The sequence below is a fragment of the Esox lucius genome, chromosome 20, assembly GCF_011004845.1.
Source record: "Esox lucius isolate fEsoLuc1 chromosome 20, fEsoLuc1.pri, whole genome shotgun sequence".
Classification (NCBI taxonomy): domain Eukaryota; kingdom Metazoa; phylum Chordata; class Actinopteri; order Esociformes; family Esocidae; genus Esox; species Esox lucius.
The window spans coordinates 23293960-23354907 of NC_047588.1; the positions used below are offsets into that span (position 1 = coordinate 23293960).

General features: G+C 39.6%; 3 protein-coding genes across 3 annotated transcripts; 2 read left to right on the forward strand and 1 right to left on the reverse strand.

Annotated features, from left to right (window-relative positions):
• Positions 1-7585: 7585 nt before the first annotated feature.
• Positions 7586-15128, forward strand: zmp:0000000930 (telethonin). Its single transcript, XM_010885095.4, has 2 exons — positions 7586-7859; positions 14287-15128. The coding sequence occupies exons 1-2, from the start codon at positions 7708-7710 to the stop codon at positions 14687-14689; spliced, it is 555 nt and encodes a 184-aa protein (XP_010883397.2). The 5' UTR covers positions 7586-7707; the 3' UTR covers positions 14690-15128.
• A 9675-nt stretch (positions 15129-24803) lies between these two features.
• LOC105019148 (aldehyde dehydrogenase 2 family member) lies at positions 24804-48611 on the forward strand. Its single transcript, XM_010885094.4, has 13 exons — positions 24804-25028; positions 27478-27582; positions 27906-28046; positions 34644-34723; positions 35182-35293; positions 38720-38848; positions 43826-43939; positions 44138-44240; positions 45752-45936; positions 47213-47377; positions 47653-47810; positions 47905-48019; positions 48224-48611. The coding sequence occupies exons 1-13, from the start codon at positions 24912-24914 to the stop codon at positions 48254-48256; spliced, it is 1557 nt and encodes a 518-aa protein (XP_010883396.1). The 5' UTR covers positions 24804-24911; the 3' UTR covers positions 48257-48611.
• A 3504-nt stretch (positions 48612-52115) lies between these two features.
• Positions 52116-59111, reverse strand: zp3d.1 (zona pellucida glycoprotein 3d tandem duplicate 1). Its single transcript, XM_010885093.4, has 9 exons — positions 58453-59111; positions 58249-58361; positions 58045-58148; positions 56217-56391; positions 53607-53718; positions 53443-53531; positions 53226-53296; positions 52293-53113; positions 52116-52188 (listed from the first exon to the last, which is right to left on the reverse strand). Exons 1-9 carry the CDS (start codon positions 59026-59028, stop codon positions 52132-52134), a joined length of 2118 nt encoding a protein of 705 aa, XP_010883395.2. The 5' UTR covers positions 59029-59111; the 3' UTR covers positions 52116-52131.
• Positions 59112-60948: the final 1837 nt, after the last annotated feature.

A 60948-nucleotide genomic window follows, 5' to 3' on the forward strand; every position in this document is an offset into this window, starting at 1 on the left:
CTTGTGGGACTCCTGACGCAGCTGACGGGTACCGACAGGCCAAGCGGGCTGCAGCCCGGGTGGTTGTGGAGGCAAAAACTCGGGCCTGGGAGGAGTTCGGTGAGGCCATGGAGAAGGACTATCGGCTGGCCTCGAAGAGATTCTGGCAAACCATCCGGCGCCTCAGGAGAGGGAAACAGTGCCCTACCAACGCTGTTTACAGTAGAGGTGGGCAGCTGTTGACCTCAACTGAGGATGTCGTCGGGCGGTGGAAGGAATACTTCGAGGATCTCCTCAATCCCGCCGTCACGTCTTCCATTGAGGAAGCAGAGGATGAGGGCTCAGAGGTGGACTCGTCCATCACCCGGGCTGAAGTCACCGAGGTGGTTAAGAAACTCCTCGGTGGCAAGGCACCGGGGGTGGATGAGATCCGCCCTGAGTACCTCAAGTCTCTGGATGTTGTGGGGCTGTCTTGGCTGACACGCCTGTGCAACATCGCGTGGCAGTCGGGGACAGTGCCTCTGGGATGGCAGACCGGGGTGGTGGTCCCTCTTTATAAGAAGGGGGACCGGAGGGTGTGTTCCAACTATAGGGGGATCACACTTCTCAGCCTCCCCGGGAAAGTCTATGCCAGGGTTCTGGAGAGGAGAATACGGCCGATAGTAGAACCTCGGATTCAGGAGGAACAGTGTGGTTTTCGTCCAGGCCGCGGAACACTGGACCAGCTCTATACCCTCTACGGGGTGATGGAGGGTTCATGGGAGTTTGCCCAACCAGTCCACATGTGTTTTGTGGATTTGGAGAAGGCATTCGACTGTGTCCCTCGTGGCATCCTGTGGAGGGTGCTTCGGGAATATGGGGTCCTGGGTCCTTTGCTAAGGGCTGTCAGGTCCCTGTACGACCGAAGCAGGAGCTTGGTCCGCATTGCCGGCAGTAAGTCAGACTTGTTCCCTGTGCATGTTGGACTCCGGCAGGGCTGCCCTTTGTCACCGTTTCTGTTCGTAATTTTTATGGACAGAATTTCTAGGCGCAGCCAGGGGCCGGAGGGTGTCAGGTTTGGGGACCACACGATTTCGTCTCTGCTCTTTGCGGATGATGTTGTCGTGTTGGCCCCTTCAAGCCAGGACCTTCAGCATGCACTTGGACGGTTTGCAGCCGAGTGTGAAACGGTGGGGATGAAAATCAGTACCTCCAAATCCGAGGCCATGGTCATCAGTCGGAAAAGGGTGGCTTGCCCACTTCAGGTTGGTGGAGAGTGCCTGCCTCAAGTGGAGGAGTTTAAGTATCTAGGGGTCTTGTTCACGAGTGAGGGAAGGATGGAACGGGAGATTGACAGACGGATCGGTGCAGCTTCTGCAGTAATGCGGTCGATGTATCGGTCTGTCGTGGTGAAGAAAGAGCTGAGCCGTAAGGCGAAGCTCTCGATTTACCGGTCAATCTACGTTCCTACTCTCACCTATGGTCATGAGCTTTGGGTCATGACCGAAAGGACAAGATCCCGGATACAGGCGGCCGAAATGAGCTTTCTCCGCAGGGTGGCTGGGCGATCCCTTAGAGATAGGGTGAGAAGCTCGGTCACCCGGGAGGAGCTCAGAGTAGAGCCGCTGCTCCTCCACATCGAGAGGGGTCAGCTGAGGTGGCTTGGGCATCTGTTTCGGATGCCTCCGGGACGCCTTCCTGGGAAGGTGTTCCGGTCCCGTCCCACCGGGAAGAGACCCCGGGGAAGACCTAGGACACGCTGGAGGGACTATGTCTCCCGGCTGGCCTGGGAACGCCTCGGTGTCCCCCCGGAAGAGCTGGAGGAAGTGTCTGGGGAGAGGGAAGTCTGGGCATCCCTGCTTAGACTGCTGCCCCCGCGACCCGGCCCCGGATTAAGCGGAAGATGATGCGATGCGATGCGATGCGATACTGCCACTATTTACACATTTGGTGTTTCAATCAGAATGATAGTCAAACTGGAAATGTTCCTGTTTTTCTCCCTTTTTGGGGATTATGTTCACAGTTTTGATGAATATAAAACTATGAATATTAAAATACGCCGAACCATGTGTCCTGTATCATAGCTACATGTATGACCTTTGCAGCAAAAAAGCCAGCGTGAAAATCAGTAAGGTATTCACTGACGTATGATTAATTAAATGCGCTGACAGCTCCTTTCACCTGCCAAAACCTATTACATTGAGTGGAGTGGCGGACCGGTCCAAGATGGCGGTCCCACGGCTCGTCAGCACCAGTAGGCAGTAGCGGTCGATGCGGCATCTACTCTTTATTATGTCTATGAATGTAACTTCTTGAAGGTTTTTACAATGGTTTTGATCGGTTGTCAGCTCTTCCAGGAAATGTTAAGATGCTGTATAGTAGTCGCTAATATAATTTGGTTTTGTGTATTAGTGTTGGCTGTCTGTTGGTACGTAAGTAACACTTCTTGTCCCGATTTGAATGCTTTCTACCTGGTTAATATCATAGTATGGTCTTGAAACAATTACAATCAGGAAATAAATTTATAAACACTGTTTGAGCTAAATGTGAGTAAATAACAGCGCGGTCTGACCAGCCATTGTTACGTTACTTGTAGCTAGGCATGCTAATGGTGTGTTCTAAACAAGTTCTAATCACACCGGCGCTTCAGGGACCACTCTAGCTTGATCACACTGGTGTGATCGTACGCGTCAAACTGTTAAGAAACAGACACCTTGTAGGTCCTCAATTGTACAGTACCCGAAAAACACTGTCAACAGTTAAGAGGTGACTCCAGGATGCTGGCATTCTAGGCAGAGTTGCAAAGAAAAAGTTACATCTCTGACAGGCCAATAAAAAGAAAAGATTAAGATGGGCAAAAGAACACAGACGCTGAATACTGGAAGATTGAGAAGAAAAGGCCAGCATCCCAGAGTTACGCTATTCTATCTATACCCGCCCATGCCCATTTTTGCCCGCACACTGTCTACAAAAGTTGTCCAGTTGTGCGGGAAACCCGCCCATCTGGCAACACTGTCTAGGACGTTCATAAATTCATAAATACAAAGCACTCAATGGTGCTCTAACTACAGCAATTGTTTTTCAGAGCAGTGTGAATTTACAAACGCATCAAGGTCTCCGAACTTCAATGCTGTCAGTGACCATAGATTGGGGAAGACATTTGTCAATTCAACACAAAATAGCACCTGTTGCATCTAATATTTTAACTGCAGGACATTGGAAGTACTGGAGCTCAGCTCCGCCTTGTTCTCCTTCTGACCAAAGATGCCGGAGCTGAGCTCTGGCTGGCTCCGGCTCAATTTAACCCCTGGATATACCCAACAGTTAACTAGATAAAATACCATAACTACATATGTTTTAGGTAAGTTATAAATGTGCAGTATCCGAAGAAACTGACAACTTGTTGTTTAGATAAAATCAAAATTAACATTATGATTCGCTGATCATGTTTAAAATCAACATTTGCTTGTTTACTTCCAGTGCCATGATAACTGTGCTTCATACATATTTTCCACTGTAACTGATAGATTCAATAGAACAGGCTGTTCTCATTGGGATGAACCCAAGATGCCTGCCATTGCCCAGACCAGTTTACTGAGTTTCATCCTTGCAGCTAAGGGGTAATGCCAAATAAGCCACGCCATAGCTTGTGACGTTATGTTAATTCAATTTGTCACGCAAAGTTGGGCTAAAGACCATGTACTTGAGGTGCCAAGCTGTGTCTCACCAATATACTATAGCTTCCTGGAAATTAAATACATTTCCAAGTACATTTTCAGAATACACATTAAGCTGGAAACTTTGGTACAAAGTATGTAAAAAATGTCTGTTCACAGAGGCATCTTCAATATTCCATTGCTGCATCATTAATTTCTCACATGACTACCCACTGAACTCATGTCTTAGTGTCCAGTTTCAAGGGGAGAGAAAATGGCTGGGGGCATAGCTGCAGAAAGTGTCTGGGGCAGAAGTTGACAGCTAGGGTGTCCGTTTCTGAAGTTGTGTGGATCTGGCAATGACTCCGAAATCTGAACATGCAGGTTATATCAAATGACCAAAAGAAGTGTAAAGGTCGGTTGACCTTCCTCAATCTTAAAGTGGATGTCATATACCATTACCAATGATTTAGTATCAATGTTAATTGTTTTCTCTATATATCCATAATTCAATGAAATAATCACATATGAATTCAAAAATCTTAGTTTACATAATGAAACTACCATTTGATTATTAAATTAACATATTTATGTTTAGCAAATATACTGATTTGACCAGAAAATAAATACAGTTTACATTTCAGTCATTTAGTAGATGTTCCTATCTGGAGTGACTTGCAATTAGTGGGAAGTGAGAGTTATTTAAGACCCTCTTCAAAGGTTGAGTTTCAGATGTTTTTGGAAGATAGGCAGGGACTGCTGTCCTGGAAAGCTTGATCCAACATTGGGGTTCCAGGGCAGAGAAAAGCTTAGATTGGGCTGAGCTGGATCAGCCCTCCCATATACCATAGGTGGGACAGTCAAGAGACAAGAGCTGAAGAGTGCTAGGGTAGCTATGTAAGGTTTGAGCGTAACCTGAAAGTAAGACAGTTTCATATATTGCTTCATATGTAGGCACCAGTCTTGAAGATGATGCTTGTCTTTGATTGTTGAAAGGATTTTTTACTTTTGCAGTTGATTAATAAGCCCACTCATCCAAATTCGAAGGACACTACAAAATCAACTTTAATCAACCTCATTTACAAATACTACTAAAAACTGTTGCAAGTGAGGAGTTTTCCTTAGACAAAAGTAACCATTGTTCTAATGTGTGTATCATGCATGTGCAGATACCTAGATCCAAACCCTGTCTTATCTGAAAGAGGAATTTTACATTTAATTTGTCTGGCTATTTTTACATGAACTACAATCTAGTGACATTGAATGCATTACTTACATTTTTGTTCCAGAGCTGGATTTAAGGCTCTTTTTCAATGTCTTCTATGTTTTTGTAGATTAGTATATTCCCTTTAATACCTTGAGATTTAAAAATAGGTCAAAGCCTAGGTAATACAAGTTAGGCATAACAGAGATGCCACCTGGGCCAAAGCTCACTTTTCAGACTAAGGCCCAGATTGGCAATCATTTAGAAGACTGAGAAGTCTGAAGGCAAAGTAAGTCTTTGAAAAAAAAACGTTTATACTTTCTTAACGCTATGACTGCCGGTGATCCCTCTAAATCCTGGAAAACCGTTAACTCACTTAAACGTGGTAATCCCTCGGCAACCTTACCGAAGCAAATTATATAAGATGCTGGGATCGCCAATGACCGAACAGTGTGTGATGCCTTTTATAAGCACTTTATCTTTGCTGGTTTTCTTTTTGAAAGACAAAATAGCCAACATAATCCTGACCGGCATATTTCCTCAGCCCCTCGGCACTCCGGGAAAGAGGAAAACTAGGGTTTTTAATTTCCAGAAATTCACAGAAGTGAGGTCTTATCTGTGTTAGCTGCAATAGATTCTAAGAAATCAGTAGGCGCTGACAATCTGGATCCATATTTACTGAAGAGTACCGCTTCTGTCATTGCTAGTACAGTGATACACATTTTCAAACACTAGTGGTAGGAAAGATTCCCAAAGCCTGGAAAACAGCTTTTGTTTTACTGCTCCACAAGGGAGGTGATCTCTAAGCATGCCTGTTTGGCAAAAGATCTAGAGTAATTGTTCTATCAAAGAACATTTTATGATTTTTAACAGGTCCAAAATGCAGGTTGAAAATACACTTCTCTCACATGCTTAGATGGCTCTCCAATTAATCAAGTCTTTGCATATAAATATTTAAGTAAGTTCTGTGCTATCATGGGAATAACCTCTGTGTAAATGTAATAATCTGCTGTTATCTTTCTGTTTACTTTGCTCGTTTCATCTTAACTGATTTTTATTTCAGTTTTACTTAAATAGATTTTTTACCTTAACTGATATTTTTATCTTAATCAAAATTTATTTTTATTTGTGTTGTCTGTGATAATTTTGACTGATTTATTTTTGTTCTCCATGCACTGTTAGAAGAACAGGCCCAATACCTACTAAAATCAGGAGGCCAATGAGGGAATAACACCAGTGTTTAATGCAATGTACTTTGTCTTGTATTTGAGCGTTGTGTTATCTGTGTCTTGTTTTGTCTGTACCCTGTTTTTTCTTTTTCTGTAGGTTTTTGTAATCACTGAACCTGAACTGTATGTGTTAACGTGTATATGCAAGGCCCAGCTGTAAGAGACCTTGTTCTTAGTCTGTGTTCCTTGTTGAAATAAAGGTATTACGGTATAATAAAAAAAGGTTTAATATTTTGTTAACGTTCTGTACAGAGCCTCTTCCCCCATCAGATAGCTGTAGACTCCATTACTGATAATATTTATATAATTAATACATTTAGTCACCATTTTAGGCTGTACACTGATAAGCCAAAACATTATAACCAACTTCCTAATGCTGTTGGTCCTCCGAGGGCCGATAAAACAGCACCGACCCACAGAGAACCCTGAAGGTGTCCTCTGGTATCTGGCACCAAGACAGTTCTGAAAAGTTGCAAGGTGGAGCCTGAACTGTATAGTGTGTATTGTGTATATTTCTCAAGGAAAAACTATGTGGGAAAAATGTTAATGAAACAAAATTACTATTTAAATAATAATTTAGATAAGGTAAATAATATTATAAGGTGGAGCACATTCAGAAATGGTAATGTAGAGAACATATCTACTATATTTTGATGTTATTTTTGTTGTTAATTTGCTTGTGCTTATTAGCTTTGGAGAAGGGTAGTGTTATAAATCGAACCACACAGGAATACAACATTGACAGGTTCTTTGCGGTAACCAACACCACTCGTCTTCGTTTTGTAAGTTCATTTCCACTTAGCTTTTGTTGCTCGGGACATTTGGTTTAAATTGATCAATTTGGACTATGCTAATAATGCTAATTCCAGACTGGGACTAGGTGAATAATGTCCTGTCATAAAAAATGACTCCATGGGTCTTCAAGAACAACTTAAGGGAAATAATATTTCACCCAAATGTGAATCAAGGATGAACTAGACCTTTAAATGCTTACGCCTGCCTTTATAAAGCACAGGTTTATGCCATATTTGATATAGTGGTTTTTGTCACATTTGAAATGGGTGTTTATGTCACAGTTATGCCATGTTTTTGAACCCTTTATAAAGCATAACATACAGTTATAGTTGCTTTCTAATACATTGATATAGTACTTATGAAAGCATTATGAAACATTTATCAGATAAATGTCATTTTAAGCAGGACCAAAACAGGGCAATTAGAAAGTGAAGGCAGATAACAAAGTTGAAGACCCAAAATAATCTGTCTGCATTTGATGAGCAGTACTTAATGTTAAATTCTCCAAATCTGTTTAAAATATTAAATATCTGAATGAGTCACCTTTAATGCTCCTCGTGGTTTGAACTGTGAAATACAATTCAATTAAATGAATGTGGTGTTAGTCACTTTCTCCACTGGGTCAGCTTCCTCACAGCACAGCTGTGAACCAACCTGAAACGACAAACACACAAACCACGGGGACAGCATTGCCAATGATATGATAGAGTAGAGTAAAAATAGATAATATAAGAGGCTCTGAAGCTCTGCACAACCTCACACACGGACCATCGTTCATTGATCTCCAGCCAAAAGCAAGTTCATTGAAGCCATTAGATTAGCAATATCTAAGAAGGAGTTTGTGAACTACATCTATCTCTCAACTATGGTCTACACACACCAAATTAACAGTCTGTCCAGTGGGGATGTGTATCTGGTAAATGCCCACTGCGATGTGAAGGAGAAGGACCAGGAGAAGAAGGAATCCTTTCAGGCCATTTGGCTGGACTTGGTGATGGAAACAAGACCAGAACAACAGTACGTATATTATTAGCCACAATCACTGTATTTGTTAAAATGTTTTTTTTTTAAATATACATAACAAATGCAACATTTCAATAATGGATAAAGACACATCAAAGCTCTTGCAATATAAACAGGCGGAACAATAGTCAAAGCCTACCTGTACTCATTCAGTCTAGGGGCATGTTTAAATGACAAGAGAGAAAACAAAACGCTAGATAGACCCACCTATCATTTATATAGTGATTGAATTTTAACAAGCATGTTCGAGATATACCACGCAGGATTGTGGCTGCCAACTGTGGTAAAATCGAGCTATATGTGGGAACACTTGATAGATACTTGATACAGTTCCAACACAATTGTCTTCACACTTACAAAACTCTGGGTGGGCTCTATCAATGTCTCCCTATCGATTTAACTTGAGCATTTGAATAGAGTGATTTGTGGCAGTTGTTTCCCTATGTATGTGTGCTTTTTTCCAACCTCTCCTCATATTTTAACTGTTCATTTAGTATAGCACAGTTTCCGTTCAATTGAACATTAAAGCAGAAAAAGGATCAACAATGTGTCCAAGTTCATAATTCATAAATCATTTTAAGTAATTGTTTCACTTTCAAAGGGCATAGGAGTGTTTGATATTGGTGGCAAAACATTTTATATTTTTCACAAAGTGAAAAGTGAAAGGTAACAATTATCGACAACCCCGCTTCAAATAAAGTTGGGGCAGGGGCATATTTATTTATTTTAACCGTGGGGAACCATCAGGAGCCGTCTACGCTATCAGAGAGGGCCTAATGATGGATAAAAATCTGTATGTATTTTTATATATTATAACTTGGTAGTTTGTTTTCATTGATGTAATATTTTTGGTCTTAATTGTAATGATCTTCTTATTGAATTTCTTCAGTTTGTGTGGGAAAAATAAGGGTTAGTTTCCAAGAGACAAAAATATCCAGTCAGAGTTTTTCTTTGGTAGTCTCTTGGTACAAAAAAATCTATCTCACCAAGAAAAAATCTTTCTTGGTAGAAAAAAAACAATCATTGGCTAGGCCCTCAGGCTTTGAATAGAAGGCACCAGCCAACGTCACTGACACTGACTTGAATTAGAGCAGCATTTTGGAATGACAGTAGAATCTACCAATTGCAACTTGTCTTGTAATAGGTGGGACAATTGTTTGATGCCTCAAGGCCCTCTAGAGGCCCTAAGAATATGTCACTAATTCAAAGCCAACAGCGAGCCTTATCTTCTTTTCTCACGCTTGAGCCCACTTGAGCCAAGCTAGCTGGCTAGCATTTTGCACTGAGTATATGTAACGATGGAGAAGGCTTTGATCTTCTCTGTCAGCCCTGGCTTTGATCTCAATCAAAAAATTACTTATTTCGGATTTAAAATCAAAAGACAAGCTATATGAACCTGCCATTATCCATTTCATAAAGGACTGGAGAATGGACTTTTTATCTACAGCTTGCTTTTTGTTGCTTTCTTGTTCATATCACTTTGAATGCAATGTGTAAAATATTATTTTAACTTTAGATCACTGGTTAGTAAAAACAAAGACGTTATGACGTTGCAACTGCAACATTTCGTGTTGTGATGCATTTTTTATTCTTGCATGCTAGATATAGAACATTCTACACATTTCTTCTTTCCGACAGCATATACTGTCCATGGTCTCGAAAAACAATGTAAGTAGTTGTGGTTGAATTTATTCTGCCCCTATTTGAGCAAAATTATTGACTCTGTTATCAAAGAATTGCTTCTCCTACATAAGTCTGCAAAAAAAATTATCCGGTCATGCTCTGTACACAGGCATCTGAGTTCTCTATCTATATGTATGAAATCAGATATTTTTCTGCAACTGAGGGCCTAGCTCAATAGTCTTGTTTCACCACTGTATTTTAACAATATATAGTGTTTTTGGAACTGAGGAGACCAATTGCAGTAGTTTTGAGAGCAAATGTACAATGTCTTGCTTGATATAAGATTTCAGCTGCTCAACAGTTCAGGGTCTACTTTGTCGTTTTTATCGTTTCATAATGCGCAAAATGTTTTCAATGGATGACAGGTCTGGACTGCAGGGAGGCCAGTTTAGCACCCGGACTCTTTTACTATGGAGCCATGCTGTTGTAATATGTGCAGAGTGTGGTTTGGCATTATCCTGCAGAAATAAGAAAGGCCTTCTCTGAAAAAGATGTTGTCTGGATGGTAGCATATGTTGCTCCAAAACCTGTATATAATGTTCATTAATGGTGCCTTCACAGATGTGCAAGTCACGCTTGCCATGTGCACTAATGCACCCCCATACCATCATGGATGTTGGCTTTTGAACTGTGCGCTGATAACAAGCTGGATGATCCCTCTCTTCTTTGGTCCATGATTTGTCAGCCCTGAGGAAAGTTTTCCACTTCACTTCAGTCCATCTTAAATGAGCTTGGGCCCAGAGAAAGCAACATCGTTTCTGGATCTTGTTTATATATGGTTTCTTCTGTAACGAGGACTCGCGTGGAAGACACACGCTCTCCCCCCAGCGTGGTGTTCGTTGTGCATCATCGCCGGCCTTCTAGTCACGCCGCACCTCCTCCCACGGCACTGTTATGTTTTGTTGTTGCACGCACCTGGTGTCCATTCCCTCATTAGTTGACCTATATTAGTTCCTGTGTTCCTGAGCGTTTTTGTGAGGTATTGTTCTATGTTCGATGTTGTACTGAGAAGCTCTTGCACGCTTGTTTTGAGAAGCTCTTGCACGCTTGTTTTTGCACTTGTGCGCTTTTTTATTGCGTGCCATTGAAAGGAGATAATACAAGCTACATTAACCGCCTCCCTGCATTTGGCTCATTACTTCCACACACATCCTTGTGACATCTTCTTTGCATGTTCGAGATTTAACTTGCATTTGTGGGTGCAGTGATGTACTGTGTTCATAGACAATGGTTTTCGGAAGTGTTCCTGAGCCAATGGTGTCACGGTCGTGGGAGGAGAAGGACACAGGCACAGAGTAGAGGTACTGGAGATAATCCATCTTTTAATGAAAACAAAACTCAAACAAAACAAAAGGCAGCAACCAATGACGTGGGTTAACATCAACAGGACAAAACCAAAATGAACCACACCAACATGGCCTACACACTGAACTTAAATAGGGTCCCCAATTGGAGGCAATAACCAACACCTGCCTCCAATTGGGGAAACCAAAAAAAAAGGACTATGCCCCGAGCCCAGCGCAGAGATGGCTAGGGGCACAGCCAGGACGTGACACATGGAGTGATGTCCACTATTAAACCATGTCTGTTTTTAATGCAGTGCTGCCTGAGGGCCCAAAGATCATGGCCATCCAATATTAGTTTTCGGCTTTGTGCCTTGTGTACAGAGATTTCTCCAGATTCTCTGAATCTTTTAATGGTATTATGTACCGTAGATGATGAGGTCCCCAAACTCTTTGCATTGAGAGATGTTATTCTTAAATCGTTGCACTATTTTGCGTAGTATTTCACAGAGTGGTGAACCCCTCCCCATCCTCACTTATGACAGACCCATCCTCTCTGGGATGCTCTTCTTATACCCAATCATGTCACTGACCTGTTGCCAATTTACCTAATTAGTTGTGAGATGTTCCACCAGGATTTTCTTTAGTTTTACACAACTATTCAAGTCTGTTGTTGCCCCTGTCCCAGCTTTTTTGAAACATGTTGCTGACATCAAATTCAAAGTGGGCATATATTTTTATAGAAACAATAACATTTCTCAGTTACAACATTTGATATGTTGTCTTTGAATTATTTTCTATTGAATATAGGGTGATTTGCACATCATTGCATTCTGTTTTTCTTTTCATTTTACACAGTGTCCCAATGTTTTTGGAAACGAGGTTGTACATTAAAAACATATGTTCTGTCAAAGCAAAAGCATAAAATTGGGGAATGCAATTTTCTTGTGGTATATGACGTATACATTCTATTTCAGACACAGGTTTTCAAGTTAGCTTTTTCTGATACAGCCAAAAACAAGGAAATGCCTGCTTATGGGTTTACTGTTCATAACTGCACTACAGGTTTACTGTAAGAATGTAAATGAAACATTACACAGGACAGCCAGGGTGAAAAATTGTTAACTCAGCTAAAAAACATTGTTAATTTTTAGGCAACTAAAGTTTGCTGTCTATCTTTTTGCTCATAGACACAGTCAATCATACAAGGCCATCATCAGGCATGATTTTATTTGGTAATTTCATTGTGATATCTGATTCCAGTTGTGCTTGTGTTTGTGCATACAGCTACTGAACATGTGCAGCAAACCCAAAAGCTGCCATTTCCTCATCTTTGGCAGATACCGTATCTCATAAAAATGAGTACAACCCTCACATTTTTGTAAATATATCTTTTCAAGTGACAACACTTTGCTACAATGTAAAGCTGTGAGTGCACAGCTTTTAAATATGCTGTCCCCTCAAAATAACTCAACACACAGCCATTAAAAGTGAGAATTGGGCCCAATTAGCCATTTTCCCTCCCCGGTGCCATGTGACTCGTTAGTGTTACAAGGTCTCAGGTGTGAATGTGTGTTAAATTTGGTGTCATAGCTCTCACACTCTCTCATACTGGTCACTGGAAGTTTAACATGGCTCCTCATGACAAAGAACTCTCTGAGGATCTGAAAAAAAGAATTGTTGCTCTACATAAAGATGGCCTAGGCTATAAGAAGATTGCCAAGACCCTGAAACTGAGCTGCAGCATGGTAGTTCCACTCAGAACAGGCCTCGCCATGGTCGACCAAAGAAATTGAGTGCACGTGCCTAGCGTCATATCCAGAGGTTGTCTTTGGTAAATTGACGTATGATTGCTGCCAGCATTGCTGCAGAGGTTGAAGGGGTGGGGCGTCAGCCTGTTAGTGCTCAGACCATACGCCGCACACTGCATCTAATTTGTCTGCATGGCTGTCGTCCCTGAAGGAAGCCTCTTCTAAAGATGATGCACAAGAAAGCCCGCAAACAGTTTACTGAAGACAATTACTGAAACCATGTCCTATGGTCTGATGAGACCAAGATAAACTTATTTGGTTCAGATGGTGTCAAGCATGTGTGGCGGCAACCAGGTGAGGAGTACAAAGACAAGTGTGTCTTGCCTACAGTCAAGCATGGGGGTGGGAGTGTCATGGTCTGGGGCTGCATTGCAACCACTGCCTTGCTAAAGAAGCTGAGGGTAAAGGTGATGGACTGGCCAAGCATGTCTTCAGACCTAAACCCTATTGAGCATCTGTGGGGCATTCTCAAACGGAATATGGAGAGGCGCAAGGTCTCTAACATCCACCAGCTTTGTGATGTTGTTATGGAGGAGTGGAAGAGGACTCCAGTGGCAACATGTGAAGCTCTGGTGAACTCCATGCCCAAGAGGGTTAAGGCAGTGCTGGAAAATGATGGTGGCCACACAAAATATCGACACCTTCACTTAGGGGTGTACTCACTTTTGTTGCCAGCGGTTTAGACATTAATGGCTGTGTGTTGTGTTATTTTGAGGGGACGGCAAATGTACAATGTTATACAAGCTGTACACTCACTACTTTACATTGTAGCAAAGTGTCATTTCTTCAGTGTTGTCACATGAACAGATATACTCAAATATATACAAAAATGTGAGGGGTGTACTCACATTTGTGAGATACTGTATGTCTTAAAAGGTAAGTTTGAAAACCTGCAACTGACATTACATGTATATGGTTCCACAATTTTCAGTTTTTGCCATGATAGAACATTGTTTTTTCATGCTGATAATCGTTATTTCACAAAGGTCTGTCTAGTGCTTTAGTGGAGGAAGAGCAATGTATCCCTATGATGATGCTTTCGCATTAGCTCAAGAGTGAGAGAGCTGCATGCTCAGATTCACCGTCCAACAATTACTTAAAATGATTTATGAACTTAGACACATCGTTGGCATTTGCTGTTGTTCCCCTTTAAATAAAAACAAACTGAATACAACTCTGGTCTCCTAAACTGGCCAGTGATATGTCTCACACAAGGCCACTAAACAAGGGCACTATGGGAGCATGTCTATGAGTGGGCTGTAAAGGTTCCTGTACTCTGGAAACACTCATGTCTAACAGTCATGTCAGGGATGTTTTTTGAAATGTTATATCCAATAAAAATCTTGCTGTTGTTAGCTGGCCCATTCAAAAAATATTGTCTTACACTAAATTCTCCAGACCTCCAAGGGAGGAGTGATGATAATGTGAATCTGCAGGTGTGTCCTGCTCACATCTTTGGTGTGGCTACACTGGTCATGTCTTCAACTAATCATACATGTTTCTAAACACAACAAGAACAGCAATGCAACATGTCCACAGAACTAACAAAAAATTTAGATAATTCTCATGTCAACTCATATACACAGACAGAAAAGAAACCTTCAGACATCTCTTTAATTGCTATTGCCTAACATTTTATTCTAGGACCACGTTGTTTGAAAATGACTCCATACAGAGGAAAACCTACGAGCAGAAACAGGTGGCACATTTTCTGGTGCAGAGAAACCCAAGTCAGAGGATCAGGATGGGAACAATGGGTAGACTGATGAAGGAGTACCAGCTGCCATACAAGAACACCCTCCGAGTGCCTATTTTCACTCCCAGCAATGCCTCCTCACCTAATGACTTGTTCAGAACACCATCTCCATCAGAGTACAAATCAATAGTGGAGTTTGAGATGGTCCCTAAAGGAATATGTTTAGATAAACAGGAGATTTTGCAAATCACAAAGGACTTGCCTAAACTCTCCCCACCTATCCGTGTTAACTTCAGGGCGTCTAGTCTTATCTCCCCACCATGTGAGTTTTCTCACTCCTTCAGAGGTTGAGAGGGAAAGAATGAATATGGGATGTTGGAGATCCAATTTGAAAGCAGGTGAAAGATAACACCAATTGTTAAATGGGTGAAGGGAATTATTTATGAATATGGCAAAAGTATTTTAACATAAGTTTGGCTTTAAGGGTTATGTTGAGTGAGCTTTGAACAAGGATTAACTGAATATAAATCAAACAATGTATATATGAAATTACTAACTAGGTGAGTATCATAGGCATAAAGGTCTGTATATTTAACTTACAATAAATCTTTCTTGGCAAAATCTCATGAAAGAACTCTAAGTATTTTCGTTGGCATCTGGTACACTGATACTGGAAAACATTTAATTTCAGCATTTAGTGGTTAATCTTCTGTTTGTAAAATAGTGACTATGGTCTATAATGTGATTTATCAAATGCCAATTATTAAAATGCTTCCAAACTAAGGATTTATATTTGTTTTCACTGTCTGTCTTTTCAAATGTGTGCTGATATAATTCTGTTCATATTCAGACTTGCCTACATGAAAGACAAAATTAAAAAATAATTGTTGTATTTTTCACAGTGCTTAACTTGGATGGGAGTTTATTAGCTGTCAGAATTAAACAAACTTCACACATTGTGGCAAAAAAAAGTATTAAGGCAAAATTAAGGTACATGTTTTAAAAATCAATCTATCTAACAGACATTCATATAAAATGATTCTGCTTTTTGCAATTTCTTTCTCCTTTTAGGTGCACAATATAATTTTTTACACCACCAATCAGCAGTGAGTTGAATATGGGTTCTATAACTCCATTAGGATCTGACAATCATTATTAACTAGGAGCATACTGACCGATCTGAAGCAGTGCCACCTCCAACTGTCAATGCTGGAGCAATGAACACAGACTTTCATTGTAGATGGGGTTGAAGTTGATGGGCTCTTTCCATAACTATGGAACACAGAATAAATAAGCAGTTAAAACAACAAAACAACATCTGGGCTATATATAGTGTTAGAAGTATTGTCATATTTCAGAGACTCGTTGATGTCTAGCAAGCAAACATTAAACCAAAATCACACTAGCTAGCGCTAGCTGTATCAAAGTATGCATGTTTTGACCAGTTTGCACATTGCTTAATCTAGCTAAAAGGCAATGTAACTGCTTCTTCTGAGCAATATTCTCTAAATGCAATGGTTTGGTCAAACAACCACAATGCATGTTCATTCTTCATCTTTTGCAGGGAACACCAGGTTGTAACACTATTTTCCAGTAGATAACGGAATTGAGGAGTGTCTGCTCTGACACATAACTAAGCTAGCTAAGTTTAGCTTATTGTCTCAACCAAAGACGTTGGACAACTGTCCGACAACGGTCTGCGCTCATTCAATGAACATTGAATGATTTTCTATGTAATAACTTACACATAGCTTTCCTTGACTGTTGTTTCCCTCTTCCCAAAAAGGTGCAATTACGCAGGTACTTGTGAATCCAATTAGACTTAAATGAAGATCAAAAAAGCTGAGTCTGTGTGCAGACACACCACCCTTCCAAACTCGGACACTCACATTTATACAGTAACATCTACAATGATGTTATCTGACCGTTACTTTATGTTAATCCATTGGGCAGACCTTCTCTGATCTGTCATCATTGTTTCACACCTTTCTGGGATCTGCCCTACAGACCAACATCATTAAAGATTGGTGGTGCAAGTTCTAGAAACTTCACAAAAATAATAGAGCCATTAGGGCCCTTAACTTTAAGGCACTTGATGGTACTTTGCTTATACACTCATGATTATTTCAATACAGGATTTCAATACAAGATAGACATTATATATTGATGATTATGCTTTTTACCATATTGATTGTCTGTGTCTGTGATTAACAAACTGATACATTCATAAAGTGTGAGAGTATAATGCATTCTTATGAAAATCCAATCCCTCTACACATACCATTGGCCCAGATTCAAAGAACTTGATCAAAACAGAATTAAAGCAGCTCTGCAATAAAAAGATTGGACATCAATCAATCATCTGTATTCATAAAGCCCTTTTTACATCAGCAGTGGTCGTAATTCCTATTTTAGGCCTACACTTCAAGACTAGGATTTGCTTTTCCGAATATATGGAATTTTGGAATAGCGTTCTCCTTCCCAAAACCCTGCAAATGGAAATACCCTCTCACCCTCTTCAGTGGGTCCCAACATGTGGTTTGAAGAGTATACAATGACAGTATATGAAACCTCCTGCATGTGTGTACCAGAATAAAAGTGGGTTGTTGACAGAGGACAATGAAAAAAGAGTCATGAAATCAGCATCAGGTAGGAAAAGGCAGGACCAGGGTGGGGGGGTAGGGGTGAAAATGGGTACTGCTGTAAAGCCCTGGCACCCCACTGGCTCCCCCTATTGTGTCTGGAATTCTTGGGAAATGTCTTCTTTCGTAAAACAAATGAATTGCATCAGCAACGGCATTACCATGGTTTGCAGGGTAACTTTGGTTTATTTGTAGATCCAGCCATGGCAGCTGCTATTCATTATTCATCTTGCTTGTTAATAGATTCTGTTAAATCCCTGCATAAAATGGGTAATACGACATCTCCTGGCTGACTAAAGTGCTTACATTATCTAATGCACTCAGTGGTAAAAGATTGCCACTCCGTATTCTCTCCATTCATTTTATTCAAACAAATTCTTTAAATTTTGTGATAAAGTATGTTGAGTATACATTTTTTAAAGTATAATCAAGCCATATTGGCTAGTATTTTACTTGTTTTTATAAACAACATGAAAAGATAAGGATACCTTAATCCCTGTAAGTAAGTCTAATCATAATTTCAAATAGACTACAGATCAATCTATCAGTCTTTTAACCAAAATGTATTCACTCAAACAAGTATCACTATATTATTAGTTTATTACTAATGGCCCACCCAAACAACGCTCCTCACGCCAGTTAAAAATTGGGATTGCTCAGCTCCTTGCTCCACTCCCGTCCCAATCATCTAATCTGCTGGGAAATCTAGGCTTTCGGAAATATTTGGTGCTTTTGTTAAATTGGGATGGAAAAATGTTAATTCTCTCGAGGCTTGAACTCACATTACAAGTACCTGCTTGTCACACACAAGTATCACATTTGAAAGTTTACATAAGTCACCTTGGGTCCCAAAAAATCTTCAATAAATGTACTTAGAAAAAGAGTAACATAATACCTATTCAAAACCTTCAAATGAACTTCTTTGGTCTTATTGGGTATAAGGACTCATTGTTGCATTTGCATTTAAAGAAGTTTAGAAGAACACATCAGGTAATAATTTTGGTATTTCTTGGTAGCCTATGGGGCTTTCGGCCGGATTTCACTAGTGGGACATTTTGGGTCCTAGATTCATTTCTGTAACAGATACAACCTATTATGATGTATCCTTTTAATAGCAACCCCTCTGGCTACAATAAAAACACATAAAAACAGACTTCTGGGTCAATATTTATAAAACTCATCTGTTTGACAGGCAAAAAAAATGTTTTCGGAAAACATTTCTGCCATTCAGCATCAAGATTTTTTTTTTAAAGCATTATTAGATTTTGTGTCAATGGTATTTCCTCATACTTTCATGCCTTTACTATCAAATTACACTGTAATTGGGTTGAAAATAATGAAAAATAATATAATAGAAGGTAAAAAATATAGGCACCCCCAAAAAATGTGGTTCTTCTACCTAGAAATAAAACATTATGAAATAAATAAGATTGAATGTAAAATCCCATGTAATAGGTGTAATGACTCAAAACGGCCAGCAGATGGCAGCACTAGATCGCTAGTTACGTTTGGACTTATATATTTTATAAACTCAGAAAAATTACCAACTTCTTCCCAAAAACTCAAGAACATCCCCATACTATTTTGACTAAATATTAATTTTTATATCTTATATATAATACAAACGATGTATTATGGTTAAAAACATCATATATAGTGATGTACACGCATGTAATATTTATACTGATGTACAAATGAGCCTTTCTAAGATGAATAGGCAATGTCGTTGCCTGGTGAAAAGTTCTCATAGCAACCCAAACTATACAACTATACAACCCATATTATACACGGAAAACCCCAATTATACACGGAACGCTTCAGGAAAGTGGCTACAAATAATATACCATTGGAATCGGACGATTATGGAGAATCTATTTTTCGAAATATTTATGCAAATTAGCACTGTCCGCGGGATCGCGGACGTCGACCATGAATTTAAGGGGACATACAACAATGAGGCACATATAAGAAATGTTAAAATTTTAGAAATACTTTTAGCCACACTGATATATTCCTTACAGGGATAGAGACCATTTTAAAAATAATTCCTCACAGCTAAAGATATACCCCTATACACTCATAAGATCTGAGACAAAGAGAATGCCTTTGTTCATCCATTCCAACAGGATGAAGGTCTTGTTTCTATACAATACATACTTGTTATTCCACAAGATACATTTGTGAGGGAAAGAATCTGATTAAATGCCAGTTTCAAAGCTTCAAGAGCCTGTTTCTAAAAACTGCTAACTTAAAGGGCAGTTTCTCACATTTATAATAGCAAAGAACAGAAACCATGGATGCCTGCAATTTACAAAAAAGTATGTGATAAAACCAAGCTTGGACGTCAATCATGTGGTATTGTTATTCAATCAGACTGACATTGTGCATTCCGTCACTACCTGTGTGTGAGTTGAGAACTAAACTTGCATTAAAACCCAGTCACACATACACTGATGAGCCAAAACATTATGACCACTTATAGGTGAAGCAAATAACTTTGATCATCTCCTAACAAGGGCACATGTCAAGGTCTGGGTAGATTACGAACCACGAACGAACCACGACCTGATGACAGGGTGACCAAGGCTCATCCTGTCATGTGCAAGGGCCATGTCAAATATTTTTTTAATGATGGTTATGGAAGAAATGTGTCACACCCTGCTGTGTATGGGGCTACGTAGCTCCAGACCAGTCAGTGTCCATGATGACTCCTGTCCACTGCCGAAAGAGCCTGCAATGGGCACGCAAGCGTTGGAACTGGACATTGGAGCAGTGAAGAAGGTTGCTTGGTCCAATGAGTTGTGTCTCCTTTTACATCACATGAACGACAGAGTAGTGAAGCCACCAGGATGCTTTCTGGGAAGACAACAAGCTGATGCAGGGAGTGTGATGCTCTGGGCAATGTTCTGCTGGGAGACCCTGGGTCTTGGCATTCATGTGGATGTCAATTTGACATATTTTGAGCGGTACATTTTTGATATAGGTAGATAAATGACATTTCCTTCCACCAAATATCTATTTGGTTTTTTTTGCATCACTGATACATTTTCCTCACTTCCCTTTTAGCAAAAGCGTTACATAGAAAGGGAAATTGATTAGGTGAAGTGTAAGAGCAATTCAGATATGAATTACTTGGAATATTTCCTCCAAAAAAGGCTTTCTGATCTAACTGTGTTGAGAGGAGTAATGCATGTGTTATGTTAGTGGTAGCCTCAAGAGTTTACATCCTACAGTAAATAAAGTTGTAGTGAAATTGTTACCAAAGTAGAAGAGGTGTGATCCAGGTTATCTATTTTAATCTGATCACATCACTTAGCATAGTTTTGTAATTTGTTATTCATTAATGATTTGCAGGCCAGAAAAGGGCAATAATTAAAACATTGATACAGTAAGCCCATTATAATGTCTTAACAGATACAGATTAATAAGAACGGGCTTGAGAGTTATGTTTTACTCAAAACTATTTTATTACCTAACGCGGGCTGGATGGAATTGCTTCGCCCACCCCTGCCATAGACCATTTAAATGTAACTACATAGCTTTACTCTACCTGACAGCACATTGCGTTACTGTTTTTTGACACAAGGGTGGTTTAGGGACCATGGTACAAGTGGAAAACAGGTTGTTGCGTGTGAGCTAAACAACTTCGGGATTTTTTGTGTCAACCTTTCAAAACACTCTCTTCCAAATGAGCCACAGAAGAACAGACATTATATGCTATGAAACAAACCTGTCTAATTTTACAACAATGTATCCTTCTGTAGAGCAATGTATTAATAGCTTATTATCCAAATGACCTATAGCTTGGCAGACCCACCTTCTGTGTTCCTTTGTTTGTATATAAATATTTCTCCTATTTCTTAATTCACATGAACATGATCCTTTAATCGATTCCTATCCAGATTATCTATATCTCTAAAAACAGTTTTAATTTAGTCATTGACCTTCTGTGTCCAAAAGACACCAATTAGAATTGTCATTTAAAATGTCATTGATTTTCATTGAATTTCATTCATTTTTCCTGAATTTATCCAACTATATGGCTAATTGTTAAAGCTCACTGTGATGATGTGTGTGTGCAGGTAGACCCATAAGCAGAAATTAGGCTGAGTCCCTTCTCGAATTAAGAAACAAAAACTTTTCTAAGAGAATTTCATGAAAACTCAAGATAAGCACAGACAGCCATTTTAAACCAACTTTAATAGTAAGCCACCAAATGAGGAACAGATTAAATCAATTACCTAAATAAGCAATGAAAAACTGGTTAGCGACCCCCAGTGGTGGGGATGGAAGTCCACCTTACACTCACTGTCCTTACGAATTAGAGATCTGCTGACAAGTTTATTGTGTACTTCTCAGAGGTTTTTCCTATTACTTTTTTTAATGCAAATATTTGTTTATTACAACTCTGTCACTTAATTAATGTGATTTATTTTTATTTTAAATAGATTCTTATCCAGACATTTACAACTATACATACTATACAACAATACATCCTTAAACTTCTAAGAAAATATTTTCATTTAATATAATTATTTAATTCCCATGAAGATTTTGAATAGATTGCTATCCAGATGACAACCCATTCTACTTTGGTTACTGACTTTCCTGGTCCAGAGTACAGTACACAAATTAGTATTTCCACATGTATTTTCACACATTTTATATTACTGTGTACTTTTTTAGTACTGTGATATCATTCAAATAGTTTTTTTCTTCAATTTTGGACAGCATAATCATTTACATTGACAATTTAGTCATTTAGCTGATGCTTTTATTTTCAAATGTTTGCTAAATTACTTCAATGAGCAGGTTTTCCTATATAACATTGCCTCTGTACACTGTCAAAGAATCTGCCTCATCCCATCGGTTGAGGATGTCTGGTCACTTTAAAAAAATAAACCGGACACATTCATCACTCCTTATTTCTTGAAAAACGAATTTCAATCCATCTTTATATACTGTACCTATCATCCTGTGGTGAACACCTATGCAACTTATGCATCTATATACATATATTTATTTCATCCATGTCATTAATCTCAGACAGCACCTCTGTATGTGAAGCCTTTATGGCAAGTTTTTTATACAAATACGAAGTGTAAATATCTCCTACTTTTCTTTTTTTAGTTCACTATTTACAAAAGGTTCCTACTGACCTTGAAAATTATTTTCTTAAATTTGTTGTCTGCAATCCAATCCTTGCACTACCTGTGTTTCCTGTACTGTTCTCACTGTTTCTCAAATATAGAAAGGACAGTGCTCTCCTTGAAATCTTCATTTTATCACAACCTTTTGTAAGTGTTTTTTATCTGACGTAACAAGATTATAGTCAGTTTCTAGAGAGTTTTGCATGGGGTGGCAGAAGGGTGGCAAGTTGAAATTCAAGGGTGGCATATCATTCTATTGTTTGTTTAAGTCCAATTTATTTATGCAAATCCAGCTACTGAAAAGTGTAATGTTTTGATAATAAATATTATACATGTTAATAAATGTTCTATGCGTTTATGTTTTTGTGTTCAAAGTTTGGTACGAGTCTTTCCAGTGTGAAAAATCTCTATCAGTGTTGGGTATCCCCTAAAAATAATATTTAGCAACTTAAGCATTGAGGGAAAAGATGCAGTATTTTAATTTGAGACATTGTTTAAATTATTCTACCAAGTGCAAAAGTATAAATCAATGGATCCTGAAAATGAATGCCTTATATTGCTTAGAATTCACAAACACTGAATTTACTGAGGATATAGAGTACTGTAGCAATTTAATATACTAACAAAATGTAAATTACCACTGTTTATCACATATGACCACACATCAAACATTTTTAGCTAGTAGACAATATCAGACATATCTTAAATATAGTAAATGGATGCTACTAATGCAAGATAATACAATTTTCAATTATATATTTAGTATACATGTGCAGCAGTACCTTCTTCATTACTGCTAGAAAGTACCACGGACCGACTCCAGAGTTTTCACTTGATGGGAGGGGGAGCAGCACAGAGACAAGAGCAGGCGGACTCCAGGACTCAATCATTTTACGGGATAAGGGGGACTCAAAGATATTGGAATGGGTTACCGTAGATATTAACAATTAAGTAGAAAAAATAATACCATTCAATACGAGATAATATAATATATTTTATTATTTTCAAATAAACATTATAAAACATTATGAAAACATTATAGTAGACCCTCCTGACCACAGGCGTGGCAAGTGGGGTGGCAAGACATTTATTTTTAGGGTGGCACCCCATGTTTCGCCACTGTTATAGTTAACAATTCCATATGGTGGTTTAGAGGAAATCATGCGTGTAGTTGAAGAAGAAAATGAAAAAGGAATTTGTGTAGTTCCAAAAATAAGTGTACCCCAAGTTGCATTGGTTAAATCAAGTAAGTAAGCAGATTTAGGTAAGGTACAAATGGAGAACATTTAAAGTGAAGGCAGCTTGCCCTAGAAGTGGACACCCTTCCAAAACATCCCCAAGAAATATTATAAATCACATAAATGCCAATCCAAACATAACGTCTGGAGATTACAGACATCACTTGGTGCATCTGAGGTTATTCTGGATGCTTTAAAAATAACAAGAGCACTGAATGAAAATGTCATTTGTAGAAGTGTTGCTAGGAAGAAGACTCTGCTCTTAAAAAAAAAGGCCACCAGAGACCACCTCCTATGTTTGGAGAAAAACACAATACTGCTTACCATCAAAATAACCTTTAATCAATAGTCAAGTGTGGTGGGGATTTCAAGATCCTGGCTGCTCTTCCTTCTCAAGACCTGGTCAACTGCACATCCTCCGGGGAACCATGAATTCTGAGGTATACCAGGAGATTCTTGAACAGAACGTGAGGCCATCAATCAAGGAGCTAAAGCTGGGGTGAAAATGGGTCTTCCAACAAAATAACAACCCAGAGCATTCAAGCAAAGCTACCAAAGAATGGTTCAGGAGAAATAAAGTTTGTGTTTTGGATTGACCAAGTCAAATTCCTGACATTAATCAAATTGATATGCTGTGGCAGGACGGGCAGCAGGCAGTCACCCCTAAAAAGTTTACAAAAATAATTATTCTCTGACAATAAAAATATGTCAGAGACTGATTAGTGGCCATAGGAGATGTTTACTACATTATCGCTGATACCAGATGTGCCACAGCATCACAACAGAGGTGCTTTTGAATGAAAGGGTTGATGTATTTTTGCACACATGAAATCTGAGTTTGTGTTGGGTAAACCACTTTTGTTCAATATACAATGAAAATATATGATGTTTTTTGTTTGTTATTTATTTAGAATGTTTTATTACAACCCTGTTTCCAAAAAGGTTGAGACGCTGCTTAAAAAGCAAATAAAAACAGAATGCAATGGTGTGCAAATCATTTAATGCCTATATTTATTTATTGAAAATAGTACAACGACAACATATCAACATATACTGAACCAGACAAATGTTTGTTTTTGGAAAAATATTTGCCCATTTTGAATTTGATGCCAGCAACATGTTTAAAAAAATTTATTTACACAGCGTTGCAACTTTTTTGGAAATGGGGTTGTACAAATTGGGTCGCTTGGTACATACTGTATTGTATTGCATTGGAGTGACTGTTCTTAGATATATCATCTCTATTTCCCCATAAAATGACACTATATGTGGACTACGTTTTTTGGATTAATTAATCTTTGCATTCGCGTAAAAACAAAATAAAATTGCCTTTGGTCGCTATGTACTACCTTTATACTGAATAATACACATTGCAATGCATTAAAATCCGAACTTTTATTTTGAAGACTTCATCGTTAGTGCTACTGGCAGAATGCTGGTCTAATATCTCTACTGCGCATGAATACTTCAGTGTTTGTTGGCCTATATTAGGTGGTGATAATCTCTTGTCTTTCTCTTGGGTTTGTTGAATAAAGCAACCACTATGCTCAGAACTGTGTTAATTCGAACTTTGCCTCGAGTCTTTGGCATTTCCAAATGTCAGTATTCGGCGGCCACGATCCCCAAACCAAGTGCACAGCCAGAAGTGCATTATAACAAGGTAAGCATTAAAATTTGAATTACGAGTTTCGCTTTATTATTTACATTATTATATCATAGTCATTCCAGTGAAATTCCTTAAAATGTGGTATTTCTGCAAATATTCAATGCATTTCAAGGCATACATGAGAACTTCAATAACCTTTATCTTTAACTAGGACTACTAGCTTTTGTGCTAGACAAACCACTTGTTGATTAGGCTACTGTAAAGACACATTACCTTAATTGAACCTTGTAATAACTGGTTAGATGTTGATGATTGCATTCATATTTTAATTAAACTTGATTAATTACATATTGTCAGGCAGATCAAAGTGCTATTAATTGGTGAGCACCTGGCTGCGATTTGTGGTTTCTTACATAAAGCGGGGGTTTACACCTTGTAAATAAATAAAAGCAATTTTTTTACAGGAAATCATTTTAAATTATGGCGAAGAAAGATTTTTTCCTTGGCTGCAGGATTTTTTATTTATCGTTGGTTACGTTACCCCGGTCTTTGCTTTCTTCTTGTGTAATTGCTGTGTTTTTACGCAATTCTTCTATGTGGGCGGGGTTAAGAGGGAGACAAATTATTAATCTCCATTGGTCAACCAGGCAGGGCAGCCTTAACCTATGTTCCAGTTTAAAGGGATACCATACCATACCATCTTCTTCTGCTTATCCGGGGCAAAGCCGGAGAAAGCTCATTTCGGCCGCCTGTATCCGGGATCTTGTCCTTTCGGTCATGACCCAAAGCTCATGACCATAGGTGAGAGTAGGAACGTAGATTGACCGGTAAATCGAGAGCTTCGCCTTGCGGCTCAGCTCTTTCTTCACCACGACAGACCGATACATCAACCGCATTACTGCAGAAGCTGCACCGATCCGTCTGTCAATCTCCCGTTCCTTCCTTCCCTCACTGGTGAACAGGACCCCTAGATACTTAAACTCCTCCACTTGAGGCAGGCACTCTCCACCAACCTGAAGTGGGCAAGCCACCCTTTTCCGACTGAGGACCATGGCCTCGGATTTGGAGGTACTGATTTTCATCCCCACCGCTTCACACTCGGCTGCAAACCGTCCAAGTGCATGCTGAAGGTCCTGGCTTGAAGGGGCCAACACGACAACATCATCCGCAAAGAGTTTAAAGGGATAGTTAGTCCAAAAATCAGTCCCCTTACCCTGAGTAGGTCCTTCAAAACAATCCATTATTCAGCTCTGTCTCAGTCAGTAATTTGCATTATTAACATGAATGGAAACCGTGTGTGCCCCTATTGCTATGCTGCATTGCAAGTGGAAAACTGCTTGAAAAACTGCAAAACTGTTGTTTAACTTGGAGCTTAATTTGGGTCAAAAAATATACACCATAATCGTGAACCCTGAGAGAACTTGCTAGTAACTGATTTGACACTGTATAAAGTTCCTTCATGAAATTTCTAAAATTGGATGTTTTGATTTTATTTCTTGAGCCATTGGTTCTTGAACCTCTCCTGCGGACCCCCAGGGCAATATTTAAGAACCACTGTGTTGAACAATCATCTCCTGTACTTTTGTCAACTAGCTAGATGAAGCTGGCTAGACATGTTTTCAATTTTTAGACGCTCAAAGTAAATTTATGGTAAGACTGCTTACAAAGCACCTAGATGCACCAAATGCTGCATGGCATTTGTGAGAACTTGAATAACCTTTGTATTTTTACCTAGGACTACTTGTTTTGCTAAACTAGCCACTTGATTTCCCTGCCCAATGGTGCCCCCATGTAGACTGTGAATCAAAATTAGCAAAACCCATGATCCCGAACACTAAATGTGCAGATTTCACCGAAATAGGTTCTTCTGAGAACTATAAAAGGTTCTCCTAATATGGGGAGCTTAGATTTGTTTGGTGCAATGTTAAAGAAAATGTGCATGGATTTGATGAACTTTCAAATATTTATTTAAAAATGTAGCTAAATATTACTTTTAAAAATAAATTACTTAAGTAGCAACTGACATGCACAAAGAAAATGGCCTTATGTATGAATCAAATGTCTCATAGCTGTTCATGCAAAGTCCTATAAAGGATCATCATATGTATATACAGTGGGGCAAAAAAATATTTAGTCAGACACCAATTGTGCAAGTTCTCCCACTTGAAAAGATGAGTCCTGTCATTTTCATCATAGGTACACTTCAACTATGAGAGTCTGGCACTGCATTATTTTAGGATACAATTTGCATGCATCCAAATATAATCTGGCTGAATAACTATTGTGAAACACAATTGTTCCACTATTACTGCAAATATACTGTGGTAATTTTCTGATATTCTAATTGAAATATACTACATATTGAAAGACAAGACAAAGAAAGCCTGCACACACTGCATGCATGTGTTTATGCTGAATTTTTTTGGGGGAATGTAGGCTAAGAGTTTTAATTATGTCTGTAACCTGAACAAATGTCCTAATCACCTCTTTTATATTATTTCAGCTGTTCATCAATAATGAATGGCAGGATGCTGTCAGCAAGAAGTCCTTCCCCACTATCAACCCAGCTACAGGAGAGGTTATCTGTTTGGTGGCTGAGGCAGACAAGGTTAGTGTCTGGAACTGGAACCTTTAAGACTTTGTTTATTCTTTGGTGTAAACATATAATTCCTTAAGTGAAAGAAGGGGTTCCACTAGGCGACATACTGTAGTGTGCGCCTTCATGTTAATTGAAGGAAGGCTGCATATTAAAAGTAAATTAATCCAACATCTTTTGCTTACTAAGATCGTGGCAACAACTGAAGCAGAGAGATGACCACTAGTTGGAATTGCCAGGGACTGTACAAAACTCTGTTATCTGGATGCTTTTATATTAATGTAATATTGCTGATTTGGTTTGCTTCTGTCTTCTCCTATTGTCCCTCCCTAAAGGCTGATGTGGACAAGGCTGTGAAAGCTGCCAGGGATGCTTTCAGGTTTGGGTCACCATGGCGACGCATGGACGCGTCAGACCGCGGGCTACTTCTGAACAGGCTGGCAGACGCCATCGAGAGAGACTCCGCCTACTTAGCGGTCAGTGACCCAGTCCTTGTATACTTGTCAATGTCAATTGTTCATCTGAAGTACCTTGAAGAGGTATTTGCCCATAGTGCTGTGAAAATGTTTGTCCACTGTTTGATTATATTTTTGGTGAAGTCACTGTTATCAGATTCAGCTAAAAATGGTATTATATCATAGGTAATCTGAGTGAACAATCAACATTGTGAGACTTATTTCATATGTTTATTTAAAAAAGTTATGCAGCACCCAGTACCTCCGGGTGAAAAAGGTATCGCCACTTTTAGCAGCAACCAAACTCTTCCTGTAGTTATTGATCAGTCTTAGACGACAGAGTCAAGGAATTTTGTCCCACTCCTTCCTGCAGTACAGCTGTGACGTGTGGGTTTTTGAGCATGGATGGCTCATTTCAGGTCCTGTCACAACATGCCAATAGGGTTTAGGTCTGGACTTTGATTAAGAGATTCCAAAACTTTAAATCTCTGTCAGCCATTCTTATGTAGACCAGCTTGTGTGTTTTGGATCATTGTCTTTCAGCAACATTCAGCTGTGCTTCAGCTCACAGACTAATGGCCTGACATTATCCTATAGAATTGTCTGGGACGTTGTTCAGGTCTTTATGCAGCAAAGTATCCCTAAATCATCACATTGTTGGTATGGGGTTATTAATCTGGAACACAGTGTATGATATTTGCTGGATATAAGTGGATCCATGCTGACCAAAACGTTGCATAATTTCACACTTCAGTATCATCCGGGCGCTTTTTGGCAAACTCGAGACAACGATTCATGTTCTCAGTGAGCAGAGGTTTCCATGTTGCTGTTGTGCCATGAATCAACATTTTGACCAGTGTCTTTCTGATGGAGTCATAGACATTGACCTTAGCTGAGGCAAGAGATGCCTACATATCTCTGGATGTTTAAATAAAGTTTCTGTGACTTCCTGGATTATATACGCTTTGCTTTTGGAGAAATCTTTGCAGGACAACCACTCCTGGGAAGATTCACTACTGTCCCAACATTTCTTCAAGTCGATAGAAGTGCCAACATTTTTCAGATTTATATTAGGCAGGGTCCAAATCCGGCCAGTTACCTAGGTATTCAAACACCTGATAAGAGATGACATGTTAGATGTATTCAGAATCACAGCAGGTTTAGTCATATGACCAACACTTGTACTGCTCAAGAAATGTGGGGAAATGGTGCTCTTACAAGACATACAAAGCACTTAAGTCAGAAGCAACTTTATCCTGGTGTTTACACAAGGTGTCTGTTCTCGGAGAAAGAAACGCTGGTGAATGTGGGTGGGTGTATTAAGAGTATATGATTGTAAATACAGTATTGACATTGCACTTTACCTTTTATTATCGCTGTCACATGGCTTGTCATGGGAGCAAGGTCCATCAGGACTGTAAATAACAGCATTATTCCAGTGTTATGGATGTTATATTTGTATGCAAAAACTAACTATCTTACAGAATGGATGAATAGAAGTAAAACTTGTGTTAATAGCAAGGTTATAGGGATAAAACAAAGATCACATTTTTGTATGTATTGACTGCTTTAATTTCTATCTGGTTCGATTGTTAGAGCATTGCGCTTGCAAAAAAGTATGAAAATGTATACACATAACTGAAATCGATCTGGATAAGAGTTCCTGTAAAATAAAATGTTTTTAGAACAATTACTTTCATGTTATATATATATTATCTTACTATGCTTGTTATTAGTTGGCTTTAGAGAATTAAAGGTATGTAGACTTAAATTCTTTGGGTATACTTATGTTCTCTTCCAAGCACCAAGGTTGCAATAATTTGCAATGTGTTTTTATCCAGTCCCAAGGCCTTATGACACTGTACTTGGTACAAAGATTGGTGCTGAAGTGTTTCAACTAGTTTTGTTTTACTGGAAGACATGGGAAAGTACTTGAACACATTAACGGTTGAGTGAGGGGACAGTGTTGAATCGCTGTACACATTTTTCACATGTTTGTGCCCTAGAATTTTATTTAGATAAAGTTGAATGTTTGCAAATGTGTGCTTCTCTTGTGATGCTTTGAGCTTTCACTAGCTAGCCATAAGTGAAAGTAGTAATTTTGTGCTTTGATCCCAACGCTGTCACTCGACTGTGGTAATTTGCTGAATATGCCAAAGCCTGGACTTGAACCCCATGTGTGCATACCCAAGAATACTTGAAGCTGTGATTCAAAAAATACTGAATACTCAAGTGTGAGAGATTTTTATTTATTTTTTCAATAAATTGGCACAAATGTCTACAAGTATTTTTGCTTTGTCCTTATTGGACATTGTGTGTAGACTGAATTTTTTTTAATCAATTATAAATTCAATCTATAATAATATTACAAGACTGACTTCTGAAGTCTTGGTCCAGTGTTTCATGAGCTGAAATGAAAGCTGGGCATGTCTGTATTACCAGTCACATGAAACCCATAACTTGGTGCCTAATGAATCAATTTACACAGTAAAATCTTGTTGCATATTGCATTTTATACTTTTTGTTTTGTATACAAGGAGACATTTTCATTTTTTTATTTGTCAGAGAAACTGTTTTTTTCAGACTGGCCTAAGCCTATGCTGAGATGTCCAAAATGGTACGGTGCACAGTTCACTGGTACAATGAATGTTCACTGCTCTTCACCAAAGAGCATTACACATCAGTGCATTCATTCCTTTTTACAACCAGCCTGAAAATGATTTTTCTTAGCAATGATTTAGTAATCTATGACTTGATCTCTTGTTCTATGTAATAAACTTAATGAAAACGTCATAGTTAATTAACTTAAACTAGGCTACACCGCTGCATTGTTGTCCTAAGGAGCTAATTTCTAAGTGCTTTTGTTGGTGGCATGTTCAAGCAAGGCAATCTTATACTGTAGACAGGGGTATTTAGAAAACGTTTTAACGTTTTGTTTGAATCCATCAGCTAGTTATATTTTTTCGGACCAGAGTTTAAGTAAAGCAAGGTCTGCATTTCCTTATAGCTGTGAGTGTGATTAAAACCTCCCCGGCATCATATTGAATCACCTAGATTTATACAACTAGTACAAAAAATTATTACAGGATACAAAGACATTGGGTGCTTCCAACTCCCTTAGAGAGAGGGTGAGAAGCTCGGTCACCTGGGAGGAGCTCAGAGTAGAGCCGCTGCTCCTCCACATCGAGAGGGGTCAGCTGAGGTGGCTTGGGCATCTGTTCCGGTTGCCTCCTGAACGCCTTCCCGGGAAGGTGTTCCGGGCCCGTCCCACCGGGAGGAGCCCCCGGGGAAGACCTAGGACACGCTGGAGGGACTGTCTCCCGGCTGGCCCCGGTGAATGCCTCGGTGTCCCCCCGGAAGAGCTAGAGGAAGTGTCTAGGGAGAGGGAAGTCTGGGCATCTCTGCTTAGACTGCTGCCCCCGTGACCTGGCCCCGGATAAGCGTAAGAAGATGAATGAATGGGTGCTTCCAACTTTGTGGCAACAGTTTAGGGAAGGCCCTTTCATGTTCCTGCATGTCTGTGCCCCTGTGCACAAAGTGGGATCCATAAAGACATGGTTTGACGAGGTTGGTGTGGAGGAATTTGAGTGGCCTGCTCAGAGCCCTGAGCCAGGCCTTCTTGTCCAACATCAGTGCCTGACCTCACAAATGCTCTTTTGGCTGAATGGGTTCATATTCCCATGGAGACATTCCAAAATGTTGTGGAAAGCCAAAAGAGTGGTGGCTGTTATCGCTACAAAGGTGGGGTCAACTCCATATTAATGCCCATGGTTTTGGAATGGGATGTCCAACAAGCTCATGCAGGTGTCCATGTACTTTTGGCTATATAGTGTATGTACCCATTAGTTTTAGTGACATATTCAGTAATATTTTAGTCCTGATTGGTCAATAAATGTTGATAAGGGTGCTGTGTGAAATTGTGTTATTTGAAATATCTTTTTTTAGACTCTCAGAAGCCCGAACTACATTCCATACTGTCATGCTTTTGTTTTCAGTGTTAAATCTATGTGGATTTTCCTATTGTGAAAGCCAATTCTAAGCCCATATTGTGTTTTTATAAAATAAAAAGATGTTCATCTGCATATTGGATGGCACTTTTTAATGAAATGTTTCAGGTAATGTGTGTGAGATTGTGCTCACACAAAGTGGTCAAAAGTAAGCTCATAGGAATAACTGGCTAATGATGGCTGAAACGGAATTTGACAAATTATACTATCTGAATAGCACTTGCCGTTATCTGAAATCGTTGCATAGACTTACAACATATATTTTTTAAGAAAGCTAGGTGAAACTACCACACAACATAACAGTGAGTGCATTCTAATTAATTCGTTATTGGCAAAAGTCAGTGCTGGAAAGATGATCCAAATAATATACCAGGTTTACAAAGACAACAGACTGAGTTGGGGGCAGTGGAATTATTTTACATCTCTTTGAATAAAGTGAGCTTTCAGTATTTTGAAAACATGCATAGACTCTCCTTCCCCAGCCTCCAGGGGAAGTTGATCCCAACATTGAGGTGTCAGGACAGAAGAATTTTAACAGGGTGTTGTCTATGGTCGCCACATTTCTTTGCACTCTGGGCGGGGGACACTGCAATCAATCAATAAATATTTATTTATAAAGCCCTTTTTACAACAGCAGTTGTCACAAATTGCTTTTACAGAAACACCCAGTCTTAAACCCCAAGGAGCAAACAACAGTAGTGTTGAATTTCAGTGACTAGTAAAAACTCCCTAAGAAGGCTGAATTTTAGGAAGAAACCATCAGAGCACTCAGGCTCATAGGGTTGACCAGCCCTCTTCTGGCTGTGCCGGGTGAATATTAATAGTCCAATTGGAATAATTAATAAATGCATGTGGGCTAAATCCAGAGTCTATTTAGATTTAGACTAGGTCAGAAGTATGACCAGATGGACAAAGACAGAAACGGCAACAGGCCCCCAAAATCAGGGTACTCCGCAGGTGTGGACCAGGACCTCATCTCCTCCAAAAGTTTAAAATGGGAGGAGACTGGGAAAATTCAGAAAATGCATTCCTCATATCAACAACGATTTATAGTGGAGAAGGAGAACTGACCCAATCCCCCAGCACAATAGTACAGCAGCGTAAGACCTTGGAACTGAGACGGGGGGGTCCGGCGACACTGTGGCCCTACCCGCGGGAGGCCCCGGACCGGGCCCAACAGGCAGGAAATCAATCCACCCACATTGCCAGGCATCAACCAAAGGGACACCCACCAACTGCAAACACCCTGAATGAGGGCCGAGTATTGCCAGCAGCGTACAGCCCAATTGCACAACAGAGAGAAAACAACAACCCAGTGACTCTTCCCCCAAAAGGCATTGGAGGGAGGGCATCCCAGTGGCAACGAGAGCCCACCTGGCAAGACAGCAAGGGTGGACAGTATCAAGCCTTCTGGTCACCTTCACGCCCCCGGGCCAGGCTACACCTAATCATAAACCGTGCTGTAGAGAGGAGTTTGAGTAGACACTTGAACGTTTGCACTGAGTTTGCATTTCTAACCTTAATTGGCAGATCATTCCATAGTAGTGGAGCTCTATGAGAAAAGGCCCTGTCGCCAGCTGTTTGTTTAGAAATTCTAGGTACAATTAAAAGGCCTGCACCATGGGATCTTGGTTACGTGTAGGTACAGTGGGGAGAACAAGTATTTGATGCACTGCCGATTTTGCAGGTTTTCCCACTTACAAAGCATGTAGAAGTCTCTAATTTTTATCATAGGTTCTCTTCAACTGTGAGTTACGGAATCTAAAAAAAAAATCCAGAAAACCACATTGTATGATTTTTAAGTAATTAATTTGCATTTTATTGCATGACTTGTATTTGATACTGAATACGGACTTTCAGCTCCCTCCAAAGATTTTCTATTGGCTTCAGGTCTGGAGACTGGCTAGGCCACTTCAGGACCGTGAGATGCTTCTTACGGGGCCACTCCTTAGTTGCCCTGGCTGTGTGTTTTGGGTCGTTGTCATGCTGGAAGACCCAGCCACGACCCATCTTCAATGCTCTTACTGAGGGAAGGAGGTTGTTGGCCAAGATCTCGCGATACATGGCCCCATCCATCCTCCCCTCAATACGGTGCAGTCTTCCTGTCCCCTTTGCAGAAAAGCATCCCCAAGGAATGATGTTTCCACCTCCTTGCTTCACGGTTGGGACGGTGTTCTTGGGGTTGTACTCATCCTTCTTCTTCCTCCAAACACAGCGAGTGGAGTTTAGTCTCATTAGACCACATGACCTTCTCCCATTCCTCCTCTGGATCATCCAGATGGTCATTGGCAAACTTAAAACAGGCCTGGACATGCGCTGGTTTGAGCAGGGGGACCTTGCGTGCGCTGCAGGATTTTAATCCATGATGGAGTAGTGTGTTACAAATGGTTTTCTTTGAGACTGTGGTCCCAGCTCCCTTCAGGTCATTGACCAGGTCCTGCCGTGTAGTTGAGGCTGATCCCTCACCTTCCTCATGATCATTGTCTGAAATTATATATGTTGGCTGAAAATTAGTATACTTTATGTTGCGTCTTAATCCTTTAGGAAGGCTGTTCATTTAAGGTCCCATGGTTGAAGTTAACACTGACCCTTTGACTTTTTGTTGCTTTAGGAACTGGAGACCCTTGACAATGGAAAGCCCTATGCTGTGTCCTACAGTGTGGATGTCCCCATGGTGGTAAAGTGCCTGAGGTAAGTCGTAATATAACTAACTGTAGTGGGTGATGTGTACAATTGAGCATGAAAGAGAAACTAACCCCAATCATGTTGCATCAGTAGGTTTGAGGTCATGTGTGAAGTTGAACGGGAGTGTCAACTTGGAATGGTGGGGGAAAATTTTATGATTTAGCTGAAACCTGTACCCTGGCCTAGACTGTCTAATGTATCTTTTCTGTTGATCACATCACAAAAAAATTCTTATTACAAAGAAATTTGCATCAGAGATCAAATTGCTTTCCATGTTTGATACATTCCTAACTGTTGCTGCAGTTGCTCATTTGCAGTAATAAAAAGAAATTGCAGCACTGCTATGCAGTTCCCCCCTGTATTTACTGAAGATGGAATTTTGAAAGTACAGTGGCACCTGAGAAAAAGTTACATTTGATCATAGGAAATGTGTAGGATTTTTACAGATTTGTGTGTGTGTTTAGATACTATGCAGGATGGGCAGATAAGTGGGAGGGGAAGACAATACCCATTGATGGAGACTTCTTCTGCTATACCCGTCATGAGCCCATTGGTGTGTGTGGCCAGATAATCCCGGTGAGTGTGTGTGTGCAGGAGTAGAAGTACTGATGGAACTCCTTGACAATATACAATATAGTACATCCTAGGGCTGCACAATTAATTGAATGTAATCGAAATTGCAATATTGACATTTGCAATTTTCAAATTGCCAACAGTGATTTTCAGTTCCAAAAAAGGTGAATGATATGTGAATGAAATTTTGCCTTACCAGCTATGGCAACAGCACAAACATAGTAAACAGTGCAAACGGGTAAAATAGAAAACACTGAACTTTAACTGGATTTTTATTCAGTTTAATAGTACATTATGTAGGCTATGATCTCTATTTTTAAGTGAGATTATCTATGCTGTTTACACCAATGTATGAAAATCACAAATCATAACCATAATTGCAATCTTTGTCTAAGAAATCGCAATTCTATATTTTATCCAAATCGTGCATCAATTAAACATTGATCATACACTTTTATCCAAAACGATTTAGTTAAAACATAGATAACTACAAAGGTATTTGGACAGCAACATATTTTGGGGTTCTTTTGTTATTTTCCTCTGCTTTGAAATTATGCTATGATGTTTGAGTGGAATTTATTGGATAAAATATTTAGAAATTAGAGTACTTCCTTATATATAGCCCCTCCATTTTACGGTCCAAAGGAATTTGGACAGATTAACATTATTTATAATAAAGTAATTATGTTTGGTACTTGGTTGCATATCCTTTGCATGCACTGATTGCCTGTTCGCTAATGACTAAACAAAAATATAAATGAAACGTAAAGTGGCGGTCCTATGTTTAATGAGCCTTTTTCTAGTATAATTTGCACAGATTCCACATTTCAGGTTTGTCAAGATAATCTGTTCATCGGACAGGGGACATTAAAGAGAATACAGTAATTATGTACAACAAAAGGTTGAGAATTTCCCAAATCAGGAAATGGCTGCAATGGCTTAATTGATGAAAAGGCCCATTTCCACTATCAGGGCAATATTTAAGAGGTTTAAAGCAACTGGAGATGTTAACAGTTGGCCTGGACATGGTCTAAATTGACCCCACGCACAGTGAGGAGGATGGTTCGATTAGCCAAAGAATCTCAAGGGATCACAGTTGGAGGATGGAGACATTAGTTGGGTCTTGGGGTCCGAAATTCTCAAGTATGATCAGACGTCACCAACATAACCACAAGTTGTTTGGGAGGGTTGCCATAAAAAAGCCTTTGCGGTCATCAAACAAGAAAATCAAGTGCTTACAGTTGGCCATGTTGTTAGGATACATGGTATCGTGTACCTCCATCGAGTACTGGCCGATATTAAATCAAAATCTGACTGCCTCTGCCACAACACTTAAACTGGGGTGTGGTTGGATCTTCCAGCAGGACATTGATCCAAAGCACTCCTCCGAATTTTCACAAAAATCGTTCAATGACCACAATCAACGTTTTGCCATGGTCATCCCAAGACCTCTGACCTAACCACATAGAAACCTGTGGGATAAGCGGAAGGGGAGACCAACAAACGTGGACCTTGGAATCTGAATAATCTGAAGAGATTCTATATAGAGGAATTGTCTCAGATCCCTTGCCATGTGTTCTCAAACCTCATTATGCCTTATAGAAGACTAAGAACAGTTATTTTGGCAAAAGGAGGTTGCACAAAGCATAAAATGAAGGGAACCAATAATTGTGGAAATTTGTTTTATGATAAAATATAATTGTTTTTCTTTAATTATTAAAGGCTCGATTTTTAAAAAAATATTTTGTATGAAATATCAAGATAAAACAAAATACCACCTTTTTGCTCATATTTACCAATATTAGTGGAGGACACTGCACAGTTATCAAAACGTAGAGCTGGGTTTAGCCTGAAACACAGACCTTATTTGAAGCATGTACAAAATTCCTTGTAGGAAAACAAAAACTATTACATTTTGTGGCTAGGTTTTATAGAGATTATGACTCATCACTTGTTTCGGTCTCTTAGAGAGAAAGTAATTTAGAATTATTTTAGGCACTCAAACTCATACGTAACACACCTCTATGTAAAATTTGAATTAACTTTCTGAAGAAACCAAATACCATAATTAAGATTTTTTTATTTTATTAACAGAACAAACATATCAGAGCAATACTGAAAACAAAATGGATATGCACATCTGCTGCATTTAATTTGTATACCCACAAACAATATGATTGCTGATGCGTAATTTCATGAGTATACCCCCCAAAAATATCTCAATTAAAATATCTCACCTATGCCACATTGTGTCATGTGGGCTGACACCACAGTATGCGAATAGTATGAACAATTTAAACAATAAATTAAATGTTGGATAGGCTGACCAGTGTTTGTACAAACACCCGTTTGCTGAGCTAGAAGACTAACAATGTGTAGATGCTGTTTACAGATGTGATGGAAGTTCATTAACTACCTGGATCACAATGCCTAATTTGACCAACCCATTGTAGAACAGGTTGATTAAATGAATGAGATCACATCCCGCTTTCTTTATCTGTGTTCTTTCGCCATTTAGGCCTAAATGTATTTTCAGTAAAACCAGAAAAGTGCAACTGTTTCTTTGTGTGGGTCAGCATTTTGAATTGGACATCTGTCATTAATGATATTTAGGACAGTTGTCCTGTAAAGTTTCCTTTCATTTCACACACTTAAAGCAATTTCTACCAATGAAGGGGCTCCCTAACAATTTCTAGTGATATTTTAACTTCCTATGTACAAACTTGCTAGCTACATTTTGGAATTGGAATTGGTATGTGTTAACCTTTTTAAGAAATGTAACTACCAAACATGCTTTTTAAATAGCTCAAAAATGTGCACAGCCTACTATTTGTGAGAGATAACAAGTGGAGAAACTATAGACACAAGATTTTGGGGCAACAACTTTGGTTATGAAGTCAGTCACCCAAAACATATGAGATGACAGGAAAACATGACATTTCTGCTGTTCCTATATATAGATGATTGACTGTAGTGCTACCATGTATTGACACGAGTTCCACAATGAGTCACTTTGTTGTCCGAAGGGAGATGTGTAGATTGGTGTCTGTGAAAGAGAAATCACAAAGACAAGTGAATCTTTTAAACTTATTGTACTTCATGGTAAAATACTGCCTGAAAAAACAACCGTACCTCTCAGTCACTAAGGACCAATAGCACTGGGATATGTTGATATTAAACATAATTGCACTGCTGATATGTTCATATTGAACATCATAACGGTTTAAGTTAAAGATTTTACATAATTCCTGCGATGCTGGATTCTATAAATCATGTATTGCTGCTATCTTGTGTTGTATAAATATAGTGGGAGCCTTTACTATTGTGGGTTGAGTGCATGCATAGATTTGTGTCTATGTGTTTAAGCATGCATGTTTGTAGTCAGTCTACTCTACCACTCACTCTCCTTCCCCATCTGTATTTCCTCAGTGGAACTTCCCTCTGTTAATGCAGGCGTGGAAGCTGGGGCCAGCTCTGGCTACAGGCAACACTGTGGTGATGAAGGTGGCTGAGCAGACCCCCCTCACTGCCCTGTATGTGGCCAGTCTCATCAAGGAGGTTGGTAAAATGGCACCAGGGTACTACTTTCCAGGACTACCACTTTTCTCTTAACAGAAAATGGCGACCGTACTTTGTATATTGCTTAAAATAAGACCTCCGCTACAAAAACATGAAAGACAGGAATATAAAAGTTTGTAAGTTTGTCCCTTTTGAGATGCTATAGCAAGAACCTGGCCAATAACACTTTATTTTTGTCAGAGATGATAAATCAAAAAATCTTTCATTAATGTTCTCACACATATAGGACCACATTACTTCCTGGTTGGAAAAGCAGTGTTGGGGAAAAGCAGAATGTCTTAACACTCCCTAACCTGTTGGGAGTTGTTACGAAGAGATGGGATAAAATCTGGGAGGAAAGTAATGAAATAACAAAAAAAAATTGTTTGAGTGTGATGGTTGAAATTCTCCCAGAGTCTACACTCTCATTTGGTCTAATTGATTCAACATCATAGGACAGCCACCAAGCACCGGGTGTTTACAAAGTAATGTGGTTCCATAAAAGAACAACAATGACTGCTTATCTGTGTCTGCCACATTAATTCCAAGGTCCACCCAATAGATGACAAAAAGACAGATTTTCCTCTGACCCTTCCCTGCTTGCTTGCACTTTTCCAGTTGGGAGTATGAATTAGACTAGTCATTATTGTTATTTTGAAGGAAGGCTACTGCAGACATAAACACAATAAAAAACTGTTTGTGCAGCATATGAAACACAAGCAAAGCTCAGATAAAATAAAAATGCTACTTAATCTATCAGAAATATGATTCAGAGGCATGGGCTTACATGTTGAAAAGAGAAAAGAGAAAGGAGGAGAGATTCCCAAAGGAAGATTTAGCATGTTAAGCTATGTTAGTAAATGATAAGGGCGAGAGATCGAGGAGATCACGTGACAACATGGAATGGCATGCTAGGTTTCAATCGCAGCCCAGACCATTCAGTTGACATCAGTCTGGTAGAGGAATCCAATGAGAGACCATGCAAAACGCAAAGAAACAATATACAAATTGTCTTCCTCCTAAATAAATTATTGAGCAAGAATTGACATGTTGGGCACAGCGCTGGGAAAAGTTTTTTAGACTACCTAAAAAATAGGGTAGTTGACTTGGGATTGCATGAAACACAGAATAACCTTGTGTTCATGTGTCTGGAAGACAAAGACACAAAGGATTTAAGTTTTTGACAAAATACATATTAAGCTAAATAATGAATGCACTGGCTTAAAGTTGCAGTGTTACAAGTGTAGGTGGAGAAGGAGCCGGTCGCAGGAGTTTGAGGAAGAAATTAGTTTTATTACTCAAGTTCAAATATCGTATTGTAAACAAACTGAGCATGGCGTTATTGTTTGTTTTATTTTGCTACCAGAAAAAATTTGCCTCCTATTTTTCGTAACCGGAAAACCAAATCGCGTTGATAGTTTACTCCTCCCTCCCCACCTGAGCCTCTCAAGTCCTTGATACCAAATGTATAGTCGAAACAGGAATGTCTAGAGCCAACATTAGCATAAATCACTGGTGTAGCCAGCTTCTCCCGGATGGCATATCCATACGTGCTGTCGCAAAAGGTTTTGCTGTATCTCCCAGTACAGTCTCAAGAGCATGGAGGAGATACCAGGAGACGGGGCGTTATACGAGAAGAGCTGGACAGGGTCGTAGAAGGGCATCAACCTAACAGCAGGACCGGTATCTGCTCCTTTGTGCGAGGAGGAACAGCAGGAGCAATGCCAGAGCCCAACAAAATGACACAACCAAACTGTCAGAAACAGACTCCATAAGGGTGGCATGGGGGCCTGATGTCCTCTAGTGGGACCTGGGCTCACAGCCCAGCATCGTACAACTCGATATGCATTCACCAGAGAACACCACAATTGGCAGTTCCACTACTGGCACCCCGTTCTCTTCACAGATGAGAGAAGGTTCACACTGAGCACATTTGACAGACGTGAAAGTGTCTGAAGACGCTGTGGTGAACTTTATGCTGCCTGCGACATAATCCAGAATGACTGGTTTGGCAGTTGGGTCAGTGATGGTCTGGGGAGGCCTATCCTTGGAGGGTCACACAGACCTCCACATGCTAGCCAATGGTACACTGACTGCTGTTAGGTAATGTAATGAAATCCTCAGACTGATCGTTGAGTTACACCCCGTGCAGGACAATGCCCAGCCTCATGTGGCCAGTTTGTGTAGGCTGTTGCTGAATGAAGAAGGCATTGAATGCCATTGATTGGCCCTCACGTTCCCCAGACCTGAATCCAAATGAGAACCTCTTGGGCGTTATGTATTGGTGCATCCGACGCCAATGTAGCGCCACAGACTGTCCAGGAGCTCACTGATGCCCTGATCCAGGTCTGGGAGCAGACCCCCAAGGACACCATTCCCCGTTTCATCAGGATCATGCCCAGACGTTGTCAGGAGTGCATACAGGCACGTGGGGGCCATTCATAAACTACTGAGTCACATTATGAGTTCATGTTGGAACAGCTAGTGATTTCCAGTTTTAACTTAGATTTTTGGTGTGAGTTTGAATCCAGCCTTCAATTGTTGATGTCATTACAGTACTAGTAAACTAAATGGAACCAAATTATGTTTGGCTGCACTGTTATAATAATTACAGTGGTGCTGTATATGTGATGTATAACAAGGAAGTCGTATAGATTACAGACAGTGCACATTCAACACATTCAAGTGCAGTGTGGTAAGAACATGAGGCTTTGGTACTATCCAAAAGGTTAGACAAACCATCTAGAATTATTCAGTTAGCTAACTAGCAAGCAACAGTGTGGGTGCCTGTTCAGTCTGGAGCAATATTTATCTAGACTACAGTTACAGTAAGTGGCAAGCATTCAAAGGCTGGCGAATTACTTAAAGCTGAAGATGTAACTTCCATCTCATTTTGCACTTTTATTCAGCTCATCTAAAATCTCACCTGGTGAGTTGACATACGATTATTTTAATTGTATACTAAAATTAATGAAACAAAATGTATCTGATGTAGCATACATACAGAAACGTAAGAATAGCTTGCTACTAGTCTAAACTCGCCCTGGTAATGTATTCTGATTACAGCACTACTAGCTGGGCCAGTAAACAAAGCAAACAGCATGTACAGATGGCAGCTGTCCTTTTTATCCACAGAAAGTTAGCTAGTTAACCAAATTGGCCAATCATTTTTGCCAAGTAATTAGTTATAGCCAATAACTGACAACAGTATGAGACTATTCTAGTCAGCTAACATTGTCCTTGCTGACGTTGTTAGAAGCTAGTGTAGTAGTAGCAAAACTTGCAAACAATTTCTGCTGGATAGATGTACACTCAGTAACTATAGCCATGTCTGCTCTGTCTGTATAGCTAGCCACATTAACACCAATAGGGCAATTACTATCAACACTGTGAGGATAGCTAGGTAGCTAGCGTTTTAGCTAACTTTACTTACTTATTTGAAAGCAAATCAGCGTTGACATTTAATGCATTTTGCTCCATGAGTTCCTTCCATCGTGGATAGGCACCTGCACCAAGGCTGAACGGCCTCGATCTGCCTCTCTTTTACCTGATTTGCTTTCTTTTGATCTAAACCGTATTTTGTTAGGTACTGTTACATTCTGAACTTTTTAAATGTTTTATAACATTGGCTAGCGTCTCTCGCTGCTTGATCCACAAAATGAGAGTAGCCACTTTTGTCCAGCTTCAGCTCTTTGTTTGATATGTCAAACACATCACTTCCTGAGCGCATGATAAAATGTCCCGCTACTGCGAGGGCCGACCACTTTTTTTCCTTAGGAGCAGTACACCATATACAGAGGTTTTTCAGATGCAGGCCTGGGAACATCTGATATTGTAGGAATTCATCCATTATCTAAATTAATAGAATAGCGATGTATTAATGCAAAAAACGTACATACTTCAGCTTCAGTGCTAACAACAGTTAGCAAGCTAGCTTTTAAAAAAATTACGAGTCCTCAATGATCAAGATCAAGTCAAGACCAAGACCCATAATATGTGGTCTCGAGACTCTGGTTGATGCTAACAATTCCTACAGCAAAAATTATTTTGAATTTGTTTATAAAATATGAATAATATAAAGATTACATAATCAATGTTTTTGACCTACTGAATATTTTGCATTGAGAGAGATTCGTCCATGGATGCCAAATATCGGGGCTTGTGAAAATTGGTTATTTTGTACAATATTCCAATTGCATTTGAAGTGAAGCTAAAATGGAGACAGTCCCATTGGCAAAAATGTTAAATGTGAGGAGTTTGACATGTGTACCAACATTGAAGACTAGATCAAATGAGGTGGGCTTGGTGAGCTTCCAAATTTGGCCACTTTGGAGGCCTATTACAGCACCATGATAACGATTTGTATGGCACTCCCAATCAGAAGTTTTGGCCCTTGGGCCAGTACTACCATGTATATTTTAGATCCCTTGTACTATTTTATAATGAAAATAATAATGAACACTAACAATTACAATAGGGTTTAGCCTGTGAACTGTTGAATCCCTAATAACCAACGGTGATAAATATGATCGGATTTCACAAGTGTACTGCTGATACGCAAATTAGGCCATTAGAAACTTTTTCCCGGTTGTTGTAGTCAAATAAAAGTACTCAGTCAGGCAGATGAAACGTTGTATTCAGGTTGTATACATTAAGGAGCAATTGAATGAGGGTCATGGTGATTTGGTGGATGGGAATATGACACTTTTCTCTTTTTTATTTGTATCTTAATTTTTTATTTCACTTGTTTATACCAACAAAAGCAAAAATTCACCAACAATTAGAAGAAAAACAAACTGCCCAAAATATGGAAGCAAACATGGGCATAAAATGTTTTGACAGTATATGCAAAATACAAGTTGGCTAGAAAGCATACAGCAGCTATAAAACACACACAATCCTTATTTCTCAAGCACTGTTTTATCCACAAAGTTTGTACTACTATTACATTTCACTTTCTCTTTCTACTTACCTCAGGTTGGATTCCCACCTGGTGTGGTGAACATCCTCCCTGGTATGGGCCCAACTGCTGGTTCTGCCATAGCTTCCCACATGGATGTAGATAAAGTAGCCTTCACAGGATCTACTGAGGTAAGATGTACAAGTTGACATTAGTGCACACAGCACAGTCATTTCACATGACTAAGATTTCTAAGCAGTGACTCCATTAAGGTGCAGCAATTGAACATCACATATTTGCTTTCATTCCCTCAAAGGCTGACCACAACAACTTACACCAATAGTTGTTATTTGGCAGGGCCTCAGAAGCTTTTTGCTCTCTGTTTCCAGGTGGGTCATCTGATCCAGCAGGCATCTGGTGCTAGCAACCTGAAGAAAGTCACTCTTGAGCTGGGTGGAAAGAGTCCCAACATCATCATGTCTGATGCTAACAGTGAGTATGGCTCGTGGCTACTTCACGTTTTGTTTGAAAGATTTTCTTAAATTTACCTATGTATTCACTTTCATGCAGGAAGTATCAGTTTCTGCTGGCAGCTGCTACTTTTAAAGGAATTGACATATAATGGATATAGAAATTCACCACCCCCTTTCAGAATTTTCAACTTTTGTTGGCGTACAGCTTGAAATGAAAACACAAAATGGCTTCCATCTGTGATCAATTGTAGTGACTTTGATCAGTTCAGAATTAAAGCAGTGTTCATAGAGGACACAAAATATCTACCAGATAAACTTGTGGAAAGGCACAAGTCAAGGAATGGATATAAAAAGATTTCAAAGGATTTGTCTATTCCTTGGAGCACAGTTAAGATCATTATTAAGTAGTAGAAGGCATATGGCACCACCTAGACCTTGCCTAGATCAGGCTTCCAAACTGGATGACTGGGCAAGGAGGATGCTGATCAGAGAGGCTACCAAGAAGCCAATGGCATCTTTGAAGGAGCGTCAGGCCTTTATTTCAAAGACTGGTCAATGTGTGCATGTGACTAATATCACAAGCAATCCACAAATCTGGCGTTTGTGGGAGGGTGGCAAGTAAAATACACTCTTGTTTGAGCTTTACCCAGAAAGCACTGAAGATTCCGAGGTCAAGTGACAAAAGTGCACTGTTCAGATGAGACCAAAATTGAACATTTTGGCCTGAATGATATGCAAAACGATATGTCTGGCAAAAACCCAATTCCACCCAAAGAACATCATGCCTACAGTACAGCACTGCGGTGGCAGCATTCTGTTGTGGGGGTGTTTATCTTCAGTAGGGACTGGAGCACTCAGGATTGAAAGGAAAAATGAACAGTATAGAATACCGACAGTTTCTTGTGGAGAACTTGCAGCCGCTCCCAGAATGTTGAAAATGGGAAGATGGTTCATGTTTCAACATGACAATGACACAAAGCACACTGCAAAAAACAGTGGCTGAAGGACAAGAAAGTGAATGTCCTTGAGTGGCCTAGTCAGAGCCCCGACCTACTTCCCATTGAGAATCTGTGGAATTACTTCAGTGCAATCCATAAGCGGTCACTTTTTCATATTTCACTGAGTTTGAACAGTTCTGCAAGGAAGATTGTGGAAAAATAGCACAGTCTAGGTGTGCAAAGTATAGACTTATTCAAAGAGACTCATGGATGTTATTCAAGCAAAAGGCAGTTCCACCAAGTATTAACTCGGACATGTTCACTTATCCAAATCGGGTTTTAAACTGTTTGAATTTTTATTTTCAGACTTTTTTGTATAAATTATATTTTGTGTGTTGTGGGAAAATAAAACTGGGAAAAGTCTGATTTTGTTTTCATTTCAGGCTGTAAGTCAACAAAAGATTAACATTTTGAAGGGAATGGTTACTTTTTATAACCAGTGTATACTACAGCGTGTGCTTGTTTCCCTGAGTGTATGTCACAATTGTTTGATAGGGATTGTTGTCTGTGTGTGTGTTCTCTCTGTCTGCAGTGGCGGACGCTGTGGAACAGTCACACTTTGCCCTGTTCTTTAATCAGGGCCAGTGCTGTTGTGCCGGCTCCCGTACGTATGTTCAGGACACCATTTATGATGAGTTTATGGAGCGCAGTGTGCAGCGGGCCAAGAATAGAGTGGTGGGAGACCCCTTCAACCTGAAAACTGAGCAGGGTCCCCAGGTTAGAAATAAAATCTAATGCTATGTTTTCTGATCTTCAGCCGAGACCTAATATTTAAAAAATTACATTTATACAATGTTTTTTAAAGGGGAATTTCATCATAGTTCCACTATTTCATTGATGTTAGCAATGATACATTCATGTCATTAATATTCGACATCTCAGCACAATCTAGAATTAGAATTTCATAGTGGAACCCAGACCTCCTTTGTATTCCTCTGTTCATAGAATACCACAAGGTCCAGCAGTCATTGCAAACGTAAATTCCTTTTCAGTTGTTAACCACTGAGAATTTGTCAGGGATCTGTTTTTTTGTTCATTACGGATGTGTTTATACAACACTTGCTAACAAACAAAAATATGAACACGTTTATAAGTTAAAAAAATCTTTCATCGTGTCTTTTGTTTTGTTTTGCATTTTGTGCCTCGCTTAGTAGTTACATGTTAGCCCTAAATCAAGGTCTTCCAACCTTCTGCTGATTATTTTTATGCTGAAGCAGTAGTAGCAGCAACCATCAAATGAATAATGGAATACCATTTCAGAAAGCTGTTTGAGAAGCAATAATAAGAGTGAGAGAGTAAATTATTACAAGTTCGATAAAATATTTTCTGATTAGTAAAATTTGCTAGGTTCTGCTTTAAAGCAAGGAGTCAGAATTCACTGCATGCAAAACCCCAAAGCTTATCTGTAGGGTACTATTAAAACATTTGTTGTACTTGTTACCTTGACAAGTTGAACTTTAATGATTTAAACATTTTGTTGATGTTATTTAAAAACCCAAAATATATTTCTACAAACCATAGGATGTGCGTTTTGCCAATTAAGTTAACATGAAAATAAATTACATAATTAGCCTCGTCTTTGTACAATTTTTGTGATTATGTCTGAAGGTTTTGACAAGATGTGAGCATTTAGGCTTAAAAGCAAGACTGCTTGTGTTTGGTGGGGTTCCTTTAGGTTTAGGCATTACACGTTATGGTTTGGCATTAGGACTAGTTTGTTAAGGCATCAATGTTAGGCTATTGATGATAATGTGTGTGTCTATGAAAAAGATAGCTTTTTAAAATACATCTTCACACTACATGAAAATAGAAGATTAGCACATTCTATCATACCAGAATTTCCCTATGCAGAACCCGTCAGTAAATAAAACGTATTTGTCATAAATCATACAATAACTTTTCTTGTAGTTTTGTTTGGTTTATATAACACTCTTCGTAACATATTACAAGAACCCAATTAGAAGTGCTATAAGATTATTTTATTTCCATTTAGGTGGACGAGGAACAGTTCAAAAAGATTATTGGCTACATCAGCAGTGGGAAACGTGAGGGGGCCAAGCTGATGTGTGGGGGAGGGGTGGCTGCAGACCGTGGCTACTTCATTGAACCAACCATCTTTGGTGATGTCCAAGACAGTATGACCATCGCCCGTGAGGAGGTACGGCATGGCCATTTCATTATTAACAACTGGTCCACCATTACAGCCTGTGGGACAGCCTTAATTATATGCCCATTTTGAATTTGATGCCAAAAACAATATGCTGTGTTGGTCATACAAGCAAAACAACTGTTTGATGTTACAAGATGATATTGTGTTATAACCTTGAAAGTTCTTAACAGAATAGATAGCTGTCAACAGTAACTGTGTGATGGTGGGTATGCTGTTTCTGTCCACAAGTTATTCTCCTCACTTGAATTTGATTTTGGGGCCAGATTTTTGGGCCAGTGATGCAGATACTGAAGTTCAAGACTGTCGAGGAGGTAATTGATAGAGCCAATGACACGAAGTACGGGCTGGCAGCCGCCATCTTCACCAAGGACATTGACAAGGCCCACTACATCTCTAATGGACTTCGTGCTGGCACTGTCTGGTATGCAGATTTTTATTACATTGTGTCCTTTTAAGTTGTTCATTTCTTTTCTTGGGAAGAAAATAGTGGGTTTTTTATATACCCTTCTCTTAAGGATTAACTGCTACGATGTATTTGGAGCACAAGCCCCCTTTGGTGGCTACAAATATTCTGGTAACGGTCGTGAGCTTGGAGAATATGGCCTGGACAACTACACAGAAGTGAAAACAGTAAGGACACCATCATCACCACATTATTTTAAGACCATGATGAGCCCTTAAACCCCTTTTGACCACAGTCAACATGTTGTATGTATGTATGCTGTTGTAAAAGTACAAAAAACCTACTCGTAAGCAGCTGTGTTTATTCATTTATTGGGTCAACATCAAAGCATCATGCTCTGGCAGACTATATTATTTTATCATCTATCACAGGTAACAATCAAGGTCCCTCAGAAAAACTCGTGAAGCCACCTGATCTCTGCCTCCAATCAAGGAAACGAACCAACGAAATGCCCCTCTATAGGAAGGGCAGCCTTTATTAATAATTGCACAATTCTCAGATGCTCATTTAGACTTTAATTGTACACCTGTGTATGTACTTCCAGCTTCATATATAAAACAACACAGAATTAGTGCCATTATTTTCAACCAGCATGAGCTATGAGCTATTGTAATCTTTCTCTAACTCAGTCATTTATTTCATATTTTGATATGGTTAACCCCGACTACTATATAGAGTACTTTTGTATGCCTGAAGAATGACCAAAATGTGAACTTTGAAAGAATTTGGTATAATAAATGAAACCATATTACTTGCTTATTTCATGCTTATAACTTACCTACTGTCGACTGATCATACAATTCAACTGTAACAAATATAGTAACTTACAAATGGCAGATTTAGTATCACACTAGCTTATATGTCTCAACAGTACCTTCTGAGAAAAACTGTTTAAACCCCTGAGCAGTAAGTGTTTGTTCAAATAAACATTGTTACATTGAGGTAAAGATTTATAAACCTCGATACAATGAAAATAAACAAAAAAAACTTATTTAGTGTGACCTCGCTTAGATTGTAAAACTGAAAGAATTTGCTTTAGCAGACCGTCATGTTTTTTTGACTTTTTTGACTGCTTTTTGTTCTTTTCCTTGTCCAAGTGGACCCACACAGCTTCACAGTTGTCAGGGCTCTGAAGTGGCCCAATTAACAAAGTGTGACTTCTGCAGATCTCTGCTCCAAATAGGCCTTCATCTTTGCACTGTTTAGGGCAATCAAGAACATTTAATTTTAATCTAAGACATTTCTTCGAACCATCAAGATGTCAATTACCTTTCGGACAAAAAAAAGTATTGTTAATTTCCTTTGCATTATTTAATTGTAATTAGTCTAATATCTGTTTTGTAGTGAGCAAATTGTGTCTTTGGTAAAATATTCAGACCCCTTCCCTTTCTCACTATTTTGTTGTTATAGATTTAATTTAACATTAAATTATTTCCTTCAATTTACACACTATTCCCTGTAATAAAAAAGCAAAAACACATTTTTAGATATTTTGCTAGATAATTGAAAATATATAATAGAAATATCTGATATACAACCCTGTTTCCAAAAAAGCTGGGGCATTTATCCCTATATTTAATTGAAAATAACACAACATATCAAATGTTGAAACTGAGAAATGTTTTTGTTTTTGGAAAAATACATGCCAATTTAGAATTTTATGCCAGCAACTTGTTTCAAGAAAAGGGGCACCACCGCTTCTTTTCACAATACTCTGTAAGCATTTGGGAACTGAGGAGACCAATTGCTTTAGTTTTGAATGTGAAACATATTCCCATCCTTGCTTGATATAGGATTTCAGCTGCTGAACAGTTTGGGGTCTCCTCTGTGATATGCGGCAAAGGTTTTTAATATTTTTCAAATTTTACTATGGAGCCATGCTGTTGTAATACGTGTAGAATGTGGTTTGGCATTGTCTTGCTGAAATAAGCAAGGCTTTCTCTGAAAAAGACATTGTTTGGATGTTGCTGCAAAAACTTTATATACATCAATCAGCCATAACATTATGACTACTGACAGGTGAAGTGAATAACACTGATAATCAGTGGGTGGGATATATTAGCCAGCAAGTGAACATTCTGTCCTCAAAGTTGATGTGTTAGAAGCAAGAAAAATTGGCAAGTGTAAGCTTTGACAAGGGGCCAAATTGTGATGGCTAGACAACTGGGACAGAGCATCTCCAAAACTTCAGCCCTTGAGGGATGTTCCCAGTCTGCAGTGGTCAGTACCTATCAAAAGTGGTCCGAGGAAGGAAAAGCGGTGAACCGGCATCAGGGTCATGGGAGGCCAAGGCTCATTGATGCACGTGGGGAGCAAAAGCTGGCCCCTGTAGTCCGATCCATCAGACGAGCTGCTGTAGCTCAACATTTTTGCTGAAATAGTTAATGCTGGTACTGATAGAAAGGTGTAGATAAGATCCCTGAACTCTTTGCAATTTAACGTTGAGAAACGTAAGAACGTTATTCTTAAATTGTTGCACTATTTGCCCGCACAGTCTTTCACAGAATGGTGAACCCCTCCTCATCCTCACTTCTGACCGACCCCTCCTCACTGGATTGATCGTTTATTACCCAATCATGTTTCTGACCTGCTGCCAATTGACATAATTAGTTGTGATATTCAACCAGGTATAGGTTTTTTAGCATTACACAATTTTCCAGTCTGTGGTTGCTTCTGTTCTAACTTTTTTGAAACATGTTGCTGGAAGCATATTCAAAGTGGGCATATATTTTTCAAGAAACAAAATGTCTCAGTTTCAACATGTGATATGTTGTCTTTGTATTTTCTATTCAATATAGGGTTTAAATGATTGGCACATCATTGCATTCTGTTTTTATTTATATTTTATGCAGCATCCCTTTTGGAAACAGGGTTTTACGCAAATATTCAGATGCTTCATTCAGTACTTTGCAGAAGCACTTTTGACCTTCATCATGGCTTTGAGTCTTGGCTATTCTCCTACCAGCTTTGCACACAGTTTCATCAATTTTTCTTTTTAGATCCAAGCTCTGTTTGATTGAATGGGGTGTGTTAGTGACCTGGGATTTTCAGGTCTCCACACAGATTTTCAACAAGGTTCATTTGGCTAGGCCATTCAAGGACATTTATAAACCTATCCCAAAGCCACTCTAGCATTGTCTTGTTTGTGTGCTTTGGGTTGTTGTGCTGAAAGATTAATCTTTGCCCATTCTAAAGTCTTGTGCAGTCTTTATCAGGTTTTCTTTAAGGACCTCATTATTTTGCAAACCACTTACATTTCAAATGTATTGGACCCACTCTGCTCCTGGGAATTTTTTATGTTTTAGCAATTATTTTATAACCTCCCCCAGTTCAATGCCTTGACTAAATCTCTTGGACTTTGGTGTTTGCTCTGACATTGTGGGACCTTATACTGACAAGTTTGCACCTTTATAAACCATGTACAATATGTCAGAAATGATTGCCAAGTAAGTTTCACAACAAACTAGGAATTTGTTCTGGCCCATTAATGCAGCAATTTTGTACAAAAGAAATAAAAACAAGAATAGTGGACTGAGAATAAAAACAGTAGACTGAGCCTTAACAAATTACAAAAAAAATATACTACAAAATACTTAAGGTGCCAGAATTGTTCAGTTGAGGGTTGTGTGTGTGTGTGTGTGTGTGTGTGTGTGGAGGGGTTATAGATTTGTCCAGTTGAGGGTTATGTTTACAGTATGCGGGGTGCAGGCTATAGTCAGTTTGGCTCCAGGAGCATGGTCAAGAGGCCTACTGCTGCAGGAAAGAATCTGTTCTTGTGGCAAGAGGTTTTGGTCCTGAGAGACCCCAACCTTCTACCAAAGGGGAGGGTTCTGAATAGCTAATTTCCAGGGATCAGCCCCAATCTTTGCCGCTCTCCTCTGTGTCCTGGAGGTGTGTAGGTTTTGTAGAGACAGCAGATTGCAGACAATCACCCTCTCTGCAGAGCGGATGATATGCTGCAAATCTCCAAAATAATTGCCATTTCTGATACTTGCAATGCAATTGTACACAATTAACCAAATAGTCATTGATTAATTTAAATCTAAAGGATCTATATAATGGATCAATATCCAGTTCCACCATGTTCAATAAATAAATGTAAAAAGCTACATCAATCCTCAGTCAAGTCAAAGTTGTAGCCTTCAGATTACACTATATTCGCATTTTCAGTATGTACATAGACCAGCTAATTTCTAGCTATCATAAACTGACAGAATGTCACTGAACCCTGAAGGATTTAAGCAATGAACAAAGCTCAAAGACTTTTCTGGGTACATTTTTAATTGACACCAGTGTTTCCAGTTGGGACAGACATTTCCAGCACAGCAAGCATATCCTGAAAGAAATAGATTTTAAAACAGCAGGTATTACCAACAAAGACAAAGTGAATCAAAAACTTATGCTACATTGAAACATTTGAGACTAATGAAAAAAACAAACCTTTGTGGATGTTTTCCATTTTAAGTCTGGTCCTTGGTAGTCCTTTTTCCACTCTGCAGGTTCCATGGATCCTTGAAGAAAGGCTGCGTCTTCATCCTTCAAAGGCATCAGTCCAAACCCTACTCCCTCAACCTCTGACCACTGTCCACCAATGACCTTCATTTTCTCTAACACCTCAGCTTTTATAGAGGCAACACCCAATTCACCAGACATGTTCTGCTGAACTACCTTAAGCATCACTGTGTTCTGAGAAAGAGTAATATCCATGCCCTCTGGCAGAGCTTCATTAAACTCCGGTCCCTCCAGTACACTTTCAGTCACTTGGTTCGTGCCTTTTTCAACCATAACCACTTTCTTCTCAGCCGGTTTGTCCTTAACCGTTGCCTCCACAGACACTTTCCTGTCAACAATACCCTCTGTCACTACTAAAGCTGACTCTTTTTGCGTTTCCTCTACTACACGCATTTTTGGTATTCCTTCCAAGCTTTGCAAATTTCTCTCTTCTACCTTGGTTGTCACTCCCATGTTTTCTAACTTCCTGTCTTTCTCCCTGTCCTGGCTAGAAATGTCCTCCAAACGTTTAAGCTTGACCTCTACCTTATCCATAAGTGTGACTGTGTTTTTGTCTTCCTTCCAAGGAGTGACTTCTGACTTCAACACCTCTCCAGAAGTGACTGCCAAGGATTTAAATGTCTTAATTTCCTCTACCCTGACCTCATTTTCTGGCAGTACCTCAGCCTGAAAGTGCACAGTCTTGTCCAACACTTTCCATGCTTCACTGGTGATGAGGCTTTTCACTGAAGGAGACATCAAGGCTGGCCCTGGTTACAAACATCAGTATCAAAAGGCTAATCAGGATTAATTTTCTGAATAAGTCAGATGAAACGCTACTACCCCACCCAAAGGGCCAGTATTAACCTTTGTATTACTTACAAAACTCTGACACCTCACAGACTGAATCGCAACAGGAGCACACCGAGGATGAACCATACAGCTCTTCCCACCTAATAAGACAGTGACAACTGAATACATTTTTAGGGTCCTCAACAGAAACTATGACCACTGACTGTCTTAGTGCCAGGTATATCTAGAGTCAATGGCTGTGATATAGCAATATGATAGGTTATGGTTGCTGTTGAAAGACAGTTACCTTTGCAATGCTCTATTGTAGGTACAGGACTTGGCACTCCTCTTAGGAATTGATTTTCCAACAGTAATATTACAGTGAAGGTAGAGTTGCTGTGAAACAGTAACATAAGCATTAGTTACTGAAGTTGTGGAAATCTTGGTGTCAATTAACAGTATTAGCCTAACCTTGTCAGTGATTTGAGGGAACAGGAAAGCATCCACAGTGAAAAGCAGGAAATTTTCCTCTCTGGAAAAGAACTGGGACCGACTGCCTTCTCTCTTGCTGTCCACCATACATCTATAACTCAAACACGGATATTTAAGCATTAAGGCACAAGGGTACGCGGCATATGGAACATTTCACAATTCATAAGCAGAATACATGTCCAATACACTACAACTAGGAGTTCTTTAGTATGACCAAACATACCACAAACCTAAAGGTGCCTTGTGATTATAAAACTTACCAATGCTATGAAAAGAATATCATACCCCCAGGAAACGCCTCATACCACCACTTTTAGCCAACCAGCATTTGTTTGCCAAGTGGTTCAATAAATACTCCTTGGCTTAAAGTAGTAGTATACATCCAACCTCTAATGACATTCCTATACAACTTGCAAACCACGATTACACTCAGTATGAACATAAATTAGTGCAATTACGTTTGCCATCAAAATTTCCTCTGTGCTACTGGTCCTTAATGTCTCACCTTGCACTGGAAATTAACCATCTTACGGAAAGTCGGTTGTGGAAACACCCGCCATCTGACCACTACAGCTTGGCAAACAGCCACTAACTTAATGTTCATAACTGCCCCTGGTGGCCAGTGTCCAATGGTAGGGAAATGGCACTTCATGTTGACAGTCCTTAAGGACCAAAACCAGTGGGATTTTGACTTTGAACATAATAGCACTGCTGATGTTCATACAGAATGCAATCACATTTTCCAATCTAGTACTGGTTCAGACTGTTTAACTCCGAATATCCCAAATTGTTCTGGCTTCCACTTGTCAATAAGGTTTTACAATGTTGGTGATTTCGAGCCACTCAAGTCTTGTTTTCAGATGAAAAGTGGAACCTGGCGTGGTTGGCTGTTGCAATAGCCAATTCATGAAGGACCAATGAGTTGTGTTCTGAGAAGCAGTTTTGCACATCAGTTTGCAGCCCCCCTGGTAACTTGCACGATTCTTGCAACTTTCCGCTGTCCAGTGAATTATTTTACCCACAGGACTGCCGATGACTGGATTTGTTAAGAGGTTGTGTACCTAATAAGTTGGCCACAGAGTGAGTACATTACACTACCGTGCAAAAGTTTGGGGTCAAATTTCCTTGTTTTTGCCAATTAAAATATCAAATTGATCAAAAATACAGTGCAGACAGTTAATTTTGGAAATTACTGTTGAATGTGGAAATGTGTGATTTCTTATGGAATATCTACATAGACATACAGAGGGCCATTATCAGCAACCATCAGACCTGTGTTCCAAATGGCACATTGGGTTTGCTAATCCAAGTTTATCATTTTAGGAGAAGTTATAATTAAAAAACTTTAGCATTCGTTAGCACAGCTAAAAACTTGTGCTGATTAAATAAGCAATTAAACTGGCCTTCTTTAAACTAGTTGAGTAACTGGCGCATCAGCAAGTGTCGGTTCAATAATGCTCAAAATGTCCAGAAACAAAGAACTTTCTTCTGAAACCTGTCAGTCTTGTTCTGAGAAATGAAGGCAACTCCATGCAAGAAACTGCAAAGAAACTGAAGATCTCATACAAGCAGTGTAATTCTCCCTTCACAGAACAGCACACATGGGCTCTAACCAGATTAGAGAGGAGCACCACTGAGCAAGACAAATGCATTAGTGTATAGTTTGAGAAACAGACTTTACAGGTCCTCAACAGCACCCACAGAACATCAGTCTCAATGTCAACAGCAAAGACAACTGTGGGATGCTGGACTTCTAGGCAGAGTTGCAAAGAAAAGCCATATCAAAGACTGGCCAATAAAAAGAGATTAAGATGGGACAAAAGAACACTGACCACAGAAGATTGGAAAAGAGTGTTATGGACAGATGAGTTTGAAGTGTTCAGAACACAAAGAACATTCTTCAGACGCAGACCAAACGATGCTGCCGTGTTTTACGCCATTTGTCAAGCATGGTGGAGGCAATTTGATGGTCTGGGGGGCTTTGGTGGTGTTGAACTGGGAGATTTGTACAGGGTAAAGGGATCTTGGAGGAATCATTCCATTTTGCAACACCATGCCATGCCCTGTGTAGACTGCTTGATTGGAGCCAATTTCCTCCTACAACAGGGCAATGACCCAAACTCCTAATTATGCAAGAACCATTTAGGGAAGAAGCAGTACCAGCAATGTCACTGAATCTCAACCCTATTGAGCTGTTGTGAGAGCAGCTTGACTGTAAGAAGTGCCCATCAAGCCAATCCAATTTTTGGGAGGTGCCTCAGGAAGCATGGGCTGAAATCTATTCAGATTCTCTCAACAAATTGACAACTAGAACGCCAAAGGGCTGCAAGGCTGTAATTGCTGCCATGGGAGGATTCTTTGACAAAAGCGGCGTTTGAAGGACAATTATTTCAATTTTAAAAAATCATTATGTCTTTGTCAATTACTATTTCCCATTATTTTATAATTTCTTATTCAAACTCAATTTATGTATATTTTCATGGAAAACAAGGATATTTCTAAGCAACCCCAAACTTACAAATAGTGTACATATCCATCACTAGAATATAAAACATTTCAAGAGTCAGTGTCTAGACAGTGTTTGATTACCCAAAGTTGTGAATGACTTCAAAGCGTGGTATGGTATTTGGTTCCTTGAACGGCGTAATAAAGCAGGAATCAACAAACACCCTCTGACTTTGAGGGACAAAAGCAGCATAGGCTTCGAAGTACATTTGCTCCCCAAGCATGTAGCTCTCCTCTGACGATAAATGCTTCCATTCCGCTAGTATGAGAAAAAGATGAACATGTATCAGTCATTTTCTACATCTTAAATCAACTTTGAGGAATACTAATGGTAGTTACTATTAGCAGACCATTTACAAGTAATTTCACAGGTGATCTAGATCCACTATAAATAGTGCATAGTTTTTCATACTTCCCCTTTTGGGGGAATAAACCCACATCCCAGGTGTTTGAAGTGCCATACTTTGACACATTTGGGTACATCCAAATGTAGCACTACCTACTTAAGTTCAAATTTTTTTAGTTTTAATATGAACAGGACACAAGGTATAGACCACTCAACGAAATGCCTATTCATGTTCTACAAACTCCTTGCAAGCTCAATTGTGGATGTTGGCTGGTGAATGGGTTCTCTTCCAAGTTCATAGGTACTGGTGACTACATGCGGTTTACGTGAGCAATGCACTAAGCAGCAGGACGGCATTGCAAAATAAGCTTCAGATTACATAAATCTTTGACTCAAAACTGCAGTGGAGAAGCTCCGGTGAGGCTAAGCTATAATTGTGAATTGGACAAAGTTGATAGAAAGATTTTCCAATTCAGGGAAAAGAACAAATGAGGCAGTCTATTGAGGAGTCAATATACAATAATTTGCCTACACTTCATGAGGCAAGAGCATAAATGTGAATTTGACCTCACAAAAGGGAGGGGGGGAAATGAAATGCTCAGTTAAGAGAACATTTTGCTCCAGAGTGTCTAACAAAAATTGCATTCAGTCACCAATTTTTCAACCCTGCCATTTCAAATTTCAACTGAAACTGGACAAAGGCATTTTGAAACGACAGTATATAGTCCCACCATTTCAGGGCATCAAATGTTCTTAGACAAAAAAAATTGTGCACGCATAAGAGCTGTCTGGTCTTGATTTAGGGCTTTACATTTGCCTTAGGAGTCTATTGTATCCATCTTTGTGAAGACCAAGAGGTGTCAATGAACATCATTACAAATGGCAAACCTAGCCAAATACTTAGGCTTACCAAAACATATGTAACATTAAAAAGGAGAGTACTTGAGTTCAGCGATAGCAAAAAGGCTGATAAGCTTTCAATGGAAGATCAAAGAATGCTCATCATAATGGAGAATATTTATGAGTGCATGGGTGAGCCACTATCAAGAGCACTTGGGCGTGTATGTCTGTCAGCTGAACTGAACGCACTTGTCTTTGAGGTAACTGCTGATAGGTGCAGCAGAACTCTGAACAGAAACACACTGAAGTACGGGCAAATGCTTTCAAGCTCATTGGACAGCACTTCACAGTACAGCAATACAAGGACCTCAAACATACAGCTATAGCAACTAGGGGTTTTATTAGGGCCAAAAGTGCAATGTTCTTCACTGGCCATATCAATCTTCAGATTGAAATGAACTTATTACATTGTTCATTTGGACATTAGTCTGTCCCAAAAATGGTGGTGCCCCAAAATGGGAACAAAGCTGTCACTTTAAAATGCTGAAACCAATACGTACACAAATGCCCTAAAAATAAGGCAGTGAATCTATACATTACTTAGTAATTGATTTCAAAATTATACTAGAAATACAAACAAAATACTGATATGGAGGGAATTTATCTTTGACTGAATCGCCAACGGAGATAGGGTCGCTATTAACTACCATTAACTACCATTTTTACCGTTGCATGCAGAGAGACGAAAGCTGCGTTTGCTCTTCATACTCTTCAAAAAAGTTTGTTCGTGCACCTCCGGTACATAGCCTACTTTGTAGGAGTAGTGGAATCTGGTAAGGAATGGATTGCATAAAGCAAAAATATAAAATCATTCACAGTAGAAATTAGACTAGTATAAAGGCTTACTGCAGCCTCATTGCAGCACTGTACCTGTTATAAATGCACTGAACGGGGAGGCTGAGAGGTATGGCTCTAATCACTGACCCTTCCGATAATGGAGAATAATAAAGTGAGTTGGAGTACACCAGTTGTCCATTTACGGTCTGTAAGTCAGAAAAAAACAGTACATTTATGGTAAGTTCTGAGTAGTCTGCCATAGTGATGTCAAAATCTATCCTATAGCGCATATCTTACCGTTTGAGTACTGCCGCAGTCGTTAAGGTTATAGTGGAAGTAAAATAAAAACGGGGTGACTCGGGTGACAGGGCAAGTGCCCAGGAAGAACACTGAGGCCAGGCACCTAAACCCAAGCATACCTCTGTTGACGCGCACAGAGATATGGTTGTAACCACACCATACCTCCACTCCACGCGGATTACGCACGGGATAGAAGTTGTTGAGTTCTGGACTATTTTGCTGCGGGAGTAAGATGTTGGTTAACGTAGTAGGTAACTGTATTTTCCCGACAACCGGTTTGAACACGTTCCTATTGACGAGAGGAACCGCCGAGTGCTGGAACATCGGAAGGAAATAGTATGGTACTTGTATGGACCGCGAGCCAACTAGGGCATCGTCTTCACCTATCCGTGGCCTTATCACCTCACGCATCGGTGCATTGCCCGGGAGGTGACGCTCCGCAAATTGGTAAGTTTCATGCACTTGCCCAGCTCTTCTGTCGACATTAAAATCAGCGTATGTAAACACTTGTGTGAATGGAAACGCTGAAAATAATCGAATAAACAGACAAAACATCCATGCAACTTGGGCCATGTTAAAAGCGACTACAGCCGCAAAGTACAAATCAGTAGTCCAGAGCGCGTCGTGGACACTGACTTAGGTCTAAGCGAACGCTGACTAAATGGAGTGGCCATTCTAAAATGTTATTTTATAGGAGATTGATAATTACGCTCACCTGGTAATTTGCACCATCACTCACTTTGGGAGAGTGACACAAAGGGGGACACCTGCTGGCCAATGGACTGAAATTATATTTTTGTACTCATCTATACTCGTGTTCAGGTTATATTAAACTAAGCAGTTAGTCAGTAACACTAAATTATACTTCTAACACACCTACATATTTGCATCATACATAATATTGGCATTACATGTTACTGTCAAAAAGATTTTTGTGAGAGATTAAAGATCCCATTATAATACCAATGTTCAACAACGCAACATAAGGGGGAACAAGGTGCAACATAAGGGGAATGAAATGTGCATCGATGAGGATAAATACAATCACACAAGTTAGAGCCCAGCTCGTATAAAGCAGCCGGGAGCCCAAGCTACCTCAGGGAACAAAAGGTTATTCTCATAACCAGTGGTTCCTTTTTGGTCATCACTCTGTTGCATCAAAAGAGAACAATACAATTGCTCTGCTAATCCAAAGAGGTGTAACTGATGTGAGGGACCCACACTAAAGAAATGGTCCAGAAATATTGCTCAGTAGTGACACCTGTTTGTCAGAAATGAATATCATATTTTTTGTTTACATCAATTTATTCTCCCCTAGTATTAGATAAGACTTTGTAGTGCAATTGTTATACGTGTGCCTTCAAAGGAGTTATAGGAATGCAGTGTTCATATCCCATGTTCTTCTTGCTTTTCCATTCAGTTTTTTTTTTACTGTGCATCTGTTGTAATTTTTTGGATACTGAAGTCAAGAATGTCATATAATGTTCAATGAAACCAATTGTTTGAATAATAATAGTGTTGTTTCAAAGGAAAGTTTTCTAAGCACTAGGATTCAGTCTTATGCCACTAGTGGTTACTGCTTACACATTCCAGCCACTACCAGATACTACCATCACTGAAGTATGAAGGGTTGAAACATGTAGCTGTAGCTAAATTGGTAAATATGGTGTCCAATAGAGGTTGGTGTTTGAAAGCACACAACCGCACTTTTTGTACACCCAATAGTTACATCACTCAGCATCAATGAACTTAGGAAGTCTGCATTTTGCGGCAAGTTTTGGAAGATCCTGTGATCAAACTAAGTTTCAGATGACTTTAATCACATGCTATTCTCACTTTGGAACCTGAGAAACAAATGTGTGGATTGACAATCTGTGGGGAGACCAGAAGATTGCAGTTCATAGATGCTCCCCATCCAATCTGAAAGAGTTTGGGATGATCTCCAAGGAGAATGGGAGAAACTGCTCAAATCCAATGTCATTCAGGAGGAGGTTCTGAGATATTAGTTTGCTCAGGGGCCAGGCTCTCAGGTCTATTCTCAGAACTGAGGCAGGTGTCTGCTGTGTAGGGACCAGTATGAGTGTTCTGGCCACCAGGAGCGCAAACCGGGGCCTGGCATCCTCTGAGAGTAACCGCTCAGGGGCTGGACACAAAAATCTAATTCTTAGTCCTGTATAAGTAGAGAATTAGCATTGCCATGGTCAGACTGGTACCAGCGCCCTGCTCATGGGAAGCCCTCTCAGAGGCCAGACCCACAGATCAAACTCTCAGGGCTATGGGTGCAGAATTCAACCTTAAACTTACGACAGCAAGTCCCGCTGGATTTGTCAGAAGCCATGTAGGTCCATCAAACAGACAGACTCACTCTGGAAACCACAGCCTTTTTGGCCAATGAGGAGACATAAGAAGGATGGACAGACTCTCTGAGTGCCCTTGAAAAATATCTACTGGTTGGGATGTGTTGAGAGCCTGCGGCCATGGATTCTTGGATGC

Excerpts from the sequence above, each read along its gene's own strand:
- zmp:0000000930 (XM_010885095.4), top strand. The coding sequence starts at position 7,708 with ATGGTCTACACACACCAAATTAACAGTCTGTCCAGTGGGGATGTGTAT. Across the intron at positions 7,860-14,286 it reads GAAACAAGACCAGAACAACA|GACCACGTTGTTTGAAAATG; the intron begins GTACGTATATTA and ends ATTTTATTCTAG.
- LOC105019148 (XM_010885094.4), top strand. The coding sequence starts at position 24,912 with ATGCTCAGAACTGTGTTAATTCGAACTTTGCCTCGAGTCTTTGGCATT. Across the intron at positions 45,937-47,212 it reads AAACTGAGCAGGGTCCCCAG|GTGGACGAGGAACAGTTCAA; the intron begins GTTAGAAATAAA and ends ATTTCCATTTAG. Across the intron at positions 47,811-47,904 it reads CTTCGTGCTGGCACTGTCTG|GATTAACTGCTACGATGTAT; the intron begins GTATGCAGATTT and ends CCTTCTCTTAAG.
- zp3d.1 (XM_010885093.4), bottom strand. The coding sequence starts at position 59,028 with ATGGCCCAAGTTGCATGGATGTTTTGTCTGTTTATTCGATTATTTTCA. Across the intron at positions 58,149-58,248 it reads GTTCAGTGCATTTATAACAG|ATTCCACTACTCCTACAAAG; the intron begins GTACAGTGCTGC and ends ATTCCTTACCAG. Across the intron at positions 53,114-53,225 it reads CTGTGAGGTGTCAGAGTTTT|GGCCAGCCTTGATGTCTCCT; the intron begins GTAAGTAATACA and ends GTTTGTAACCAG.